At 42.0% G+C, this 72089-nt stretch overlaps 4 protein-coding genes and 1 pseudogene across 4 annotated transcripts in view; 3 read left to right on the forward strand and 2 right to left on the reverse strand.

The window, feature by feature from the left end:
• Positions 1 to 6832: 6832 nt before the first annotated feature.
• GALR3 (galanin receptor 3) lies at positions 6833 to 36945 on the reverse strand. Its single transcript, XM_070754815.1, has 3 exons — positions 36912 to 36945; positions 17906 to 18277; positions 6833 to 9761 (listed from the first exon to the last, which is right to left on the reverse strand). Exons 2-3 carry the CDS (start codon positions 18253 to 18255, stop codon positions 9191 to 9193), a joined length of 921 nt encoding a protein of 306 aa, XP_070610916.1. The 5' UTR covers positions 18256 to 18277; positions 36912 to 36945; the 3' UTR covers positions 6833 to 9190.
• On the forward strand, positions 7826 to 8665 carry LOC139169138 (claudin-34-like). Its single transcript, XM_070754965.1, is given in 1 exon segment — positions 7826 to 8665. A coding segment is annotated over 1 exon segment (840 nt).
• On the forward strand, positions 20689 to 47266 carry LOC139169139 (claudin-4-like; annotated as a pseudogene).
• A 9781-nt stretch (positions 47267 to 57047) lies between these two features.
• LOC139169140 (noggin-1-like) lies at positions 57048 to 57866 on the forward strand. The gene has a single exon (XM_070754966.1). The coding sequence runs from the start codon at positions 57048 to 57050 to the stop codon at positions 57864 to 57866; it is 819 nt and encodes a 272-aa protein (XP_070611067.1).
• Positions 57867 to 66860: 8994 nt separating this feature from the next.
• GCAT (glycine C-acetyltransferase) overlaps positions 66861 to 72089 on the reverse strand; it is a 24505-nt gene continuing 19276 nt past the window's right edge. Inside the window, exons 8-9 of the mRNA XM_070756155.1 lie at positions 71036 to 71157; positions 66861 to 68987 (exon numbers count right to left, since the gene is read on the reverse strand). Coding sequence (XP_070612256.1) covers positions 68836 to 68987; positions 71036 to 71157 — 274 coding nt within the window. The 3' untranslated portion in view covers positions 66861 to 68835. The remainder of the gene's footprint in view (positions 68988 to 71035; positions 71158 to 72089) is intronic.

The following is a 72089-nucleotide window of genomic DNA, read 5'->3' on the forward strand; positions in this document are numbered from 1 at the left end:
GTATGTAGATTGCACTCAAATCAAAATATGGTTAGCTTTGTTGAATTAGGCACAGACCTTATCTAGTATAATGTAGACGAGCAGAGAGAAGTGTTTCTCTCCCTCCCCCCCCCCCCGCCTGTGAGTTCCTTGAACATTTTAGACTTTTTTTAATGATGGCATTTTAATTGGCTCTGGCTGAGCAGGTTTTAGAAATTCTGCTTCTTTTATGCGAAAAGTACTTGCGTTTTCATTTTGGCATTCGAAATGAGAAAAAAAAAACCTTATTCTGAAGTTCAAACAATTTTCTGCAACCATAAATTTGTTGAATAAGTTCAAAGGGAAAAAAAACAAAACCTCAAAGCTGTTGTTATGTCCTAACAGGGTGTTTTGACTCTAACCAGCCAACAGTAATTAAAAAGGAAGCCGCTTGTAGCTATTCCAGCATCATCAAAATTCCAAGGTTGTTTTAGTTCCTTGAGATTTGTATCTTCTTATGATTTTATTTTTTGGTAAATATGCAATGTTTGTGGCAGAAGAGCTACCAGATGTGTAACTTTAAAAGAGACACAGTTCTTGGGTTTTCCTGAATGCAGCAGCTGGATCAAGGAACCCCGAATTCTCTCCTAAAGAAGATGCTTTAGTTCTGAATTGGCTCAGACTTTGCTAGAACTGTCACTGTGAATACAATGAACTTTATTCTATTATACAAGGAGGGTATTTTATCTTTTCAATAAAACTCTGTTTTGCTGTCAAAATGAGTTTGAGATATTTATTCTTTCCTGCCTTTAGGTTGTTTCCCTTCCTCTTTTTTAATCTCAACCTACAGCCATTTCTTTACTAGAACTAACAGCAGTAAAATAAAACGTGACAATGTCTTGTTACAGTGAGCCTAGAGGCTGTAATCTTGTAATTTCCCACATGTGACCGAAAACCCATTAAGTTCTCTCTGACTCTTAATACACTGGGAACTGAAAACATGTATACTGTCTTTGGAAAAGAGAGGAGTTGATGAAGGAAGAGAAAGTCTCAGTGAGAAGTGCTTGTTAATTTGATCAGGTTGTAAACAGGAGCGGGGAACATATAAAAAGCTGTTCTGATCATTTGGAGGAAATGATATTATTTAAGCGTGATGGCGAACCTATGGCACGTGCATTACAGGTGGCAAGTAGGGGCATGTGAGGTGTTGCCCTATGTCAGCTTCAGTGCCCATATGCACGCTAGCCAGCTAATTTTCAGCTTTGGGAAAGGGCTCTCTGGACTTCAGGAGGTTTCCCTAAAGCCTCTGGAGTGCGAAAAATGGCCCAATGGGCCAACCAGAAGTTCGGAGAAATGGCCCAATGTGCAAATGATCAGTTGTCTGTTTTTCTGACCTTCCAGTTTCTGTTGGGGCATTTTTCACAGTCTGGAGGCTTCAGGGAAGCAGCTTGAAGCCCTTGGAGCAGTGTTACCTCTAATTTTTTTTGGGGGGTGGTGGTGGAAAAGTATAGTGTCTGAGCGGCAGTCCCTTCGGGACTGGGCGGCACAGAAATAAATAAATAATAAATAAATAAATAAATAAATACTGTGTGTCTATAACAGTGAGCTCATAATAGGGCAACTCTATCAATATCAAAATGCCACTTAAATAGTTGAGCTAGTTTCAAACTAGATTTTGATTTTCTTTCTCTCTTCCTTACTCCCATTCTTTTTCTTTCTCTTTTCCTTCCTCTCTTTTTTCTATCTGTTTCTCTCTCTTCCTCTCTCTCTCCTTCCCTCTCACTCTTTCCCTCTCGGCTTCTGGGCAGGTTTGGAAAACTCTGAGTTGATGATGATTTTTAAGTGAGCGATTGCTCACTGCTCAGTTTAGAGGGAACTATGCCTTGGAGTGTGAAAAATGGCCCAAGAAGCAAACGGAAGTCAGTTTTTCCAACTTCCGTTTTACCTGTTGGGTCATTTTTTACACCCTGGAGATTTCAGGGAAGCCTGAGGATGAAAAATATCCTAACCGAGAGATGCATGTGTGGGGATGAGTGTGTGCACAGTGTGATGTGCATGGGGTGGTGGTGGTTCTGTGCTGACGTGTGTGCTAGTTTGCGCATGCACTCTCATTTTTGACACGCAAGAAGAAAAAGGTTTGCCATCACCGTTATATATGATCCCCCAAAATATGGAAGAGAGGAAGGAATGATAAACTAAACTTCTTAACAGCACAGCATAAACTATGTGGTATGAGTATTTACCTTCAACAGTGTGATGCACATAAAAAAGCAGGGCTGGTGATAATCTGTATTTTTTGTTATTTTTATACTATGGCTATGAATATTTCTTAAGCATAATCAAACTTGCTAGAATATCTTCATAAACTACTCAAGGCTCATTTATACCGCCAGGCATGGGGGAGTTGAGATAGCCTTTCCCCCTAGTCCACTACAAGTTATGCATGGTATGTTTGTGTGTATGTTTGGTTTTATAATGGGGTTTTTTAGTTGTTTTTTATTATTGGATTGTACATGCTGTTTTTATCATTGTTGTTAGCTGCCCCGAGTCTGCGGAGAGGGGCGGCATACAAATCCAATAAATAATAATAATAATAATAATAATAATAATAATAATAATAATAATAATTATTATTATTATTATTATTATTATTATTATTATTATTATTACAGGGGTATGTGTAGGTAAAAGAAGCGATGATAATATGTTTATACATTATATGACTCCATTTTGTGGTTAAACACAATTTATTGGTATAATTTATTCAGTTTACCCCATAGGCTAAGCCATAACCCATACCTCACAAACCACAATAATTGGGTTCATACATTATGTTAAAGAGGAAACTATATTTTGACTTTTCATAATATACAAATACATCTGCTGATGGTTTTTTTCCCCTGCTGTCTTTATCTAAAAATTTTGTAGATGAAATTTGGAGTGGAATCTATCAAACTATCTCAGGCTCAAGCTCCTTTGGAAGTGGGAAGCTGCTTAAAGAAGGGTTACATGCAATTAAGCAAACTACATGATTTTTATGCAATGTGTAATCCCAACCCTAGTTTAGTCCATGCAGGCTTGGAAATACCATAATTGTAATAAATTTGCTTCCTCATAGCTAAAACTCTTTTGTAAACAGAAAGCTCTGCGTAAAGAATTTGCCCCAAAGCCTGACTTTTGGTGTTCCTCCATCACACAAATGGCAAAAAAGAAAAATGTACAGTAAATTACCGGTAGTCAAAGCCAATCCTGCCTCTCTAAAATGTCTTCCAACTTTCAAAAGGATTTTTTTTAACCATCTCTATTGCTATTTTGGCATATCCATCATTTTATAATTTTTGTTTACCATGTTTTCATTCGTTTGGTCATTCATTCATTCATTCATTCATTCATTCATTCATTCATTCATTCATTCATTCATTCATTTAATTTCTATGTCGCTCAATCCAGAAAGACTCACAGCTCCATTTTCACTGGCAGAGAGGTTCAGGAAGCTGTCACAGCCAAAAATTCAATTCAATTCAATTTATTAGATTTGTATGACGCCCCTCTCTGAAGATTCGGGGGGCAGCTCACAACAATAATAAAAACAGTATAACAATGGAACAAATCTAATAATAAAATTATATAAAAAACCCCAGCAATTTAAAAAAACCATACAGCACATACATACCAAACATAAAATATGAGAAAGCCTGGAGATGTCTTAATTCGCCCATGCCCGGCGATATAGGTGGGTCTTGAGTAACTTGCGAAAGACAAGGAGGGTGGGGGCCATTCTAATCTCCGGGGGGAGTTGATTCCAGAGGGCCGGGGCCACCACAGAGAAGGCTCTTCCCCTGGGGTCCGCCAAATGACATTGTTTGGTCGACGGGACCCGGAGAAGGCCAACTCTGTGGAACCTTATCTGCCGCTGGGATTCGTGTGGTAGAAGGCAGTTCCGAAGGTATTCTGGTCCAATGCCATGAAGGGCTTTAAAGGTCATTACCAACACTTTGAATTGTGACCGGAAACCAATCGGCAGCCAGTGCAGGCCACGGAGTATTGTAGAAACGTGGGCGAATCTAGGAAGCCCCACGATAGCTCTTGTGGCCGCATTCTGCACAATCTGAAGTTTCCGAACACTTTTTAAAGGTAGCTCCATGTAGAGAGCGTTGCAGTAGTGGAGCTTGCAAGGACCACCGGTGACCTTCCTGAGCTCCATTTTCACTGGCACGGGGTTGCAGGAAGCCATCTCAGCCAAAAGTGGAGCTTGGGAGCCCATTTTCACTGGCAGAGCACTTGGGCCACCACAGGCGCCACCGCCCAACACAAGTGACGTTGAGCTGGGCACGTTCCCCTTGGCCAGGTCTACCTGGCACCTCTCAGGTCAAACACAACCCTGATGCAGCCCTCAGTAAAATTGAGTTTGACACCTCTGCTCTAACACATCTGAATGACACAAGACCATGGAAAAGCATATCTGTCATTGACTCTAAATCTGAAAATTGATAGAACAGAATTGTTATGGCTCTGCATTCAACTGTTTGGGCTCACACAGAACAACCCTGAATCTTATTAGCCATTAATATAAACAGGGCTTCCCACTATCTCAATAGCCGATGTGTAAACTCTGCCTTGGGTCATCCTAACCCCGACTGTGCTGTATTATAGCAAGTTATCACAGCAGGGAGAGAGAGGAAAAATAAACATTTATGTGATGAAACGCTAGGAAACTCATATTTCAGAAACTCTTAATGACTGTCATAAGATGATAAAAAGCTAAGCCTCAAAAGGCACTGACAACAGAACATTAGCCAGCACTTCACTTATTAGTAATCTATGAGTGATTTGATTTTTTTGCTTAGCATATTATGCAAACTTGATCCTTGGATTTGTCAATGTTTTTTCTTTAAAAAAACATTTTAAACAAATTGTTGTATGTTCTCTTTGGGAATTTCTTCACTTTGTATCAGTCAAGCAGATATTAATTTGAGGCACTAATAATATGTATTTTTATTTTAACCGAGTAACCTGTTAAAAACAGATCAGATCCAATAAATCATAAGGAGGGGGAGGGGAAGGGGGAGGAGGGCTACTGCCTGGACGGGGGGAGACACAGTGGGGTAGCAAAAATGGAGGTCCACCCCAGAGCACCCAATTTGCACTGAAAGATGTTGAAAGAAAATGCATAAGCCACACCCACTGTGTGGTAGTAAAATTTTTGGTAGCCCTTCACTGAGAAGGAGGAGGGGGAGGAGAAGCATAGATTACATACACACAAATGAATCCTTCTTCATTAGTATCACCCCGCCCTTGGGGTGTCAGAATAATAGTTCGATGGGAAAATAATATGCTGCCCCCATTTATGCTCTGCGTTCTGCTCCCTGGCTAACAACAGATATTATCTTCATGGAAGAAGACATTTTGAGAGTGACTAGTGAGTTGTGTTTTTCATCTGTAGGCATCTCCCTTGGAATTCATCAATGACTGATAAAATAAACACACACCCCTGTGTTGTGTTTGTTCAAAAGTATTACAGAAATTCTGTGATTGGTTAAGACGCGGCTATTTAGAAAATAGCCGCGAAGGTTAAATCGTTGTCAGTTAAAGAAAGCCCGCCGTTTTAAAAAGTATAAATAGGGCAACGGAGTAGCCGTTGCCCTCAATTCGGAATTTACTGTTCCAGCGCTTGTATCCTGTCTTGTTATGAATAAACCTGTTCTGTTCAAACCACCGGAGTCCTGACTTTTCACCCTGAAATGGAGCTAAGTGTAATAAAGATCATGTAACTGATGGGCCAATTGGGCTTGTTAAAGACATATTAGTGGGGGGGGGGGGTAACACTTTATATTTCAAACAAACTGGAGGTGGTTTGGAAGAAGCTCATCTTCCTCTGGTAAATAAGTGCTGCTTTGATAAATAAGTTGTGCATGGATTAAAAACCAGCAAAGCCTATTTGAATGGTTGCAAACATTTAAAAAAATGAATATACAGTATAAGCAATATAAGCAATAAGGTTCCTTTGTGCCACTTTCAACTGTCTTAAAAACTCTTATGAGGCATAGCCCCTGAAATGTCATCCTAGATGGAAAAATCTCTGACAGAAAAATCAACCTCATAATAGCTCCCCTGATTCTGCAATTAATGGAAAAGTGGAAAAATAATAACGGACTATAATTGGAGCAAGCTTGTCATATATTCTCATAGCTTTACAACAATTCTTTGGAGAAACAGATGCTGGAGGGAAAATGAAATAATAAGCTGTTTATATGAGCGATCATCTTTCTTTGCTGTTGGGTTTAAGGTGCAAGATTGAAAACTGTGTTTTGTCCAAATACAAAGCCTTGAAACTAGGAGGCAGAGGATTAATTAACTAAATACTCCTGGGTCAGCTCTAATTTTCAGAATCCGGCAACAGAAACAGAGGTGCTGCGCTGCATATTTATGAATGTGAAATAATTAAAGTTCAACTTTGATCAGGTCTTTGGGGGAGTCAGTCTCACTAATATTAGTGGAGAAAATACCAGTTTATCATTACTTATTCAAAAATGTATTCTGCTAATTCATTTTGTTTATTAACAAAAGAGCATAGGTGCAGAGCATATTACGCTGATGAGTCTCACTGGTATTCATGCTTATTCAGAGGTCAGTCCCATTAAATCTGTAGAATTGTCATTCCAACAATAGTTTTAAATTTAAAGACATTGGGAGAAATATATGTTTGCTGGTATCAGTAATGTAGCACTTTGTTTCTAGGTTACTGCTGAATTCAAATTAATTGCTCAAGGCAATTAATTGCAATAAACAGGCAAATAAAAAAGGCTTCTCGAATTTCTAAAACTCCTGTTCAACCCCAAAATAAATAGACAATGATTTAGGTGCATTTGTCATATTTTTATTTTTCTATCTAACTATGGGGATCGATTTCAACTCAATTCAGCTCAGCTAAAACCAAACTATCATATGATGGTTGAATAAGGATGGGCTAATTCCATCACAAATTATACTTCCTCAGCTTTGAGATGGTAAGCAGGGTTTTTTTGGCAGTGCAAAAAGTTCGGTCGCTACAAGCCCCAAATACAGAACATTTCTGCATTTGTAATCTTCAAATTAAAGCATACATTTTTTCAAGGAATAAAATTAAATTCAGCTCCAACATGATGCCAATTCAGCGTTTCATCTTATACACCTGTTTACTAATTGTAAATAACAATTAGACAATATTGCAGGGGAGGGGAGCTACATTGACATTGGAATCAACACGAAGAAAAGGAAGAGAGACTGAATGGAAAATTTATCCTTTGGACCAGTAGTGGTTCCTGAATTAGTTTGCTACCGGTTTGTGCGCTTGTGAACATGCGCACAATGCTGCTGCTTCTAAGAACCGATCCAAACCGGGAGCAATCCACTGCTGCTTAGGACTTCCAGAATCCTAAAAAGTCTTGAATCAGAGCCATCTCTAAACTTTAACTCACATTGCCGTGACATCAGCCAATACAGCTCTATTGGATTATCCTTCTGACAATCAAAACCATGAGTGTCTATGGAGATTCTCAGTCATCCAGGTCATGGTGGTCCCAAAGGTGCTTTTTCAAGAGGCAACCGGACTTTCTGATCTTTCTTTGAATACATTTCGCTTCTCATCCAAGAAGTTTCTTCAGTTCTTCATTCTCCTCTCTCGGAACAATGCTTAAGAGCTTTAAAAATTTATACTGCTAAGAAATCAGTTGGGGAAATTTACTTCCAATAGAATCAGCGATGAATGCCCTTTACACTTCTAGATTATTTGTGTATTTATGTACAAGTGTCAGAATAATAGCATACATAGACTGTATGTTGAACTACTTTGTTTTGATTTTATTTGAACAGTTTGAAGTTCACGTACATGTCCAATAAATCACTTAATAGGCAAGTACCAAGTTAAACAGAATCCACGATTACAAAATGGTCAGTCTGGATTAATAGGGTCCAGTTTGGTGGTTATTTGCTTAGTATCTTGGGATGGATCCTGTGTATTACCTCAACTGCCACCGATCAATGGAGATTATGGCATCTTAAAAGTAAGGACGGCTTGTATCCTGGCTTGTTATGGATCGGAATCTGGAGAGCCTGTTATCTTCACAGCATGCATCCAGAAAACAGATTTGTCCACTGTGAGGTATTCACTAAAGACCTGAAGAAGCTGCCCAACAAATTTTTTCTGGCTCAAGATCTGTTGAGCTTCTGTTGCATTGTTGGAGCAGTGGGGATAATTTTCATGAGCGTTGCCTTGTGGAATGTTGTCCAAGCCATAACACACAAAACCTTTTTGCTCATTCTTTTTAACGTTGGAGGCCTTATGGATTTCATAACAGGAATCATAATCTTAATTCCCATTTCCATCACGATTAATGCAGACGTTATGTTTCCTGATTCTTTCAAAACGCCTACTTCTCCAGCGAAGCAGGAGATTGGAGCTGCTATTTATATTGGCTATCTTGCTGCAATGTTATCATTGGTGAGTGGTGTTATGGTCATCTGTACTAAATGCGTTTTTCAAAACGGTCAAGAAAATCGTGTTTTACCCCCAGCAGTTGGATCGCTGGAACCGTCTGACATTTTTAGAAATACTGGTTCTTCTGGGAGAATCGAACAACGGCAGAAAGTGGAGCCTGAGGCCTGGACTGATGCAGTATCACCTGTGAATTACGCAGATATAAAGAAAGAATCTGTACAATCAATGTAACAGCAACTTGTTTGAGCATGCTAAGGAGGTTCCTATTGTAATAGTTACTCCATATGTTGTCCAATCCTAGGTTGAAGGGGAGGAGGCAGTTAAGAGGCTGGACAGCAGAGAATCACATTCAAGGAAGAAGAATCACCAACCAGACTAGGAAATCCTTTTCTGCTGGTGCCCAAGATCTCTCTCTCTCTCTCTCTTAATGATACCATCTCCCATTAATATTTAAAAATTACTGTTGTTCATGCTGCACTCAATGAGGTGACTGTGTATATTTCCAGAATTTTCTTGGTCCTTTTGTAATTTCTGTTCAAATCTGATAATGTCTTGTAAATGTTAAAGCCATTTCTCTGGATGAATGTGCTGTGTTCCCCTGTTCTTACCAATAGATCCATGCAAAAGTTCATATTTCCCTCATGAGGCCATGCTGCTTTTGTTTTTCCTCCAAAGAGACCTACAATCTGGTTGAGGAACCATCAGCAGCATTGGCCACACGGATTCATTGTCAGTTCACTTCTTCTTGTTCCTGCCTTAGACAAGAACACAAGTGAAAACTTGCTTGAACTTCTTGCGGAAGTGCTTGGAAATGAGAGCATAAACAATTGGGTTGAGGCAGGAATTGGCATACGAGAAGCAATGAGAAGCTAGGCGTAAGGCAAAGGTTGTTTGGTTAAATTGGAAGTCGCCAAACCAAAAATACAAGATTACCAGATGGTGGGGCAACCAACACAAGCAGAAGAGGACAGTCACTGCAATAATCATCTTGGTGACCCTCCGTTTGGCTTTGCGGGACTCTGAGATTCCTTCCAGAGGGTCTACAGCAGTCCACAAGAATTTGATGGTTCTGGCATAAGCCAGGCTAACAACAGAGATTGGGAGGATGTAACTGAACACAAAAGTTAGGATGTCTAAGATCTTCCGGTGTTGGTCCTCCCAAACAGGGGTACACATGAACGTCTCCTGGTAATTAATGGCTTCGTAATAGCTGAGATAGGGTCCTGCAAAAAGCAGGGAGAGGGTCCAAATCATGACAATAGCAAGGACTGCATTGCAAGTGGTACGGAGATTCCGAGATTTGAGTGGGTAGCAAATAGCCAAATATCTGGAAACAAGACAGAAGTTGACAAATTCAATATATATATACATCGACCATTATTTTCACCTTCATTGCTTAATTGTGTTGTTCTTATTGCTTGTGACAAACCTTTTTAATCCCCTTTTCAGCATGAATTTGATACTTGAAATGCCACCCAAACCTACTACAGTGTTCCCTCGATTTTCGCGGGCTCGAACTTCACGAAAAGTCTATACCACGGTTTTTCAAAAATATTAATTAAAAAATACTTTGTGGTTTTTTCCCCCTATACCACGGTTTTTCCTGCCTGATGACGTCATATATCATCACCAAACTTTCGTCCACCTTTAATAAATATTTTTTTTAATAAACTTTAATAAAGAAACATGGTGAGTAATAATCTAAATGGTTGCTAAGGGAACGGGAAATTGCAATTTAGGGGTTTAAAGTGTTAAGGGATGGCTTTTGATACTGTTCATAGCCAAAAATAGTGTATTTAGTTCCGCATCTCTACTTCGCGGAAATTCAACTTTTGCGGACAGTCTCGGAACGCATCCCACGCGAAAATCGAGGGAACACTGTATTTGGGAGTCTATTGAAATTGATGTAGGTGTTCATAATTTCATAATCCCTTAAATGTAATATGACTTAAATGTAATATGACTTCAGTAACCGAGTTGTCGAAACCAGACTCCATAGTGTCATCCTCAAGCCCCCAACACTTTACCCTTAGATTATCCACGGTTGACCTATCCAGATTCCTAAGAGGTCAGTAAGGGGCGAGTACAAGTGCACTAGAGTGCCTTCCGTCCCCTATATCTCCTACACCTTTCTTCTATTCCTATATCTCTTCTTCTATTCTTTCATTGATATGCTTTATTCCTATATCTTCTCTTCTATTTTTTCTTAGATATATTTTACTATGAGTATCTCCTCTATAACTTCATTATATATTTTACTATGTGTATACCCACTAAAACCCTCATTGTGTATTGGACAAAATAAATAAATAAAATAAAATAAAATAAATAATATGAATTCCCCCCCCCCCCCCAACACAGGTAGAAAAGTTTTGCAACCCACATAGTTGAACCATGCTAAAAATTCTTTCTATATTTGGATATGACATTTTCCTGAAAGAATTTATTCATATACCCTTTGACAGGAAACATAAAGAACTGGCAAGGATGCTACAATTATTAAGGGGAAAGCATGAAAGGGGTAAAGTAATAAAATAGAAATAATTATGTGGAGAAGGCAAGACATTTTTTTTTAATTGACTGTGACATAGGTAGAGGTTAGGAATGAAGATGCAGTTCAGGAGATCATGCCTAAGGCCACAACTCTGCATTCAGTTGAATGGAATGGGAGAGTTTGGGTAGGGAGGAATGGCAGGTAAGCAATCCATGTAAGCTCTATTGCCTGGAAGATTTTTGCTAGCAAGTAGAAAGGTAACAGAATGTGGAGCCATCTGTCTAGATCAGACCAACACTCTTCATTCTCTACATCAATGACCTTTGCGATTATATCACAAGCAACTGTGTCCTCTTCGCCGATGATGTAAAACTCTTCAACACCACCGATAACACAACTACTCTCCAAAAAGACCTTGACGCTGTTTCTGAGTGGTCTAACACATGGCAACTCCAAATCTCAACTAGCAAATGCTCTGTCCTACATATTGGGAAGAAGAATCTGAACTCCAAATACGAACTGAATAATCAAATTATCACAGATAATCCTCACTCGATTAAAGACCTTGGTATACTAATAACAAAAGATTTAAGTGCCAAAGCCCACTGCAACAATATAGCCAAGAAGGCTTCAAGAGTTGTAAGCCTAATCCTACGTAGCTTCTGCTCTGGAAATCTCACACTACTTACCAGAGCTTACAAAACTTTTGCCAGACCCATCCTCGAATACAGCTCATCTGTTTGGAACCCATATCGCACCTCAGACATTAACACCCTTGAAAATGTCCAAAGATACTTCACCAGAAGAGCCCTTCACTCCTCCACTCGAAATAGAATACCCTATGAGACTAGACTTTCAATCCTGGGCCTAGAAAGTTTAGAACTAAGACGCCTTAAACAAGATCTAAGTATTGCCCACAAGATCATATGCTGCAACGTCCTGCCTGTCGGTGACTACTTCAGCTTCAACCACAACAACACAAGAGCACACAACAGATTTAAACTTAATATTAACGGCTCCAAACTTGACTGTAAAAAATATGACTTCAGTAACCAAGTTGTCGAAGCATGGAACTCATTACCGGACTCCATAGTGTCATCCCCAAACCCCCAACACTTTACCTTTAGATTATCTACGGTTGACCTATCCAGATTCCTAAGAGGTCAGTAAGGGGCGAGTACAAGTGCACTAGAGTGCCTTCCGTCCCCTGTCCTATTGCTCTCCTATATCTCCTATACCTTTCTTATATTCCTATATCTCTTCTTCTATTATTTCATTGATATGTTCTATTACTATATCTTCTTTTCTATTCTTTCTTAGATATATTTTACTATGAGTATCTCCTCTATAACCTTCATCATGTATTTTACTATATGTATATTGATATATACCCACTAAAACCCTCATTGTGTATTGGACAAAATAAATAAATAAATAAAGGGGCGACCCATGGGTCGCATCTGGCCCGCCCGCTATCTATGACCGGTCTGTGGAGGTTGGGGTCCACTCCAGTGCGAAGATGAAAGAGCTCGCGGCGTCTTCCGGGACTCCTCTGGTTCCTTTTTTATTTATTGATTGATTTTTATTGATTTTTAACAAGTTTAATATACACACAACATAAAACAGTGCATAGTGAAAAGTGCTCACCACCCCAACACACACATATACCCCACCACCAAATTAGGGGTGTTTCTTATATAACCCACTTTGACCCAAGAGCAATATATCTATTTACATATTATAGAGTGATTCCAATTTATTTATTGTATCTTGGTCTCGGATTCTACTCGTCATATATCGTCTTACCTTGTCCCACCGTCCCATCAGTTGTCCCAGTTCAGTTTCATTATCCAAATTTATCCTTTTATCTGTCATTTCAAATTGAATATGGTCCACCATGTACCTATACCAATTTTGCATTGTCCATTTTGTTGCATCTTTCCAACCCAAAACTGTTAACGCCTGAGCGCTTTCTATTCCTGATTGTTTTATTTCTCTAAATTCTCCCATCACATTGCTTTTAACTAATACTGCCATTTCCTTAGTGATTGTCCATTGTATATTTAATTAATGTCCTCTTGCACTTTTTGCCAAAATTCCTGCACTATCGGATGAATCATGAGGAAAGCAGAACTGGAGGAATCCCGGCAGACGTGGCGAGCTCTTTCATCCTCGCATTGGAGCAGACCCCGACCTCCTACGGAGAGCGGCTGAGCCCAGAAACCACGCAAACACTCCAGCGCAGTGACTGTGGTGCACCGTGTTGCCGTAAAGCAAACAATTAGGGGGTCTGTAGAGTGGGACTGAGTGTTTAGGTCAGGCCAGGGTCCGGCCCTCTAAAACCATCCCAATTTCTCATGCGGCCCCATGGCAAAATTAATTGTCCACCCCTGGTCTAGATCCTACCTTCCTGATATGTCAGATTTTCATTTACATAAAAATGTTCATGGTTGATTTTAAATGTATCCTTCAATCTGACTGGAAACCATCTAATCTAGCTTGAGACATTTCTATATCTCCTGGGCACTCTTGCGCAACATTGTGCCTACCGTCCCTGTCCTATTGTCTACTTTTTATCATTACTTATCTAATGTTTTCTATGTACAAATTATCACCCTATAATTGTTTGAGAAACAAACAAACAAACAAACAAACAAACAAACAAACAAACAAACATAAAGACATTTCTAAAGAGACAAATCAGTCTGGGTGTTTTAGCTATGGGAAGACAGGAAGTACATTTTTAATAAATAAAATATAGGTCACATGAGGTGTCCTTGGTCCTCTTTGAGTTTGGTTCTTTTCTTGCACATGTTTCATTACTGAAATTGGGCAACATCATCAGTGCTGGTAGGAAGTGGAGTTTGCTCTCATTTTATACTCTAGTGCAGGGTTGTCAAACTTGCGGCCCGTAGGCCGGATGTGTCACACGCTGGTCACGCCCACTGCTGGTTTAGCGAAGGGGGGGAAAGTCATGATATATCACCTGACAACAACGTGACACTGCGAGATTGACACCCCTGCTCTAGTGGCTTGCCCTGTCAGCATTGGTGGGCTGTTTATTGTTTAGCTGGTTTGTCGATTCCTTGACTAGGATATTGTTTGCTTCTTAGAAACATAGAAACATAGAAGACTGACCGCAGAAAAAGACCTCATGGTCCATCTAGTCTGCCCTTATACTATTTCCTGTATTTTATCTTACAATGGATATATGTTATCCCAGGCATGTTTAAATTCAGTTACTGTGGATTTACCAACCACGTCTGCTGGAAGTTTGTTCCAAGGATCTACTACTCTTTCAGTAAAATAATATTTTCTCATGTTGCTTTTGATCTTTCCCCCAACTAACTTCAGATTGTGTCCCCTTGTTCTTGTGTTCACTTTCCTATTCACTTTCCTGAACCTTATTTAGCCCTTTAACATATTTAAATGTTTTGATCATGTCCCCCCTTTTCCTTCTGTCCTCCAGACTATACAGATTGAGTTCATTAAGTCTTTCCTGATACGTTTCCTGATTGTTCATTGTTAGTCTAATGTTAACTTTGGTGTTCATCTCTGCTCATTTGAATGTTGATTGCTGGTGAAAACTTTGGTCATTTGGTTCCCTTTTTGGCTTGTGTATTGTCCCTTGAATGGCATGTAAAATGTTGATTATGTCTATATGCTGTTGATGGCTGCTTTGTCAGAAGATCTGCATACCATTCATTTACACAGAACACACCTCTACATAGTTCAGAGAGCACCAGGAATCCTCATTTCAACCCTGAATTACAAATATTTTCTTCTAATAGATCAGATAATTTAAGATTTTTGGATAAAGTATTAAAGACTCTCCTCCTTCTCCTGTTTAGAAATAAATGGACTGATTTCACATATCATATTAAGCAATGGTTTCTTCTGTTTCTTTACTTTAAAAAAATTTGATCTCATTGCATGAATACACATAATATACGCTGCTCAAAAAAATAAAGGGAACACTCAAATAACACATCCTAGATCTGAATTAATGAAATATTCTCATTGAATCCTTTGTTCTGTACAAAGTTGAATGTGCTGACAACAAAATGAAATGGATTGTCAATCAGTGTTGCTTCCTAAGTGGACAGTTTGATTTCACAGAAATATGATTTACTTGGAGTTATATTATGTTGTTCAGGTGTTCCCTTTATTTTTTTGAGCAGTATACTATTTATTTATTCATTCATTCGTTTGTTTGTTTGTTTGTTTTGTCCAATACACAATAATACACAATGAAGGTAATAGAGGACACCTTCGAGGAAATAGAATTAGAGAAACAATAGAGGAGAGAATATAGGATAAAATAAATCTATGAGAGAATAGAAGAAAGATATAGGGATGGAAGAGAAGATATATGAGATATAGGAGAGACAATAGGACAGGGGTCGGAAGGTACTCTAGTGCAGTGATTTTCAACCTTTTTTGAGCCGCGGCACACTTTTTACATTTACAAAATCCTGGGGCACACCACCAACCAAAATGACACAAATCTAATAAATAAATAAATAAATAAATAAATAAACAAATAAATAAATAAATAAATAAATAAATAAATAAATAAATAAATAAATAAATAAATAAATAAATAAATAAATACATACATACATACATACATACATACATACATACATACATACATACATAAATAACCCCCTCATATATACAATCCCATGTAACATCCCCTTATAAATACAGTCAATCATCAATCATCCCTCCTGAAATTTATACCACTGTCTCATTTATGGGTACTTCTCCTGTCTTTCCCCCTTTTCTCTCTCATGTTTCTCATTTCTCTCTCTTCCTCCCTTTTTCCCTCATTCCTTCTCCCTCTCACTTCTCCTCTTTTTCCATCCCTGTCTCTCTCCCCCCCTTATGTGTGTGTATGTATACACACTCCAACCATTTCCAAAACCAGGTGAGGGCTGGGGTTTAATTCTCTTTTATTCTTTTCAAAAACAGGTGAGGGCTGGGGGTTTTTTCTTATTATTTGGGTGCTTTTTACCATATGCTTCAAGAATCACCTCTCTCTCTCTCGTTTCTCTCTCCTCTCATTCTCTGCCTCAATCATTTTCTCATTTCTCCTCCCCTTTTTGTTCTCATTTTTCTCTCTCTCTCCTTTCCTCTTCCTGTCTCTCTTGCTTTCTTTTTCTCTCTCTCTCTCTTGCTTTCTTTCAGTATCTCTTGCTATCTCTCTTTTTCTCTCTTGCTTTTCTTCTCTCGTGCTTTTTCTTGTTCTTTCTCTCTCTCTGTTGCTCTCTCTCATTCTCTTATTTTTTTTCTCTGTCTCTTTTCTTTCTCTCTCTCTTAGTCTCTCTCTTGTTCTCTCTTATTTTCTTTCTCTCTCTTTCATGCTTTCTCTCTCTTGTTCTTTCTCACTCTCTCTCTCTCTGTTGCTCTCTCTCGTTCTCTCTCTTCCTTTCTTCTCTGTGGAGGCCAGCGAAGGTTTCCCTTAGTTTGAATGTTCCGAGCAAGCAGCCTCTTTACTGACAGCCCGGGATGGGACTGTGAGAGGGGTGGGCGTTCCCACAGCGCTTAGAGCGGCTAGCGGCCGGATCGCCAGCGCCGCTGCAGCCACCGCTGTGGAAGAAGCCGCACCCCAAAAAATCCGGAGAGAAGGAAGGATCGGGCGGGCGGGGACAGCCACAAGTGGAAGCCTCAGCCCTTGCGCCCCCTTGCGCCCATGGCTTCTCGTCGATGTCTCTGCCTGCCCGATCCGCGGGAGTGCTAATAGCAGCGGCGGGCAGGAGCCCCCCCCGCTATTCCCGCCGCCGCCGCTATTAGCACTCCTGCGGATCGGGCAGGCAGAGACATCGACGAGAAGCCATGGGCGCGAGGGGGCTCCAGGGCTGAGGCTTCCACTTGCAGGGCCCCCCCCCCGCTATTCCCACCGCCGCCGCTATTAGCACTCCCGATGCCACAAGTGAAAGCCTCAGCCGCTGCTATTGCCATCCCGCCGAGTCCCAAGCTCACCTGCTGCAAAGAAGGAAGGCACAAAGAAGAAAGGCGTGAAAATGAAGGTGTGAAGAAGCAAGCCGGGACACTCAACTTCTGGTTTGGAAGCGGAACTTCGCGGCACACCTGACCTTGTCTTGCGGCACACTACTGTGCCGCGGCACAGCGGTTGGGAAACGCTGCTCTAGTGCACTTATGCATGCCCCTTACTGACCTCTTAGGAATCTGGAGAGGTCAACCGTGGACAGTCTAAGGGTAAAATGTTGGGGGTTAGGGGATGAATCCCAGTGACCAGTTAGGTCCCACAGAGTGGGTCTTTTCCAGGTCCCGTCAACCAAACAATGCAGCTTGGCGGGACCCAGGGGAAGAGCCTTCTCTATGGCGGCCCCGGCCCTCTGGAACCAACTCCCCACAGAGATTAAATTGCCCCTACCCTCGTTGCCTTTCGTAAGCTACTTAAAACCCACCTCTGCCACCAGGCATGGGGGAATTGAGATACTCTTTCCCCCTAGGCCCTTACAATTTTATGCATGGTATGTCTGTATGTATGTTTGGTTTTTATAATACTGTAATGGGTTTTTAATTGTTCTTAGTATTGGATTATTATTGTATGCTGTCTTGTTATTGCTGTTAGCCGCCCCGAGTCTTCAGAGAGGGGCGGCATACAAATCAAATAAATGAATGAATGAATGAATGAATGAATGAATGAATGAATGAATGAACGAACGAACGAACGAACGAACAAACAAACAAACAAACAAACAAATAAATGATACTACGGAGTCTGGTAATGAGTTCCATCTTTCAACAACTAAAGTCGTATTTTTTACAGTCAAGTTTGGAGCAGTTAATATTGAGCTTGAATCTGTTATGTGCTCTTGTGTTCTTTGCCAGAATCAACCAAGCTACATTAGTGCAATGTCAGAGCAATGACACAAAGCAATGTTTTGTTACAGGAGGAGACAAGAAGTTTTGTGTTTTGGAGGAAAGAGAACATTTATATTTACCTGTCCACCGAAACAGCTGCCAGGGTAAAACTGCTGGCATACAAGGTAAGGAAGATGAAGAAATGCACAGCTTTGCAGGCAATGGCACCAAAGAGCCATCCATCCAGAGTATAGATGGTGGCCTGGAATGGGACACAGAAGACAATGAAGAAGAGGTCTGCCACTGCCAGGTTGAGGATGAACAGGTTTGTAGTGTTATATTTCACCTCTCCATTGTGTAGCAGCACAGCCAACACCAGGCAGTTCCCAACTGTGCCTACAAGGAAGATGAGGGAAAAAACTACAGGCACAATAATGCCTATGGCTCTTGCCTCTAGGCTGTCTGAAGATATATTCCAGCTGTCTGGCATCTCTTCATCAGCGATAATAGACCTGGGAGAAATAGAAAGAGAAGTAAGTGATGATCTCTCCTTAAGGATGGCTGTCACTTCAGCATATATTTTTAAAATTTATTTATTTTGTCCAATACACAATAATACACAATGACGGCAGAAAAAGACCTCATGGTCCATCTAGTCTGCCCTTAGACTATTTTTTGTATTTTATCTTAGGATGGATATATGTTTATCCCAGACATATTTAAATTCAGTTACTGTGGATTTATCTACCACGTCTGTTGGACGTTTGTTCCAAGGATCTACTATTCTTTCAGTAAAATAATATTTTCTCATGTTGCTTTTGATCTTTCCCCCAACTAACTTCAGATTGTGTCCCCTTGTTCTTGTGTTCACTTTCCTATTAAAAACACTTTCCTCCTGGACCTTATTTAACCCTTTAACATATTTAAATGTTTTGATCATGTCCCCCCTTTTCCTTCTGTCCTCCAGACTATACAGATTGAGTTCATGAAGTCTTTCCTGATACGTTTTATGCTTAAGACCTTCCACCATTCTTGTAGCCCATCTTTGGACCCGTTCAATTTTGTCAATATCTTTTTGTAGGTGAGGTCTCCAGAATTGAACACAGTATTCCAAATGTGGTCTCACCAGCGCTCTATATAGCGGGATCATAATTTCCCTCTTCCTGCTTGTTATACCTCTAGCTATGCAGCCAAGCATCCTATTTGCTTTTCCTGCCGCCAGTTTGCTGGGAAATAGTTTGCTATTTCCCAGTTTTCTGGGAAATATGATTCTGGAAAGTACAGACAGTCCTCAATTTACAACAGTTCATTTAGTGACCATTCAAAGTTACAAGGCACTGAAAAAACTGACATATGACTTCACACAACCACATTCCCATGATCAAAATTCAGATGTTTGGCAATTGGCTCAAATTTACAATGGTTTGCAGTGTCAATGGGGAAAACAGCTTCACTTACCAACTGGGTTACCAAAGAAGTTACCTACATGTATACATGACTTGGAACCCGCTTATGGACTTTCTGTGTAAAAAAATGTGATTATGGTTTTGATAATTAGACTGGATTATAGAAAATAGAGTAATTTTAGAGAGAGGTTAAATATAACACAAGAGCACGCAACAGATTCAAACTTAATACGAACTGCTCCAAACTTGACTGTAAAAAATATGATTTCAACAATCGAGTTATCGAAGCGTGGAACTCATTACTGGACTCAATTGTGTCAACCCCTAACCCCCAACACTTCTCCCTTAGACTCTCCACGATTGACCTCTCCAGGTTCCTAAGAGGCCAGTAAGGGGCGTACATAAGTGCACCGGTCTGCCTTTTGTCCCCTGTCCAATTGTCTTTCCTTTCTTTCTCCTATCTTATATATTCTCTTCCTTTCTTATATCCTCTCCTCTAAGTTCACTTTTACCCTTATTTATTTATATTATCACATGTCTATTTTTCTTCCTATGTATTTGTGTATTGGACAATTGAATAAAATAAATAAATAAAAATAAATAAATAAAATATATTGGTACTGTTATCAATATCGGAACCATTGAAAACAATATCTTTTGTTTTCAATTTTTTCAACTTTATTTTCGTTAGACTTCTTTTTTCTTTCCTTTATATTAGTTTGTGCTTATTTTTTTTCTTTAAACGTTCTAGCGTATATCTATGTGATTTACTGCTAAGACTTGACATTGACTTGATAGCACAAAAAGATTTTTTTAAAAACTCATAACAAAGAGGAAGAAATAAAAATCCATTAAATTCTTTTTCCGAACGCATTCCATCAATAAGGCAATTGTGTAAAAAGAAGAAGAGAAAAATGTATGAAACTATGTGGCTGTTAGAGCAGCTGAAGTCTTCCATCCTTTTTAAAAGTTTCCCTTACAAACCAGTGATCCAGTTGGCGCCCCTTCCATACATCCCAGAAGGAAAAGTAGGCTGCCCCACGCAGAATCCGAGGGCAGTGCCTTCCAGCAGTCACCACCTGAAGCAGAGGCTGATTTCTTCTGCTGTGAATGCGTCAAGATTGCCCAGAGCCCACAATTTCTAGAGGCAAGTCATTCTACTGGTTAATTGTTCTCACTGTCAGGACATTTCTCCTTAGTTCTAGGTTGCTTCTCTCCTTGACCACTTATTGCCAGGGAGGGAAATATGTCGAAAGACAGACGCTGAGAGCTCATCACCTATTTGAAAGTTGCTGGGATAGATACCTTTTTAATGCTTTCTCTCCCAAGTGCAGGAAGTCCTCCACTTTTGGCCTATCTTTCTCTTTCCAGAATTAGCTGGGCATATGATTCTCTTTCAGTAGAAATACTGCTAGTTTCCTCCACTAGGTGGGGAGCCTAAAGATTTTATCTGAAATCTTGGTCTAGAACAGTGTTTTTCAACCAGTGTGCCGCGGCACACTAGTGTGCCGTGAGACATGGTCAGGTGTGCCGCGAAGCTCAGAGAGAGAAAGAAAGAGAGAGAAAGAGAACCAGAGAGAGAGAAAGAGAACAAGAGAGAGAGAAAGCAATAGAGAGAGGGGGGGGAGGGAAGGAGAGAGAGAAAGACATAGAGAGAGGTAGGGAGGGAGAGAGAAAGAGAGCAAAAAAGAGGAAGGAAGAGAAAGAAAGAGGGATGGAGAGAGAAAGAAGGAAGGGAGAGAAAGAGGGAGGGAGAGAGAAATAGAGGGAAAGGGAGGAAGAGAGAGAGATAATTTTTTTGCCCAAACTTTTTTTAGCCCCCTCCCTCCTCCCAGTCAATGTGCCCCAGGGTTTTATAAATGTAAAAAATGTGCCGCGGCTCAAAAAAGGTTGAAAATCACTGGTCTAGAACACCTCCCCCCACTACCCCCATTCCCTTTACAGTCACACTGGACTTGAGATCAATCCAGACTTCAGGGATGTTCAAATCCTTTCCAAAGAAACTCTGCCCCTCCCAGCCTTTTAAACTTTTCCAGAGGCTCCATCAGAAGGTTGGGCTTGTCATTAGTCTCTTCCATGAATGTGGATGGCCCACAAATCTCCATTAATACCGAATGGTGATAAATTTATCTATCGAGATTCTCATTCATCCAGGTCATGGTTGTCCCAAAGGTGCCTTTTCAACTGGACTTTCTAGTTTTTTCTTTCAAGATATTTCACCAAGAACATATTTCATCCAAGAAGCCCCTTCAATTGTTCCTGTGTTTAATTGTTTTGGGATGCACAGCCCTATAGTAGTGTCCTGAGGGGAGAAGTTGAAACAGTTTATGTTCAGGAGTTGAGGGGTCTGTAGGTACTGTACCAAATGAGACAGTTATAGAGTTAATTAGAGTTAGACATTGATTTAAAAGACAAAGTATACACATCCAGCCCACCTTTCTCTTCTCCACTGTTGTTTCTTTGTTGTCATCTCTTCCTTATATATTTTGATCCCTTTGGTTTGTTGTAAAGCATCTCTTTGCAACATGTTGTACTTTTAAATTGCTTTAGAAGGGAATTCAGTGGAGATAAACAGCTAGCTCAAACTGGCAGATTGAGGGTCAAGCAAGGTATACTATTTTACATCGAGACTACATTGGATTAGTTTATTTTGTTTGTATATAAATGTCTCTGTTAACTTGAAAGGAAGATGGAAAGTATTCACTGAGATTGGCCATTGGAATTCTGTGGTTTGTCAGTTGAGAAGTGACGGTTGGAATTCCCAGTGACAGTTGAAGACTAGAGAAGAATAAAAGTGATGCTGGTCATTTGTGAGACAGCTGCAACTATATGTCCATGATCACCAATTGAGGGGATATAATTTTTTACTTCAAATATAATTCCAGTGCTATTGCATAAGCTACCTGTTACATGTTATAGTGATATCAGCTCATTCCAACCACACCGCACTTAAAATTGTTGAGGTTGGAAAACACTGGTATGGGTTAGAATAATTATTTGTGAGAACTATCACAGACATTTATCCAAAAGGAAATTGTTTCTGCTGTGTCATCCTTAGGGATCTCTCTCTCTCTCTCTCTCTCACACACACACACACACACATGCAACTATAAAAATGAAAGTTAAACTAATTTGTTTTGTTTTGTTTCAGAAAACTTACAGTCACCAACATAGATCATAATCTAAGGTATTTGCAAATGAGGCGTAATGAAGATCTTCTGGATGCAAGGTAGGCAGCTTCCATTTATGTGAACTTTTATTGTTGTGGGATTTGTATTTAATGCCTAAATAAGTGGGGTTTGTATTTAATGCTTAAATAATATGTCAGGCTTAATTTGTAGTATGTAGAAAGAATAAACTATGGTATGTTAATGGGGGCAGGATTTCTTCTGTTTTGATATTCATAACATATCTGACATTTGGATACATCTCATAAAGTTCTGTAATTGTTAAGGTAATATAGTGATACCTCGTCTTACGAACTTAATTGGTTCCGGGACGAGGTTTGTAAGGTGAAAAGTTTGTAAGATGAAACAATGTTTCCCATAGGAATCAATGGAAAAGTGATTAATGCACGCAAGCTCAAAACTCACCCCTTTTGCCAGCCGAAGCGCCCGTTTTTGCGCTGCTGGGATTCCCCTGAGGCTCCCCTCCATGGGAAACCCCACCTCCAGACTTCTGTGTTTTTGTGATGCTGCAGGAGAATCCCAGCAGGAGAATCCCAGCAGCGCAAAAACGGATGCTTCGCTAGCAACAGAAGTCCGGAGGTGGGGTTTCCAGCGAGGGGAGCCTCAGCAAAATTGCAGCATCGCAAAAACACGGAAGTCCTCGAAACCCCACCTCAGGACTTCCGTGTTTTTGTGATGCTGCGATTTCGATGAGGCTCCCCTCGCTGGGAAACCCCACCTCCAGACTTCCGTTGCCAGCGAAGCTCCCATTTTTGTGCTGCTGGGATTCCCCTGCAGCATCGCAAAAACACAGAAGTCCAGAGGTGGGGTTTCCCATGGAGGGAAGCCTCAGGGGAATCCCAACAGCACAAAAATGGGTGCTTTGCTGGCAACAGAAGTCCAGAGGCAGGGCATCCCATTGGCAGCGGCTTGGATTTGTAAGGTGAAAATAGTTTGGAAGAAGAGGCAAAAAAATATTTAAACCCTGGGTTTGTATCTAAAAAGTTTGTATGACGAGGGGTTTGTAAGACGAGGTATCACTGTACCTTGCTTTTTTCTTGACAATTGGCTGAGTATTATTTTAATGCCAACATATTGGATTTAAACTTTTTAAAGGCACTGTTTTTTTTATAAGCAACTTAAACATTTTCGGAAATTTGAATGGGAAAAACAATATTATTTGTATTTGTAAACCACTTAGAGTCACTTAATGGGATGAATGGCATATACATTTGATTAATAAATAAATTTTATTTATAAATAGAGCTGGGGTGGGGCAGCAGGTAGAGTGCTGTACTGCAGGCCACTAAAGCTGACTGTAGATCTGTAGGTCAGCAGTTCAAATCTCATCACCGGCTCAAGCTTTCCATCCTTCCAAGGTGGGTAAAATGAGGACCTGGATTGTGAGGGCAATATATATATATACTGGCTCTGTTAAAAAGTGATTTTGCTAACATGTTGTAAGCCGCCCAGAGTCTAAGGAGAAGGGTGGCATAAAAATTGAATGAATGAATGAATGAATGAATAAATAAATAAATGAATAAATAAATAAATTTATACTGCTAAGAAATCAGTTGGAGAAATTTACTTCCAATAGAATCAGTGATGAATGTCCTTTACACCTCTATTTATGCATAAGTGTCAGAACAATAGCACACATAGACTATACGTTGAACTATTTTGTTTTGATTTTATTTCAACAGTTCAAAGTTCACGTTCGTGTCCAATAAATCACTTAATGGGCAATTACCAAGTGAAACAGACTCCACGATTACAAAATGGTCAGTCTGGATTAATAGGGTCCAGTTTGGTGGTTATTTGCTTAGCATTTTAGGATGGATCCTGCGTATTACCTCAACTGCCAGCGATCAATGGAGATTATCGCATCTTAAAAGTAAGGACGGCTTGTATCCTGGCTTGTTATGGATCGGAATCTGGAGAGCCTGTTATCTTCACAGCATTCATTCAGAAAACAGATTCGTCCACTGTGAGGTATTCACTAAAGACCTGAAGAAGCTTCCCAACAAATTTTTTTCTGACTCAAGATCTGTTCAACTTCTGTTGCATTGTGGGATCCGTGGGGATAATTTGTCATGAGCTTTGCCTTGTGGAATGTTGTCCAAGCCATAACACACAAAACCTTTTTGTTCATTCTTTTTAACGTTGGAAGCCTTATGAATTTCATAACAGGAATCATAATTTTAATTCCCATTTCCATCACGATTACTGCAGACATTATGTTTCCTGATTCTTTCAAAATGTCTACTTCTCCAGCGAAGCAGGGGATTGCAGCTGCTATTTATATTGGCTATCTTGCTGCAATTCTATCATTGGTGAGTGGTGTTATGGTCATTTGTACTAAATGCGCTTTTCAAAACGGTCAAGAAAATCGTGTTTTACCCCCAGCAGTTGGACAAAAAAATATCTCTTCTTCCATTTCACTCTATTTCTCCCTCCCTCTTTCTCTCTCTTCCTTCCTTCCCTCCTGTCTCTCTCTCCATCCCTCTTTCTTTCTTTCTTTCTTTCTTCCTCTCTTTTTTGCTCTCTTTCTCTCTCCCTCCTTCCCTCCCTCTATGTCTTTCCCTCTCCCTCCTTCCCCCCTCTCTTTCTCTCTCTCTCTTGCTTTCTTTCCCTCTCATTCTCTCTCCCCTCCTTTCTCTCTCTCTCTCTTTCTCTCTCGTTCACCACGCCGGCAACAGAGAGAAAAAGAAAGAGAGAGAGAGAGCCAGAGAGAGAATGGAGGGCGCCGTTGTCTTTGCCTCCGCCCGCCGGCTCTGCAGCTAAGAGGCAGCAGCCATCAGCCCCCTCGCCCTCCCAGATGTCCCCAGCACCCGGCCACGCGCCGCCTCCCGTTAGCCCGGCCGACTTTTCCCTGCTGCCATTTTCTCTTCATGGCGCAAAGCCACACAGTCCCGTACTCCCGGATCGCTCGCTTCTCCGGCCAGCAAGCCGGCTGCCCAGAACAGCATCGCACTTTTTCAATGCGTGGCGCTTTCCTGGGCAGATGGCTTTGCTGACCAGAGAAGCGAGCGATCCTGGAGTCCGGGACTGTGTGGCTTTGCGCCATGAAGAGAAAACGGCTCCGGCAGCAGGGAAAAGTTGGCCGTTTTCTCTTCATGGCACAAAGCCACACAGTCCCGGACTCCCGGATTGCTCACCCCAAGGCAGGAGGCGGCGGCGGAGGAGAGGGGGCGGATCGCGCCCCAAGGCAGAAGGCGGCGGCGGAGGAGAGGGGGCAGATCGCGCCCCAAGACAGGAGGCAGTGGCAGCGGAGGAGAAGGGGCGGATCGCGCCCCAAGGCAGAAGGCGGCGGCGGAGGAGAGGGGGCAGATCGCGCTCCAAGACAGGAGGCGGCGGCGGAGGAGGAGAGTGGGCGGATCGGGCGGGCAATGGGGCAGGGCAGAGAAGCCAGGGGCACATTTGGCCGGAGGCACCGTGAGGAGGCAGGGGCGGCCGCGGCTCCCTTTACTCCTACTGCCGCACCTCCCTGCCCCTGCCTCCTTTTTCCCGCCTTCCTTCTTTGGGGCCCAGCAGGAGAGCGCCGGAAACAGCTGCATCGGGCAGTAGCCGGGGGACAGCTGCGAGTGGGAGCTCCAGGTCGGTGGCACTGGCGGTCCGGCACTGGCAGCGCCCTGCCCAGCTGGAGCTTCCCTAGGAGCTTCGCGGCACACCTGACCGTGTCTCGCGGCACACTAGTGTGCCGCGGCACACCGGTTGGGAAACGCTGATCTAGACGATGCATCGGACAACAAAAAACGAGCTATATTCCTCCATTATTGCGGTCCAGTGATCTACAACCTAGCCACTACGCTCGCAGATGAAGAATCCATCGAGAGCATCTCCTGGACGGCTCTGCAGGAAAAGCTCGCGAACCAAACTCTTCCCATTTGTGTATCTCACACCAAACACACCAAATAAACTAAACTAACTAATCTAAAACCCCAATTCCTTAAAAACCAATCAGTTTCATTTAGACAATCAAGCATATATTCCATTCATCAGCTGAGGGCTAATGTCTAATATTGTAAACAACATATTTAAATATTGTAATATTTAAATAAGTTTTCTTTAAATGGTATACTGTTATAATGCTATATATTGTAGAACATTGGTTTTTATATTCTATTCACAAATACTACTATATTTATTTTGAGCATTCTCTGTTTTATTATCATTTATGTACTGTATTGTATTTTGGTTCCACCATTCAATGTACAATTACAAAATAATTCATTTCCTGCTGAAAAATAAATACTACTACAAAATTTGGGGTAAGTTTTATGATTGGATGGAAATTAAAAATAGTTAAACTATACTTAAGAAACAATGTAATTTTTTATTACTATTAACTATTTATAACACAGATGAGTATGACAATTAGATAATGAGAAGAATGGTCGGAGCCCTTCTTCATTAGAAGAAATGTCAGTCTTTGTTCTGCGGCACAAGCCCCAAATTAAGTGCAAAGGTATGAATTCAAACACGCACACTTAAAAAGTCAAGAACACAGTTTTTATCAAAAAGAAAAGAAAAACAAAACACCCTTTTTGCAGTCAAAGGGCACACTTTCAAAGCAACAGACTTGAAGGCAGTGAAGAGCAATAAACAAACACAAAGCAATTAGCAAGCAGCTGTGAAAATGTCACAGCTACCATTCTTCAACCATTGGCAACTCACACACTTGACTATGGTTTAATTTCAAAGTCCTGAGATCGATGCGTCCTTGAGATGAAAGCCACTTCCTCTTTCTCCGAATAGATAATCTTCCACACTCAGAAGCCAGTATGCTGCCCATTTAACAGCAGCCCTAATTAGTTGAACCACACCCAACTCTTATCTCTTGTAATACCTACGTAGCTGCTCTTTTCTATTCATTGCCCTGCGCCTGAGTATGTCAATGAATGCTTCTTCATCTGAGTCCAGTGAAGATAAGGAGGAGGATGAATTGCTTCCTAATTGACTGTCTGCCAGACCCCCTCTGAGGATCCCAGTTCATATTCACTCCCTGTGTTGCTGTCAGCAGCAGACGGCAGTAACACTGGCCTCTGACACTGGGAGGATTCACCCACATCCACCCCCACAGTTCTTGGGGCAGGAGCTGGCCCAGAGCCAACCACAACAATCTTAAATCAAAATTAGGGGATTTGTACACTCGTTCCTATTCTTTTTAATATGTTTGTGAGTGACATAGGGGAAGGTTTGGTAGGGAAGGTTTGCCTATTTGCCAATGACTCTAAAGTGTGCAATAGGGTTGATATTCCTGAAGGCGTCTGTAATATGGTAAATGATTTAGCTTTACTAGATAAATGGTCAAAGCAATGGAAACTGCAGTTTAATGTTTCCAAATGTAAAATAATGCACTTGGGGAAAAGGAATCCTCAATCTGAGTATTGTATTGGCAGTTCTGTGTTAGCAAAAATTTCATAAGAAAAGGATTTAGGGGTAGTGATTTCTGACAGTCCCAAAATGGGTGAGCAGTGCAGTCAGGTGGTAGGGAAAGCAAGTAGGATGCTTGGCTGCATAGCTAGAGGTATAACAAGCAGGAAGAAAGAGATTATGATCCCACTATATAGAGTGCTGGTGAGACCACATTTGGAATACTGTGTTCAGTTCTGGAGACCTCACCTACCAAAAGATATTGACAAAATTGAACGGGTCCAAAGACGGGCTACAAGAATGGTGGAAGGTCTTAAGCATAAAACATATCAGGAAAGACTTCATGAACTCAATCTGTATAGTCTGGAGGACAGAAGGAAAAGGGGGGACATGATCGAAACATTTAAATATGTTAAAGGGTTAAATAAGGTTCAGGAGGGAAGTGTTTTTAATAGGAAAGTGAATACAAGAACAAGGGACACAATCTGAAGTTAGTTGGGGGAAAGATCAAAAGCAACATGAGAAAATATTATTTTACTGAAAGGGTAGTAGATCCTTGGAACAACCTTCCAGCAGACCTGGTAGATAAATCCACAGTAACTGAATTTAAACATGCCTGGGATAAACATATATCCATCCTAAGATAAAATACAGAAAATAGTATAAGGGCAGACTAGATGGACCATGAGGTCTTTTTCTGCCGTCAGACTTCTATGTTTCTATGTTCCTTAGTCAACTAATCCAGTCAGAATATCTTGCTTTTGGGAGTCTTATACAAATTATGCAGTGGTGAAATCCATTTTTTTTTACTACTGGTTCTGTGGGCGTGGCTTGGTGGACGTAGCGTGGCTGATCATGCCACACTAAGCAGACAGGCTAGTGCTTTCACTGTTAGCATTTACCTTGAGCTGAATAAACTTGTTAGGCTTTCAATTGTGTCTGCCTCAGCTTGTATGTCTTCTAAGACATATTAGAAAGCCTATATAGGGGGACACAGGATAAGGTATTCATGGCTGCTGCTAACTCTCAGTGATCTGCGGCACCATCTTACTTCTCTAATTCTCCCGTTCTAAGCAACCTACCACTCAAGCCCAATATATGGGAAATAGGTTGGCAGTCAAGAGTTGGCACAGCACATTGTGGGAAGGCAAGAGGAAGAGGTGCCACATTTAAACTACATGAGTAAAAATAACGGAGGAGGTATGGTTAAGGTTAAAGTGGGTAGGACAAATAATGTGAAACGCTTCAAGGTCGAAAATATGTGCCCTCCCACTCTGTGCCCTCCCACTATTTTCGGTGTTGCTGTATGTTGAAATTATAGGAGGACAAGTCTATGCTAGGAGTATTAGTCTACGGTAGAGTCAGGCAGCACTTTTTGTAAATACAGTGGTACCTCTGCTTACGAACTTAATTCATTCCATGACCAGGTTTTCAAGTAGAAAAGTTTGTAAGAAGAAGCAATTTCTCCTATAGGAATCAATGTAAAAACAATGCGTGCGATTGGTGAAACCACAGAGAGGGTGGAGGCCCTGTTTCCTCCCAGGAGATTCCTAGAGAGGCCCCATGGAGGCTTCTCCCCGCCTTTTCCGGCCCTGTTTCCTCCCAGGAGATTCCTAGAGAGGCCCCACGGAGGCTTTCCCCTGCCTTTCCCGGTTACAGTTTTGGAGGCTCGGGTTTGTAAGTGGGAAATGGTTCTTGAGAAGAGGCAAAAAAAATCTTGAACACTCAGTTCTTATCTAGAAAAGTTCATAAGTAGAGGCGTTCGTAGGTAGAGGTACCACTGTAACACATTTTAATAAAATCAGTTAGAAAAGTTGCTAGAAGACTCCTCCTGATTCATGGGGACTCCAAGAATTGCAAATATGTGGCTGGACTGGCTCCAAGTGGCTGTCAGCCCTTTGAGGTAGACCAGGAAAAGAAGCAGACTCAACAAGTCCTGCTGGAACGATACCTTATTAAGCTAAACTATAGTAACAGACTCTTGAAAGCCTGGCCTGAGTTTTTTCCTACCCGCCTTTTATAGTATAGTGCTGTGTTTCTCAACCTTGGCAAATGGAAAATATATGGACTGCAATTCCCAGAAAGAATTGCTGGCTAGGGAGTTCTGGCTAGGGAATCATTGTTCTGATGAATCAAGGAGGAATTAATCTCATCCTCTTACTCACACTTGGTCTGTGTTAAAACACACTTTTGTTTTTTCAACCTTTGTCTTGCTTCTCCAAGGCAATCTCCTTCAGCTCTACAGTGACCCAAAGGTTGTTCATTCCTGCCAAACTTTGTCCCGTAGCACCTATAGCTTAAAGAACTGAATATACTGTATTCACATCCTACTCAAGCTAGCTATGACTTCATTTAACATTTGCATTGAACTTTACATTATAAGCTCCTTGGTGTTCTGCCTGACCGGCCTCAAGCAATGATTAATGGTCCAGAAAAAAAGGTCAAACACACACGTGGATAGTTAAGCAGCAAACTTGTATTAAACAGTAAAGAAAAAAGTCTAAAGCAAATGGTCCTTACTTTCAGGAGAAACAAAGAGGATTCGTTGCAAAATTCAGTCAGCTACAAAGTTCAGTGAAAAGCCAACACATACCAAAGTCACGGAGCATAAATAGTCCAAGAATCTCTGAATATTCACAGCACAAAAGCAGCAGCTTGTCCCAGAGCGTTCAAACTCCCACAACGCTGAAGTGCAATCCAAGAGCAGGAACTTCAAAGCAGGAACAAATGACGCCACACAAACCACCCAGATAATCAGCCACAGTTTGCCTTGGCCCCGTTCCCTTTTTATGCTGTTAGCCCTCATTAAGGGAACCACACCCAGCCCAGGTGTGCTTATCCTACTTCTTAAAGCGATCCCTTCTTTGTAAGGCCCTACGACTGTGTAAATTGATGTATTGTCCTGCAGACGAGCTGAGAAAGGATAAACTGTCTGACGAATTGCCAGCCCCTTCCCCTGAACTGTCTGCCAATTCTTCCTGGCTCTCTGCCTCATCTTCCTGACTGCTGGCTACATCTTCCTGGCTGTCAGCTGCATCATCCTGGCTGTCAGACAGGCTTTCACAGTTACTGTGTGTGGCGTCTCCCCCATCTGTGGGGGCAACAGCTGGCCCAGGCCCAAACACAACACTTGGGGCAAGGACTATACAGTGGCACCTCTACTTAAGAACTTAATTCGTTCCATGACCAGGTTCTTAAGTTGAAAAGTTTGTAAGTAGAAGCAATTTTCCCCATAGGAATCGATGTAAAAGCAAATAATGTGTGCAAAGCCATTAGGAAAGAAATAAAAGCTTGGAATTTGGGTGGGGGGAGGAGGATGAACAAGAGGAGGAGGACTGTCGCTGCTGAAGGAAGAAGGTGAGGCGAGGAGGAGCACGTGCCTCCCATACACCCAGCGTGAGGCTGCTTTCCATACACTACACCAGAGAGAGAAACCCAGGTGGACGAGAGGGGGGAAACTCCCGTTCCTTTGACTGAAAGGTGGCTGCTGCTGCTGCTGCTACCTGCTTCCTCTTCCTTCCCACGCTGAAGGGCTCCCCTCTCCTCTTGCTCGCTCACTTTGTAACTGGCGCCTTTCCTTCACTGTGGTGACTCCTTGGTTTGGCTGAAGCCGAGTTGATCCGGCCAGGGCAAAGCGCCCCCTTTTGCCTTTCTGTGCCCAGACATTCTAGGAGGCAACCTCGTGCTGGGTATATGGGAGGCAGCGCGAGGGAGTCACCACAGCGAAGTGGTTTATTCCCTCTCCAAGTGCCCAGAGAAAGGAAAATGCTTCATTCACTATGGACTGCCAAAGCCTCCTTAAGCGCCACTGAAAGGCTCCTCTGGCAGCCCAGAAAAGCCCGAGATGGCCGGGATTAAAGGGGGAATGGCAGGAAACTGGCCGGGCCTTCATGCTGCTCTCAAATTTCCTGGGAAATTTTTCCGGGCTTGCGTTCTTAAGTAGAAAATGGTTCTTAAGTAGAGGCAAAAAAATCTTGAACACCTGGTTCTTATCTAGAAAAGTTCTTAAGTAGAGGCTTTCTTAGGTAGAGGTACCACTGTATACTTGTTCTAAATTTGTATCTCTATAGGCATGTTTGCGTTTAATATTTTCAAAGGTAAATCTATACACAGCAACCATAGTTTCAAATAAGCAGGGCAAAAATATTTGCAACCTGAAACAGCAAACACACTCCTGAACCATACAAAATAAATGGAAATTTGATCAGGATTGGCATATTATTTTATTTCTTTATTCAATTGACAAGTAATCCTCAACTTATAACCACAATTTAGCCCCAAAATTCTCTTGCTAAGCAAGAGAGTTGAGTGAATTTTGGTCTATTCTTTGACTTTTCTTGCCACAATGTTTAAGTGAATCACTGCAGTTGTTATGTAGACAACGGGGTCGTTAAGTGAATCTGGCTTCCCCATTGACTTTGCTTGTCAGAAGGTCAAAAAAGTTGGCTCCAAGACATTGCAGCCATCATAAATATATGCCAGTTGCCAAACATCTGAACTCTGAACCGTGTGTCCATATGAATGCTGCGAGAGTTGTAAGCTTGAAAAATGGTGATAAATCACTTTTTTCAGTGTTGTTGTAACTTTGAATGATCACTAAATAAATGGTCGTAAGTGGAGGACTACCGGTATACAGCTGCTCATCTCAACAAGTAATTCCGTGCAATAGACAGAACTAAAATGAAATAAAACAATCACAAACATTACAATTTTTTTTGAGTATTGGATGACTCTGTATGTTACTTATCATGAAAACAGCTGGTGAGATCTGAGTACGAAGCAACCACAGGCAAAATACAAACGTGTGCCATGAAGTTCCTATCTTAATATCAAAATCAGAGAAGCTTTTTGCTTTTTCTTGTGTCTGTTTGCATGCAATCGTGTTCACTAACATTGTGTGTGTGTGTGTGTGTGTGTGTGTGTGTAAATCCTCAGAGAGGGGTGGCATATAAATCCTCAGAGAGGGGTGGCATATAAATCTAAAATCTAAACTCTAAACTCTAAACTCTAAACTCTAAAATCTAAACTCTAAACTCTAAAATCCAAAATCCAAAATCCAAAATATAAAATATAAAATATAAAATATAAAATATAAAATATAAAATATAAAATATAAAATATAAAATATAAAATATAAAATATAAAATATAAAATATAAAATATAAAATATAAAATAATATAAAATATAAAATATAAAATATAAAATATAAAATATAAAATATAAAATATAAAATATAAAATATAAAATATAAAATATAAAATATAAAATATAAAATATAAAATATAAAATATAAAATATAAAATATAAAATATAAAATATAAAATATAAAATATAAAATATAAAATATAAAATATAAAATATAAAATATAAAATATAAAATATAAAATATAAAATATAAAATATAAATAATCTAAATCTAAATCTAAATCTAAATCTAAATACAAATACAAATATAAATATACACAAACATAAATCCCAAATATGTTTAGTTTCAATTTAAGGGCATCAAATGCCTGCTTTTCTCAAAGCAAAAATACTGTACATAGAAAATGGATACATTAAGAAAGGCATAGATAAAATTCAAGTGTGTGTAAAATATAAAACTAGTAATAAATGGAGATCTCTCTTGATAAATAAAACAAGAATTTATGTAATGCCTAGAATTTATTCAGTGTTTAAAAGATAGAGGTGGGGACCACTCAATACTGTTTTGAGGAAAGCATTCTGTACCCAGGATACTACATGAGAATGAAAAGCCAGCGACGGAGGCCACTGTTTCTCTGCACCGTTGCTTTCCTGTTTTGTCTTCGCAGAAATCTGACACATGCATTCAACAGGTTAAGCCTTTCTTAAATCAGCATATAGATAGGGAGAAAATCATCTTTGGTTGAAATGTATTTATGTGTGGCAATGTTTAAACACAGGAGTCAAGGAAAAATAGAAGAATAGAAATATGACAATAGGATCCACAAAAATTAAACACAGCAGCTTCGGCCAAAATGCAAACCTATAAATCTGAATGGCATGGGCTGGAATTTTGGCACCCATCTACAGCATTGGATGGTGATATGTTGGGCTCTGGGGCTTAAATTGGACATCTTCGTCAGCTGGCCCTGGGATGGTCTTCTGCATGGTTTGCATGGTTAGGCTTTGTATAATACTGTGGGAATCCAGCCACTGCTATTTGTAAATTATGGTTTGTTGCAGTGTCATGTCAGAATCTAGCCATGTGGTTTGTTGCATGTATCCAACCAATATCTTTTAAATGCCTACATTAAATAAACTAGTTAAGTGGTGATATTGAGTTATAAAGCTCCTTCTTCTCTGTTACTCAGGGTGTGAGTTCAAAACGTCTTTCTTTTTAGGGGGTCAAGATACAAAACGTCTACCTTCTTTCTTTTATCCAGCCATTTTCCTCATAACTGTTAAATCTCTTTCTTTGTCTGTCCTGTACAAATTACCAGATTTTGAAGCAGGTCCTCTATCTCAGTGTTTCCCAACCATGGCAACTTAAAGATATCTGGACTTCAACTCCCAGAATTCCCCAGCCAGCATTTATTTGCTGGCTAGGAAATTCTGGGAGTTGAAGTCCAGATATCTTCAAGTTACCACGGTTGGGAAACATTACTCTATCTTACACAGAGGCATGTCAAAGGGTATGCCTACGAAAAACTGAACTTTGGATTTCTCCCAATCTTGGGAATTATAGAAACCCTGCAGTAATGGGTTGCAAATCCCTTCGCTGTTGGTTTGTGTGCGTGCATGCGCAGAAGTCCAGGGTGGGTGGGTGGAGCCTCCCACCACCGCTATCAATTCGTGGATCCGAGCCATACCAGTAGCAACCGCCCACTGGAGCCCTGTCACATAATGTATGGATGAAAACAAAAAAAAAGTATGATTATTCATAATAATTTGATTCACTTATGACTTTATACATCACACTAAATTAAAGCCAAGTACGGTATATAACATTATGGCTTAGTGTAATGAATGAACTTAGTGTATGATTTTAAGAAGTAAGAAATATCTGCAGGGCACAATTAATGTCTACTCACATTTTTTGTTCCTTCTGGACAAATAGATTTTGTAGGTTTTTTGTAACAATTCATATTAGAGCTGAGCATGATTGGATAAAATTACTGTCTTTCTCTAGTTTTAAGTTGATTTAACTGGGTTCAACGTTTAGGCTTCTTTCTGTTGCGTACAATTGAGGTTTTTGCATTTGGCAGTCTTTTTTTGTATTTCAACACCCTCCTTTCCGCTGTTCCTATTAAGGGAATAATTCTGATTTGCACAGAGTAAGCAATAGTGACAGTTTGCAACTCCTGATTATGCTGCACTTAACTTGTTTACAGTATGTACTATTCCAAAAACTGGTTGTAAAAAACAGAGACAACCTTGGTACCTTAAACGAGGGACCACCCCAGACTCTCAATGGATGAGTACCGTCCCACAGATATCAATATTTCACCAACAGAAACAAATTTTGCCGGAGGCAAGAATCTGGAGATTGCACGTTACTAAATCGCAGTTCGGGAGAGGGAGAATTACACCAGGTTTCATTTAATACGGGGGGGGAGGGGGGGCTAGTGCCTGGACTGGGGGGGATGGGGCGCAGTGGGGTACCAAAAATGGAGCTCCACCCCAGAGCACCCAAATTGCACTGAAAGATGTTGAAAGAAAATGCAGGGTGTCCTGCATAAGCCACACCCACAGTGTGGTAGTAAAAATTTTGGTAGCCCTTCACTGATTTAATATTTTCATTTTTTAAAATCTGTGTTATTTACAGATGGCTATCTAATCTTAAAAACAATAAAACAGAAACCAACTAAAATTCCTTATCCTACACCAAAAGAAATATATATACAGTACAATAAAAATACCGACTAAAATCAAAACACACGCTCTGTCTGAGTTTAATCCAACCGATATCTATCGACAACCTACTAACAACATAACTCACAAGCATCTTTAATACACAAACTTAATAAATATAACCAAAAATAAGTTGTCAAAATATATATGCCTGCTATCTAGCAGGTACCACCCCCCCTTCCCTTACCCCATCCAAAACTTTTACTATATCATCTATCTCTTAACACATATATCAAAGCACTACTTTATCTTTAAATTAACATATTTCATAGATATGAGATTAAGTAATTACTAATATTGAATACAATGTAAATATCTATAGATAAATGCTTGAAATGAATATACTGTACATCAATTTATATATGTTATTATGTAAAAAGATCTCTTGTTTTGCACCCCTCTTATTCTTTTTGTATTCCCATTCCCCTTCCCCATTCTTAATAAATTAATAAAGTATATATTTAAAATCTGTGTTATAATAACATATTCTAAAGTAAGATTAATGGGAAAGCATATCATTTGTATGATTATTGCAGGATCCAATCTGGGTTGCTCACCAGGACCAAAGGTTGTGTCTTCCAAGCTTTCAACCTCTGCTAGAAAGAAGTTCCCCGATGAAGGGCTCCAGCACAAGTCCAAAAACTCAGGAGACAACACCTCTGGATCCCGGTGACCGACTCATATGGGATCCTGCAACATTATCCTGGGACACATGTACGTGCCTTCATTCATGTATGATCATTTAAAATAAACTCCACAGGATTTTTTAAAACGACACTTTGGCATTTGACTAATATGTCCATTATGCTAACTATACAAATAAATAATTAAATACTTTATTGTCATTCTATACCCATACAACGAAATTCACAAATATAAAGCGAAGGTTTGTATGACTTGGGGGAGATTGCTCAGAGCCACCAACGCAAGATTGTAAGTTAGTTAACATGGTTAGCTTTCCTGAAGGTCAGAAAATTTTCTGAGTGACAGAGAGAGGTCTGTGCCTTATTCCAGAATCATAAAACCTCTTAAAATTCACTCTTTCTACTACAGCATTTGCTTCTGGAGTGCTTTGAGGTTCACAAAAAGACCTGGTACTCCCTGCAGCATTATCCTTGGCAGAAAGAGATACCAGAGCTATTATTTATTTCATTCAGCAAGTTCAGTGATTTATTTTATTCGTCAAACAAAAATGACAAATTCAAACAGAGAAAATTGTCAAAGATGAAGAGCGTTATAATACCAACAGAAAATAGTACCGTGCAAAGTTAATAAAGCATAAAACAAATGCTGAGATAATCAGCAGCCATGCATCACTTACCTAAAGAAAACACCTTCAAAAAGCACTGAACTGCTATCCATTATTCACCCCCTTTGAGGAGGAAGGGAGTATACAGTTTTATTCGTCTCTGTGGCCCTCCAATTGGACTGGTTCTGAGCTTCGCCCATCCAGTCATTGTCCTCTTCCATATGCCCTATTTGGAAATGGTATGCAGCACCCTACATCATTTTCTTCCTCAAATTAGAGTTGTTTCTTCTTTGCCTCGCCTGAACATAAAACTGTCGGAGAAGAAAACACACCTGCTGAAATTCTCCCCACTATGAAAGTAGGCAGAGCTTGCCTCCTGAATCTGGCCACTCCAGGAACATTTACTCCCTCCTTTCTGTCTCTGTGTAACCTGCAGAGCTCTGGAAAAGCCACCCTGTAACAAGCTGTGTTCCTCCTTGTAAGCTTCACTTACTCACTTTAATTAGACAAGAGATGGGTTCCTCCTGGACTTGAAGAAGCAGTAACTGAAAACATGAAGGAGTCCCAATTTCCTTCACTCCAGAGCCCGGGAAAAAAACCCAGACTAAAGTTGTGATGACAGATTTCGTCCATGATTAAACCCTCCCTGTAATCTACTTTCAGTACATCTCTCCAAATGTCCCCTTTCTCTGCTTTCCTCTTTCTTTTTCTTGTCTTATAATCTGTCTTTTCTCTCTCCCTCTTTGTTTTTGCTGTGCCTTTGTGTTAACCCTCCGATAACCAGAATTGCTTATCCAATGTAATCCACCCATCCATCCATCCATCTTCCTTAAACACAATAATGCCTGTACAACAAAGAAAATATAGGATTGTAACATAGGAAATATAAATCTTATTCCTTGCTCCCACCAATGACAGAAGAACATATTTTTCCCACTCAATACTATATTTGCAGCTGCAGCTAAGTAGTGTCTTCTGAATGACACATCCAGACCATAACCAACTGATGTTATATATTTGCTGGCATAGAGAGGTTTTCCGAATATATTGAGAAGCTTCCCTTCTTTCCCTTTCCCTGGGGCTCAAAGAACCATCCGTCTACCGTGTTTAGCATCACAATATCCAAACAGGCTTTTCAAAGATGTATTCCACAGGCAGAATTTGCATTCTATAATAGTGTAAGTTTGATTCCAGCGATTAGTTTCTTTGGATTCATAGAAGTCTTGTGTATGAAAAAATAGTTTCAAGATCTGGTACCATGCTTTAGTTTATATAGAATAGTAGAATGCACACCTTAAATGCAGTATGTTTCAGGGGTGAAATCCAGCAGGTTCTGACGGCTTCTGGAGAATCGGTAGCGGAAATTTTGAGTAGTTTGGAGAATCGGAAGTGGAAATACAAAACTAAAAAGTACAAAACTTTTGCCAGACCCATCCTCGAATACAGCTCATCTATTTGGAACCCATATCACATCTCAGACGTTAACATCCTTGAAAATGTCCAAAGATACTTCACCAGAAGAGCCCTTCACTCCTCCACTCGAAATAGAATACCCTATGAGACTAGACCTTCAATCCTGGGCCTAGAAAGTTTAGAACTAAGAAGCCTTAAACAGGATCTAAGTATTGTCCACAAGATCATATGCTGCAACGTCCTGCCTGTCGGTGACTACTTCAGCTTCAACCACAACAACACAAGAGCACACAACAGATTTAAACTTAATACAGTGTCCCCTCAGTTTTCGCAGGGGATGCGTTCCGTGACCGCCCACGAAAGTCGAATTTCCGCGAAGTAGAGATGCGGAAGTAAATACAGTGAACCCTCGATCATCGCGAGGGTTCCGTTCCAGGACCCCAAGCGATGATCGATTTTTCGCGAAGTAGCGGTGCGGAAGTAAAAACACCATCTGCGCATGTGCAGATGGTGTTTTTACTTCCACCGCCGCCCGCAGCGCGTTGCTGGGGCCGCTCCCCAGCTGGGGAGCGGATCTGGGGTTTCCCCAAGCGCGCGCGCGTTGCTGGGGCCGCTCCCCAGCTGGGGAGCGGATCTGGGGTTTCCCCAAGCGCGCGCGCGTTGCTGGGGCCGCTTCCCAGCTGGGGAGCGGAGCCGGGGTTTCTCCAAGCGCGCGCGCGTTGCTGGGGCTGCTCCCCAGCTGGGGAGCGGATCTGGGGTTTCCCCAAGCGCGCGCACGTTGCTGGGGCCGCTTCCCAGCTGGGGAGTGGCCCCAGCAACGCGCGCGCGCTTGGAGAAACCCCGGCTCCGCTCCCCAGCTGGGGAGCGGCCCCAGCAACGCGCGCGCGCTTGGAGAAACCCCGGCTCCGCTCCCCAGCTGGGAAGCGGCCCCAGCAACGCGTGCGCGCTTGGGGAAACCCCAGATCCGCTCCCCAGCTGGGGAGCGGCCCCAGCAACGTGCGCGCGCTTGGGGAAACCCCAGATCCGCTCCCCAGCTGGGGAGCGGCCCCAGCAACGCGCGCGCGCTTGGAGAAACCCCGGCTCCGCTCCCCAGCTGGGAAGCGGCCCCAGCAACGCGCGTGCGCTTGGGGAAACCCCAGATCCGCTCCCCAGCTGGGCAGCGGAGCTGGGGTGTCCCCGCGCGTGCCGCCCGCCCGCCCACGCCGTTGTTCGCGCCGCCGCTGGGGTCTTACGGGGCAAGAGGGGAAAGACCCAGGGAAGCCGCCCAGCTTCCCAGCTGGGGAACTCCACCATCTATGCACACATGCGCAGATGGTGGAGTTTACTTCCGGGTTTAAAACTCGCGAAATAGCCCTTTCGCGATGCTTGAGGACGCGAAACTCGAGGGTTCACTGTACACTATTTTTGGCTATGAACAGTATCACAAGCCATCCCTTAACACTTTAAACCCCTAAATTGCAATTTCCCATTCCCTTAGCAACCATTTAGATTATTACTCACCTTGTTTATATATTAAAGTTTATTTTAAAAAATATTTATTAAAGGCGGATGAAAGTTTGGCGATGACATATGACGTCATCGGGCGGGAAAAACCTTATTATAGGGAAAAAAACCTGCAAAGTATTTTTTAATTAATATTTTTGAAAAACCGTGGTATAGACTTTTTGCGAAGTTCGAACCCGCGAAAATCGAGGGAACACTGTATTAACTGCTCCAAACGTGACTGTAAAAAATATGACTTCAGTAACCGAGTTGTCAAAGCGTGGAACTCATTACCGGACTCCATAGTGTCATCCCCAAACCCCCAACACTTTACCCTTAGATTATCTACGGTTGACCTATCCAGATTCCTAAGAGGTCAGTAAGGGGCGAGTACAAGTGCACTAGAGTGCCTTCCGTCCCCTGTCCTATTGCTCTCCTATATCTCCTATACCTTTCTTCTATTCCTATATCTCTTCTTCTATTCTTTCATTGATATGTTCTATTCCTATATCTTCTTTTCTATTCTTTCTTAGATATATTTTACTATGAGTATCTCCTCTATAACCTTCATCATGTATTTAACTATGTGTACATAGATATATACCCACTAAAACCCTCATTGTGTATTGGACAAAATAAATAAATAAAATAAAATAAAAGTTTGAGTAGTTCATAGAACCAGCAAATGCCACCTTTGGCTGGCCCCAGAGTGGGTTGGGAATGGAGCTTTTACAATATCCTTCCCCCAGGAGTGGAGAAGGAATGGGGATTTTGTAGTATCCTTCCTCTAGAGTGTTGTGGGAATGGAGATTTTGTAGTATCCTTTCCCTGCTATGCCCACCAAACCACGGCAACAGAACCAGTAGGAAAAAAAAAATGGATTTCATCATTGCTACATTCACATGTCAAATAACAGAATAAAGGTGAAAAATATTATTTTCAAAATGATCTAAAATTATAGTTTGCATGTTGGCAAAAATAGTCTCTGGAGCAGATGTATTATACTGAGAAAAAAATGCTAGTAAGCTTTAGACAAAATAATTAATAATTATCCATTTAATATTCTGCAGACTGTTAGGCTTGGGTCAGCCATTATTATTCTGAAGTCTATTCAGTTGCAAGAGGTAGAGTGAAACACATCCTTTGTTTAATGGAAACCTAAGCATACTTGAGATCATGCTTAATGTCCTAAAAACTGTTATGATAATTACATGAGCCTTTATCATTGGGAGGTTCTACCTATACCTATATTTCCTGTCACTGTCTAACTAGTCACATTATTTTCATCTACCTGGTATTAAAGTGACACATCTCATCAAGGTGTCATTTTTTCCTTTGTGAAATGTAGGATAGTCCTCAACTCTTTTGTTCCCACACCTGTCCTAATAATAAAGGCAGTTCAGGATTTATACAAAAGAACATTTTGCATATTTTTGAATAAATAACTCAATAACAATACCATTTTCAAACCTGTCATTTTGGGTCAAGCAGGATCATACTGCAAATCTGTCTGTGGCATATAAATCATCCCTCCATTTAGATGAAAGTACAACATTATTCTCATTCTAGAAAGAACGCCACAATACTCAGAAAGTTATGAATACTGCCATTGGGCAGCAGGCAATAGAAAGGATAATGGGTGGGTTAATAAAAATGGGTGTAAGCTTTGGACAATTGTTGTCTTTATGTATTTCCTGTATACAGTGATACCTCGTCTTACGAACTCCTCGTCATATGAACTTTTCGAGATACGAACCCGGGGTTTAAGATTTCTTTGCCTCATCTTAAAAACCGTTTCCGTCTTACGAACCTGAGCCCGGGTTCGTGGGCTCTCTTACTGCGCGCGCACTCTTACTGACGGAGGGATTCCCCTGCCTTGTGACTGCCCCCGATGGGATTTTCCATTCGTTTCTGCCCCTACCGAGATTCCCCGCCTCCCGACTGCCAGCCGAAGCACCTGGTCCAGATGCCCCCCTTCCTCATTCACCTGCACGGCGGGAAGCGAAGCGCTGGGGTGGGGGTGGGGGTCAGGCCGGCCCTCCTGCCTCCCCCCCCAGCCAAAACCCCAAAACGTCTCCGCAGCAGCAGCCGCTGCAGGAGGCTTAAGCCTCCCAATCCTCCCCGCCCCTCACCCGTGGCTGGCAGAACTGCCACCTGAGCTCTCTTGCCCAGCAGGAGGCAAAGTGCTGGGGTGGGGGGTGTCAGGCTGGCCATCCTACCTCCCCCTCAGCCAAAAACCCAAAGCCTCGCCGCCGCCGCAGCCACTGCAGGAGGCTTAAGCCTCCCAATCCTCCCCGTCCCTTGCCCATGGTCAGCAGAACTGCCTCCTGCAGCGGCGGAGAGGCTTTGGGTTTTTGGCTGGGGGGAAGGCAGGAGGGCCAGCCTGACACCCCCCACCCTAGCACTTCGCTTCCCACAGGGCAAGAGGGCTTGGGAGACAGTTCTGCTGGCCTCCTATGGGGGATCCTTCCAGCCGAGAGCGATGTGCGGGAGGGTCGGGAAGGACTGGGAGGCTCAAGCCTCCTTCTGCGGTGAGGTCCCGGCTTCCAGGTTTCTGAGTTTTGGGCTTGCATGTATTATTCGCTTTTCCATTGATTCCTATGGGAAACATTGTTTCATCTTACAAACTTTTCACCTTACGAACCTCGTCCCGGAACCAATTAAGTTCGTAAGACAAGGTATTACTGTATTTTTGTTTGGAAAGTAGATGTTAGCAAGGCCTTGAAGTCTGTATATGTGTGTAACCAATATGGTGGAGTTAATTCAAAGCGCCCCCTTGAGTTGAACCTTATCCGTATACACAGTCCAGTCCACCTCGCTAGGTTTTGGTAATCTAAAGAAGACAATAATTTTGTTCCAAGGTGAAAGAATAGAACAAAAGGTGTTCTAAATAAAGTAAATGCGTACTTAATTCTAGAGTATATTTTTAGACGTAAAGTATAAAAAGCACCAATAAAGGCAAAATGCTTTAAGAGAATTTTACAACTCAATCCGACGTAAGATTTATATGTTGGTGGTAGTACTCCAGATGAAAACTGAGATAAATTCTGAAAGAATAACAACACATACAGAAATGTTTTTAAAATTACTGACTCAAGCTATGACATGTCACCTTCCTCATTGTAGCCAAAATGTTTTTTGCAACAAATATAGACTGAACTGTCACATGTACAAAATCACCCCATCAACAGCTCCTAGCTTAGGAACTATCCAAAGAAGATCTTCCCCTTCTGCTGTAGAGGAAATGGTGCATCTTTGAAGATCCATGTTTGCCATAAAATCATAAAGATCCAGGTTTGTAACTATGCAATCAAATTAGGTTAGAGAAAAGCAACAAATATGAATAGGGAACTGGAGGCTAAAACATATGAAGAATGGTTGCAGGAGTTGGACATGTCTAGTTTAATGAAAAGAAACACTAGGGCTGACATGATAGCAGTGTTCCAATATCTAAGAGGAGAAAGGGGGTCAATCTTTTCTCCATACCTAAGGGGAGGACAATAAGCAACGGGTGGAAACTAACCAAGAAGAGAACAAAGCTAGAAATAAGGAGAAATTTCATGATGGAACAATTAATCAATAGAATGGGTTATCTTCAAAAGTTGTGTATGCTCCACAACTGGAGCAAAACCTGTAGGTTTTAAAGAAATAATTGGACAATCACTTGTCTGAAAGGGTATGTGGCAGTGATGGCAAACCAAAGAGCACACGCATGCGCTGTCGTGCATGCGTGAGTGCCCACACCCATAATTCAATGCCTGGAGAGGGTGAAATCAGCATTCCCCGACCCCTGGAGGTCCTCTGGAGGCCAGAAACAGCATGTTTACCAACTTCTGGTGGGCCCAGTAGGCTCATGTTTCACCCTCTCCAGGCTCCAAAGGCTTCCCTGGAGCCAGGGGAGGGTAAAAACTCTTTGCCCCAACCAATGGAGGCTCTCTGGAAGTCAAAAATTATTATTATTATTATTATTATTATTATTATTATTATTATTATTATTTAGATTTGTATGCCGCCCCTCTCCGAAGACTCGTGGCGGCTCACAACAACAATAAAAAATGGTATAGACAATGGAACAAATCTAATAATAAGAATTATATAAAAAACCCCAACTGTTAAAAAACCATACAACACATACATACCAAACATAGAATATAAGAGAGCCTGGGGGAGATGTCTTAGTTCCCCCATGCCTGGCGATATAGGTGGGTCTTGAGTAACTTGCGAAAGACAAGGAGGGTGGGGGCTGTTCTAATCTCCGGGGGGAGTTGGTTCCAAAGGGCCGGGGCTGCCACAGAGAAGGCTCTTCCCCTGGGGCCCGCCAAACGACATTGTTTGGTCGACGGGACCCGGAGAAGGCCAACTCTGTGGGACCTTATCGGCCGCTGGGATTCATGTGGTAGAAGCCGGTTCCGGAGGTATTCTGCCATGCAGGGCTTTAAAGGTCATTACCAAAAATCCCTGCCAGAGCCTTTGTGTGAGCCAAAAATAAGCTGGCTGGCACACACATACATGTTGGAGCTGAGCTGGGGCAATAGCTCATGTGCCAGCAGATATGGCCCCATGTGCCACCTGTGGCATCTGTGCCATAGGTTTGCTATCAGTGGTATATGGTCTCCTGCTTGAGCAGAGCTTTGGCCTAGAATCTAGATCTAGGGATGTCAAATTGGTGGCCGTGAACTGCATAGCCACACCCACCCCAGCTCCGCGGAGGGAAAAAACCATCACAAACCATCACATGACAGCAATGCAACGCTGCAAGTTTGACACTTGTGAATTCTAGAAGATCTCCATAAACCTTTCCAACCGTTATTCTGTTTAAATTCTGCCTTAGCAAGTAATACGGCATGAGTTTGCTTTTCTTCCATTAAAACTCTTATTGTTGTAGAACTTGCTATCAACTTGGAATTTTCCAACAAAAAAGGCTTTGGATCAGTTATGAATGTGGCTAATGATACTGCTGGTGCCTGAAGGCAAGTCATGTATTATTCTCTATAATTCATTCCTTTGGACATAGAGTACTGAACAAATATGGTTGGGGATCGTCCTGGCTAGTTGCTTTTATTTCTGCAAGATTCCAGGAAAACATCCCGTCATATATTATGCAGCACAAAATAGATTTGTCAGAATCATAATAAAATAATTTTCTTCTCCTTCTGTTTTCTACTAAAGTTGTGTTCTTGGGGCTACAATTAGATTTGCAGTTGTTTCTAGACAGTTGTTCATGACGGTGCTTGGAAACATTATTTCAGACATGCATATTTATATTATGTCTTTATATTTGTTTTTTGACTTGATTTTATTTTCATAATCTTGTTTGTTCTGACATAAATGGTTTGCAAATAAATATTTTGCAATCCTAGCAATAACAGTGGGATGTCCTCCCCAAATGCTGATTTATATTGCAATTAGTATCCTAATTCCAATGGGGGAAATATATATATTTTTCTAGTTTTGTTTTCTTTCCACAGAACTGAGGAACAGGATGCACATATTTTGTTAAGACACAGTGTTTGTCATAGCACATTGTATGAACCTAATTATTCTTAGATGTAAACTAGAATTCAGGGGGTGGGCTACTAGCCAGAACGCATGCGCAAAAGCAAAAAATCTTGCCGGAACATGTGCGCACCTGCGTTCTCCATGCACGATTTTGCTATCTGCATGGGTGCAGCAGCATAACTCTGAAATTCACGGGACCTCCAGAGCCACGGAGGCGAGCCGGATTAGGTGTTCCGGCTACTAGTCCACCACCGCTAGAGTTGATGGTTTGTTATACTAAGATTTCTTAGCTGAACATTTGACTGGCTTATGGAGGAAGATCCAGCTGAATGCAAATCCAATTTAAAAAAAAAATATTTATTTGTTTTATCAAAACATGTACAAGATAGCAGTATTGATATAAACATAAACAAAAGCAAAGCAGGTCCAGGTAAATTTGGACAATATTTAAGTAAGACAGGGACAGTAGGCACAATGGTATGCTTATGCACGCCCCTTACAGACCTCTTAGGAATGGGATGAGGTTGACTGTAGACAGTCTAAGGTTAAAGTTTTTGGGGTTTGGGGAAGGAACCAGAGTCAGGTAGTGCATTCCAGGCATTGATCCCTCTGCAGTCGATTTTTGAGAGGTTTACATTGAATTTGAATTTATTTATTCATTCATTCAATCTTTTATGCTGCCCTTCTCCTTAGACTCAGGGCATCTTACAACATGTTAGCATGCTCGTGCATTGCTGCGGTTGAAGCTGAAGTATTCACTGACAGGTAGGACATTGTGACAGATGATTTTATGAGCTACATTTAGATCAGATCAAAGGCGACATAGCTCTAAGCCAGTGGTCCCCAACGTTTTTTCCACCAGGGACCAGTTTCAGCAAGACAATTTTTCTATGGCCCGGTGGGGGTGGAAAGGGGTGTGGTTGGGGGCGGGATTAAGCATGGGGGTGCTGGTCCTCCCCGCCCCTCTTTCCCGCCATTGCCCTGTGGCCGGCAGAACCTGCCTCCCAAGCCCTCTTGCCCAGCGGGAGGCTAAGCGCTGGAGAAAGGGGGTCAGGCTGGCCCTCCTGCCTCCCCCCAGCCAAAAACGCAAAAGCGCCCCGCGGCAGAAGCCAAAAGAGGCTTGAGCCTCTCGGTCCTTCCCGCCCCTCTGTCCCATCCATCGTCCTGTTGCCGGCAGAACCTGCCTCCCGAGGCCTCTTGCCCGGCGGGAGGCGAAGCGCTGGAGGGAGGGGGGTGGCGGCATGAGGGCCGGCAGCTGCTGACTCCACGGACCAGTGCAACATGCCCCGCGGCCCAGTACTGGTCCGCGGCCCGGTGGTTGGGGACCCCTGCTCTAAGCTGTCTAAGCCCAAAGGTCTACGGAGTCTATGGAGAGGGGCGGCATACAAATCTAATAAATAATAATAATAATAATAATAATAATAAAATAATAACAACAACAACAACAACAATAACAACAACAAAACTAATAATAATAATAATAATAATAATAATAATAATAATAATAATAGTAATAATATTACAAGTTTGGTGGAATAAGGTATTCTGTTGCGAGTAGAGGAGTGGAGGACTCTTCTTGTGAACTCTCTCAATTTTATTAATGTCCGATATGTAGTATGCTTTCTGTAATGGTAACTAAGGAATCACATCTTATCCCAACCCACTCAGTTTTAGCTAGGATTGATTACACTATGAGGGAACATTGCATAAGAAAACCCTCATAAGGCTGTGGTGGCCAAAAATCAGAACATGTCTGGTAATTATTGATCTACAGATACCTTCACAGTCTCTTGTTTTAATGCTGTTCCCTTCAATGCTCATCTGGATTATGCACAGGATAACATCACATTGCACACAAATTTGGCATCGGGACTCAAAACAAGGACTAAGTAATAGCAGAACTTTTAAACTTCCTGGGTTATTTCATTACAGATGTCAAAGTAGCCATTTTGGAATATAAAGACAACACAATTGAAAGTGATGCAGCTAAATATACATACATCAAAACATTCAGGATATCTCAGAAGGTCTGAAGAAACAGCCAGTGAGATAAAGTGTTAGATTTGCACATAAATGAAGAGGCGAGTCATAGGAACAGTTCAGCACCTTTATTGTCTGTTAGTTAGAACTGATATAAACTGTCGGAAGGCTGCAGGGAAGCCGCCTTTAAGGGCTTCCCTGAAGCTTGCTAGCCACTGACAAAAGTTTATTTCTCCCACTGCTAGATTAACTAATCAGCGGCGGCTATGCAAATAATCACCATGTCCATCCGTAACACCCCTCCCCTCTTCGTTTCTGGAGTGTCCATTCAGGAGTCCATGAAGGTTATGTAGTTCCATAAGTAAACATGATTTACTGGGCTTGCATGATTCAATTCCTCAAGAGTCTTTGGCTAGAGCGGACATGTCTATTATTGCTACTCCATCATTCCATGGAAAGATCTGGAACTGGCTTCCAGGCATGGCAGCTGAAGTCTCTGCTCCATCGTTCTCTGATCCTGGGTGACTTTGCTGAACTCTGAGGTTCCCTAGTAGGTGCTCGCACTCTCTCTCCAGGCTTGAGATTAGGGTCGCTGGTTGTCTTTCCATCAGGGCCTGGTCCTTGCCATGGGTTTCTGTGTTGCATGGACTGCAGTGCAGAGACCTGCATTGTTCTTGACTCTCAACTGCCATGGCCTCCAGTTGATGAAGCCAGGAATCTCCCAACCTGTTTCTGAGTTGGTTGATGTGTCTCCACTCTTATCTGTTGTCTAGTCTCACCTTGTATGATTTGAGACCATTTCTATTACTGTGGCATTCACCCATTTGGGTTCTCATGCATAGTTTTGTGCGAACACCAAATCCCTCATGGCTAGTGTCTTGGTTGGTTTGGTTGAGTTCAGAGATGTCTCCGGGTTGTAAGTTGGATTAAGTCTGTCCAGTTGGGACCTTAGTTTTCATCCCATCAATTCTGGGCTCTGGTTGGTATCTGCACATAGCTGCACACAGAGTAATGTGCTGGGTCAACAAGAACTGGTTGATTCATTCCAAGCAGTCTCCTGGACCTATTCTGGTTAATATCTCTTTGGTTAGCCTCACCATTCTCTCTACTTGGCCATTGCTAGCTGGACTGAATGGTGAGATGAGTGTATGTCTTATGCCCAGGCTGGCCAGGAAGACTTCCATGTGTCTGGATGTCAGTTGTGGCCTGTTGTCCAATACGAGAACATCTGGTAAGCTGTGGTTTACGAACAGCTTCCATAGGGCATGTATGGTGGAGTCTGTCATTGATGAGTGCATGTTTATTATCACCTCTACCCAGTTCAAATAGATATTGACCACTATGAAGAATGTGTGTCCCATCATTGGGGCACACTGGCAAAGTCGATATGCACTCTAGACCATGTGTCTCTTTGGGGTCTTCCATTCACAAGGTGTGGTTCTCTGTGGGGCTGGCTTGGTTTCTTGACATGCAAGTTGCTACCCACTTATCCAGTTGTGAGCATAACAGGTAGCTCCTTGCTAATGCTTTCATGTGCACTATGCCAGGATGACTTATGTGGAGAATCTTTATCACTCTTTTAATAATAATAATAAATTTTTATAATAATTGTTCTGTCTGGGTTCCCCCAGACCTCAACACCAACTGGAAAAAACAGCCAGACACTCTGGTAAAAGCAAAAGTACTTTATAGCTGGAAAAAATAAACACAGAGGAAAACCTGTTCTTCCCAACAGACAGGCTATAATACTTTACAGCAGAGTCCTGATGTCCAGACAATACAGCAAGCTTCTTGCTGGCACACCCACCCCAAGGTTTCAGTAGTCAAAGGCACAAACCAGGATTCCAAGACGCCAAAGTTCACAGCCAGGTCCCAAGACTCTCAAAGATAAAACTCCACAAGCCAGGAAGGGTGGGTCTGCCTTTTAGCCTTTCCAAAGAGCACCACACCCAAACCCAGCTGTTGCCTCTTTAATGCTGAAAGTACCTAGCCAATTGGTCCCTTCGCTGTGTAGCTCTTCTCTGTCGCAGATCAATTATGGCTTGTGCATTTTCCTCTAAGGAATCCAGGCTGCTTGCTGGGGAGAGCTCCCTCTGGGGGGACTCTGGCTGTCCTCCCTCTTCTTCAGCCTGGGATTCCTCCTCCTCGTCTGCCTGCACCTCCTGTTCCTCATCCTCTCCCTCTGAGCTGGAAACCGACAGAAGATCAGCCGTTCCCTGAGGGGCCTCAGACGGAACCACAACAAATAATAATACATTTATTGTCATTGTCAAAAACAATGAATTGTCATTGGCAACGAAAGTCGTGTGACACCCAGAGACAGGGATGTTTTTTGCAGCCTCTGAGGAATTATTATTCATTCTCCACACAACAGACAGCCCTTTAGAACAGAAAGTTCAGCCTGTTTGTTCTTAAAGGTTTTGAATTCTTCTCCTCCCTCCTTCCCCTGTGGCCATCCTCTCAACACCCAGTTCATTACTTTAGTCAGCAATTTGTCTCTCACTGTGTGCTCTGCGATGTCCTGAGATGTGAGGGGGCTGGTCTGTTTGATGTCGACCAGTAGTATTTTGGCCACAGGAACCATAGAGATATTCATGGAACCTCTTGATGCCTGCCACAGCCAAAAGAGCTTCCTTGTCCAACTGGCTGTAGTTCCACTCCACTGGAGATAATGTCTTAGAGTAATAGGTGATGGGGGCTTCTGAGCCATTGGGTAGTTGGTGGCTGAGGACCACCCCCATTCCAAAAGATGAAGTGTCACATGCTAAAACTAGAGGGAGAGTCTCGCTGTATTGCATCAATATGCTGTTTGATAAAGCAGGTTCTTTATGGCGGCAAAAGCATTGGCCTCTCTTTGTCCCCAGGTCCATGCAGCCATCTTCCCCAGGAGCCTATAGAGGGGGTCAGCAATGGTCACCTTCTGTTTCATACAGATGGCATAGAAGTTGAGTAATCCTAGGAAGGCTTGCAACTCTGCTTTGTTCTTGGGGGTTGGGGATTCTTTTATGGCCTTTACCTTGGGGTCTGTTGGGTGAATGCTTGACCCATCGATTAGGAACCCCAGGAACTCTATGCTGGCGATTGCAATTTTGCATTTGTCCTTTCTGACTTTGAGCCCCATTCTTGGAATCACCCCAGTACTTTGTGCAGCCTGGCTATAAACTGGTCTTCTAAGTCTCCAGAGATAAGGACATCATTGAAGTAGGGGACTACAACAGACTCAAACTCAACCCTGATAAGACAGAGTGGCTGTGGGTTTTGCTTCTCAAGGACAATTCCATCCGTCCGTCCATCACCCTGGGGGTGGGGAATTATTGACCCCCTCGGAGAGGGTCCGCAACTTGGGCGTCCTCCTCGATCCACAGCTCACATTAGAGAAACATCTTTCAGCTGTGGCAGGGGGGGGCGTTTGCCCAGGTTTGCCCTCCCCATTTGGCGGGACCCAGAGGAAGAGCCTTCTCTGTGGTGGCTCCGACCCTCTGGAATCAGCTCCCTCCAGAGATTAGGACTGCCCCCACCCTCCTTGCCTTTCGTAAACTCCTTAAAACCTACCTCTGTTGTCAAGCGTGGGGGAACTGAAACATCTCCCCCTGCCTATGTAGTTTTCTGTGTATGATATGACTGTACAGTATGTATGTTTTTTATATATTGGGGTTTCTTGTTTTTTAGACTTTTTAAAATGTATTATTGTTATTTTAGAGTCTAACTATTAAATTTGTCATTATATATTGTTTTTATCATTGCTGTAAGCCGCCCCGAGTCTACGGAGGGGGGCGGTACACAAATCTAATAAATAATAATAATAATAATAACAACAACAACAACAACAACTCCAGGGATGCTGTGTAACAGATGTTCCATCATGCTCTGGGACAGTTCCAGAGCCACACTGCCCCCAAATTGCAGGCAGATCCATTGAGTGAATGTTATGAATGTTTTAAGTTAGAATTTTAAAGATTTTTTAAGTATACTAGTTGGATCAATTGGATCATTATATCTTTATATATGCTGTGAGCTGCCCTGAGTCCTCGGAGAGGGGTGGCATACAAATCCCCTCTGTGAGTTATTATACTGTGCTTCCTCTGTGGCTGCGTCCACAAGCAGTTGCTAGTATGCCTGTGCAAAACTGAGCTTAGCGAAAAACTTTCCGTTGCCCAGCAAGTATAACAGGTGCTGTACAATAGGCACAGGGTAAGCGTTCGGCTTCAGGGCTTTATTTATGGTTCCTTTGTAGTCAGCGCACACCCTGATTCAGCCATCCGGCTTCATTGGAGTTACAATGTGTGAAGGGGTCATTGTTCTCCATCCCTGATTCAGATGGCTTGAAGACACTGACAAATTTAATCTAAAGAGACAGGATTATTTGAACACTCCTGGTGCTGTTAGTAGGAGACTTCTGAGCAGATGGGGTAAAAGGATAGGAAAACTGTTGAAGTGAAGTTGAATGGACACTATGGAAGTGGACTTTGAAGGATATCTTGTTTGTTTGTTTGTTTGTTTGTTTATTTGTTTGTTTGTTTGTTTATTTGTATGCCGCCCCTCTCCGTAGATATCTGTACTGAGCTATGGTTATCTCATGGACTTTATATAGATATGCATAATATTATTTATAATTATCTTTTCACATTGAATAGTTGCTCATGTAAATATATGGTTACGCATTGAACAAAGAAAAAGGGGAGAGAACTTATTCCTGAATGCAAACATTTTGTTGCCATGGCAATAAGTACATCTAGAGATACATGGCCTTGGCAGTAGGCATTGTAAATAAAGTGTTCCTGTCTTTTCTTGCCCATTATGAAGTTTTGCCCCAACAAGAGCAGGATCCTTTGAATCATACTTCTGTTGTCATACATTAAGCCAAGGACAGGCTAGTTTACTTCAAGGCTTCACACTCTCTAACTCTTGACATTCAGCTGCTGATCAACCTATTTAAAAAAATAACCTTCTGTTCTTATACATGATAACAGCAGCATTACGTGGAGACATAGAAGGTCTCACAAATGCTAACAATGGAAGAATGGGTTGTGAAGATAATAGATTTGGAGGAGATGGAAAATCGGCTGCTTTGATTAAAGGAAATATTTTATCCAGCTTTGTTTTTACTTGGAAACCACTTTTGGACTTTTTGCCGGACATTAAAAGAAAACAAATTTTATGGAAACTTGGGGATTTGATGACCAGAACTGCTAATGAGTACAGAAGTACTGTGTGCTATTGTTTATTCCAGTTAAAAGGATCATTGTATTTCATGCTTGTATAACTGTACAGAAAAAGTTGGAAGTTAATTTTTGTATAGCCTTTTCTATAAATTGTCTGCATCCCCACCTATTTTGTTTTATTCCCCATTCACTCTTTTCCTCTTTCTAATTTTTCTCTTTGTTCTTTTGGAATGCATATGTTTTTGACATTTAATAAAGTTTTGTCAGAGGGAAAAAAACACACAAATTGCTTGCAAAAGGAAGAAGCTCCGGTCTTTCTTACACTGAAAAGAGGACTGAGGGGCAAGCGAAGAAGTCAGAGACCAAAAGGAAGAGGGCAAACCCATAGAAAACCAGCCAAACATGTCGGAACCACAAATTGGCTGTTGCAGAATATATAATTGCAATCTACCTCCTCCATAAACAATAATGCATTCCACCTGGCCAATATACAGCAACTGTTGCGGCCCTATCTGGACCGGGAGTCACTGCTCACAGTCACTCATGCCCTCATCACCTCGAGGCTCGACTACTGCAATGCTCTCTACATGGGGCTACCTTTGAAAAGTGTTCGGAAACTTCAGATCGTGCAGAATGCAGCTGCGAGAGCTATCATGGGCTTTCCTAAATACGCCCATGTCACACCAACACTCCGCAGTCTGCATTGGTTGCCGATCAGTTTCCGGTCACAATTCAAAGTGTTGGTTATGACCTATAAAGCCCTTCATGGCACCGGACCAGAATATCTCCGGGACCGCCTTCTGCCGCACGAATCCCAGCGACCAGTCCCACAGAGTTGGCCTTTTCTGGGTCCTGTCAACTAAACAATGTTGTTTGGCAGTACCCAGGGGAAGAGCCTTCTCTGTGGCAGCCCCAACCCTCTGGAACCAACTCCTCCCAGACATCAGAGTTGCCCCCACCCTCTTTGCCTTTTGTAAGCTCCTTAAAACCCACCTCTGTCATCAGGCATGGGGGAATTGAGACTTTCCCTCCCCCTAGGCTTATAAAATTTATGCATGGTATGTTAGTATGTATGATTGGTTTCTAAATTGGGGTTTTAAATTAACTTAAATATTAGATTTGTTTACATTGTATTATTGTTGCTGTTAGCCGCCCTGAGTCTGCGGAGAGGGGCGGCATACAAATCTGATTAATAAATAAATAAATAAATAAACTGGAAATTGAATGGGTGGGTGGGAATCCTTCCAGAAAAGCCACCCCCAAGCATATCCTTGGTTGACTCAGTTACAAATGGATGATCAAATAAAGGCAATGGTATCCAGACAGTCTTCTGGGATATTTAATGGATTGTCCCTGCACAAGGACCAAGAGAATCTGCAAAGTAGTAATGTGAACGTGAACCAGGTTTTAGGAAGAGAGTTGTCTGTAATTATGAAAAACTTTGTATCTCTTGACATGGTTGGTAAATCCACAGTAATTGAATGTAAACCTGCCTGGGATAAACATATATCCATCCTAAGATAAAATACAGGAAATAGTATAAGGGCAGTAGATGAACCATGAGGTCTTTTTCTGCCGTCAATCTTCTATGTTTCTATGTTATCCTGCACTCCCATCAAAAAAGCTGAATGGAGCGGCTATTGAACATCATTTCAAATGGTCAAAACAAGACGGCATCTTGTTAGAAAGGCAGCAGACTGGAAAGGCGGATGGTTTGTTTTCATTTTCTCAATCACATGTGTCTTGAAAACAACACCTGTTTTTTTCCCCCTAATATTGAATTTGGAGGGAGGCGAGTTATGAGTTTCTTAGAAGTAGCTGTTTTGTGTTTGTGCTTGTATAACTGCCAGAGTTGCCTTGGAGACTATGAATAACACTGTTCAGATTCCCAAAATGCAGGTGGGTGGAAATTTAGATGCGTAAAGATACTCCAGCTATAAAACAGGATCTCTTGTCAGTTTTAAGATGAAATACTTCTTATGAAGGAATAACTCAAGTTAATAGAGACTGGTTGTTGCAACAGTTGACATTTGGGTATTATAGTGAAGTTTTTAGAAAGTTTTTAAAACTTTCCATTTCCAAGGGCTAACACTGGAGGTAGGTTTGGATAATTTATTGCTTTTGCAGCAGATAATTACGGTTCTGATGGAATTATTTTTCTCACGACTGATCTATTTCCTGATGAATCATATAATTTATTGTGAGTTTTCTCTGTGCTTATTTACCATCTATTCAACCGAATATGATTCCTCAACATATTCTACTGCTTCATTCTAAGGTCAGAATGGGTCCCAAGTCATGAAAAGATCTATACCAGTGATGGCAAACCCATGCCACAGATGGTACGCGGAGCCATATTTGCTGACATGTGAGCTGTTGCCTTAACTCAGCTCCAACGTGCAGGTGTGTGCTGGCTAGTTGATTTTTAGCTTGCACAAAGGCTCTGGGAGGATGTTTTTGGCTTCCAGAGAGTCTCGGGGGTGGGGATGGGAGAGGGTGTTTTTATCCTCTCCTGGCTCCAGGGAAGCCTTTGGAGCTTGGGGAGGACAAAACACAAGCCTACTGGGCCCATCAGAAGTTGGGAAACAGGCAATTTCCAGCCTCCACAGGGCCTCCAGGGTGTAAGGAAAGCTGTTTTCACCCTCCCTAGGCATTGAATTATCGGTGTGGACACTTGAGCATGAGTCATTCTGTGTCAAGTGGATCAATTTTAAAGATCATTCCCACCTTACCATTTCAGATTTTGATTAAATTTGGCACATAGTTTCTCTATGATATAAAACTATGCTGTGCAAAATTTTAGTTCAAAGGACTAAAAATTGGGAGTTCTGGGAGACCTCAAGTAAAGGGTTGCAAAATGCAGAATCAGCAAAAATGACATTTTGGGGCAACTTCCAGAAGCTGTAAATGTGGCAGTTTCAGTAGTATGTTGGAGATATTTGGATAATCTGGATACCTTTTAAGGCTTCTTAAACTGGCAAAATCCCATGTACCTAGTTCTCTTACTTTTTACATGGTTCAGGCTCAAACTTTGCAAAAAAAAACAACCCCTCAAAAATGAATTTACAGCAATCTTCAGGCTGCTGTAGCTTCAAAACTACTTGGCCTTTCAGGTTGATTTTTGGCAGGTGTACTCAGTCCACAGCTGCAATGAGGACTTCCAATTTGCTGGTTTTGCCAGTTTATAAATCCTTACACAGAATGACTCACATGCATGCTCTTTTGGCACCTCAGGGAAAAAAGGTTCGCCATCACTGATCTATACATTTGGCTAATCATTATTGCCTTTACAAAGAATGCTAGAGTGAAATTTCAGATAGGATTTTAACTGAAGAATTTTCAATTTTCCAGAGAAAATGAACCACGTGTCATCTATTATGCCTGGCAATTGAACGTTTGTCTTATTGGAGGATTTCTAGTAAGGGTAAAGAGATAAAAATTCCCAGTTTTTCATATCTTATTGCTGGAGACGGAATCAAATTTTTGAATGGCTGTAAGGTCTATGTTCAGATTCCAAAAGAACTCACCCATTCCAGAGCCACAACTGTTTTGCAGAGCATGCAAATTATCCAAATGCAATGCAAACAATCAAACAAAAACTTGGCATGTAATAATCTAGAAACCACTTTACTGCTAACAATAATTTGCACACATATCAAATTAATTGGCGCAGTGGTTAGAGTGCAGTACTGCAGCCCACTAAAGCTGACTGCTAGATCTGCAGGTCAGCGGTTCAAATCTCATCACTGGCTCAAGGATGACTCAGCCTTCCATCCTTCCAAGATGGGTAAAATGAGGACCTGGATTGGGGGGCAATATTGCTAACATGTTGTAAGCCACCCTGAATCTAAGGAGAAGGGTGACATTAAAAAAATCAAATTAATTAATTAATTAATTAATGTCTACTGGAGGGGTAGGGGGGAGAAGAGATTTAGTGAAAAACTGACATAGCCAGGAATGATGGATTTGTGATGTGATCCATCTGGACGGCATTAGGTTGGGGAATCCTGATATAGCAATACAGTATATGATATATTTTTATTGCTGATATATTTTTATTGCTGTTGTGAGCTGCCCCGAGTCTTCGGAGAGGGGCGGCATACAAACCTAATAAATAAATAAATAAATAAATAAATAAGTAAGTAAGTAAGTAAGTAAGTAAGTAAGTAAGTAAGTAAATAAATAAATAAATAAATAAATATTAAGAAATAAATAAATAAATAAATAAACAAACAAACAAACAAACAAACAAACAAACAAACCAAAACAAAACAAAACAAAACAAAACAAAACAAAACAAAATAAAATAATAAAATAGACTAAAAGCATTCAAAACTAAGTCACAATTTGACAATTGAATCCAAGCCCTAGCATTTTTAAAGACTTGCTGAACTTAGAGTTGTTGAACCATTAATGCTGATGATAACATATCATTAAAACTTTAGGTTACTAAGAAAAATGTCCAAACAACTTAAATGAGGGCTATTCCCTCCCCTCTCTGTTTATGTCAATGGGAGACACAGTGCTGTTTGTTATGAAAGCCTTCAAGTAGGATAGAGGGGAGCTGCTAAACTCTGGGTCAAAGGCTGATAATAAAAGAGGTGGAGAGAAAGAAAGCCTCATAAGAGTTTGCTTCCAGCAGTTTGAGACACACCCAAGTCTTGGAAGAAACATGGATGTTAAAGCATGGCTTCTCTGTATGCTGCTTCTGGAGCAATGGAGCCAGGGGTTCCACTACATTGGAGCAATTTTTGTCTCTCAGAAAGAAGGCTCTTCCTTAAGTGGCATTCCCCGACCATCGAATAACATCAGGGCACTGGAGCAGTCCAATCCTGACGTACATCTTACTTGGAGTAAGCGGCCGTCTCAAGCAAGGCCTTACAGCCTCTCTCTCTCTCCTGAGGACTACCACTACTCCGTGCCCAAGCCAAAGCACTTGCGCGCTTCCAAGCTGATGAAACTCCTGGGATCTTCCTACGACGCTTTCTGGATGTCTCCCGAGGACCCCCAAGGTCGGAAGCCAAGTTCTGAAGAACTGAGCACCCAGAACCGAGAGCTGGCTAAACATACCACCCGATTCAGGAAAAAGCTCCTGCAGGAGACGAGCAGACTGGAGCTTCCCAAGTTGCAGCCATTGCTGCCTTCTGAGGATGGGATCGCTCGTAATTTGAGCCAGTCCTTCATTTATCGTCTACGCCGGTGGCTAGTGGATAGCGCAACCTGTTCTTTAACATCTTCCTGGGTAGACATGGGATCCATCTTCTGGCCACGCTGGATACGCCACACGTACTGTGACCAGATGCAAGCTGGTTGCTCTTGGCCTCCAGGCATGGCTTGCCTGTCAGCCCAAACAACCCACCTCAAACTCCTAGCGTGGCACTGTCGGATAAACGGAACTCTGTCTCAGAATCGCAGGAAGTCTCGTAAAGAATGCGTTTGGAGGCATATTCCTTATCCTGTTGTAACTGCATGTAAATGTGCCTGTTCGTGATACGGATGAAGTGAAATTTACACTGCAGTATTGGACTTTGGGAGGATTTTGTTGTCATTTCCCATAGATGAAAAGTAGTCCTCAAGATGACATAAACCTTCAAATCTTAAGAGCAATCATTGTAATGAAAATGAGAGAAATGTTTCATGAACATCTGAAAACCTATGCACGGATCTTCACAGTTATATAAAAACAAAACAAGACCAGGTATTAAAGTTCTCTGTCATATGCAAAGAATGCAAACAGGAACACATCTTTCTCAAATGTGTAATGATGAAATAATAGCAGAAACTAAATATGTTTTAATCAAGAGTTTTGGAACTCTGGAATGTTAGTAATGGTGTTTCTTTCTTTTAATTGGAGATGCTGCATGAGGTTAATGTGAAAAAATAAAGGGGGATAAAGAAATAAAAGGTCTTAATTAGAATTTGGGTTAACAGATCTCAGCATATTATTATGACTATGTTACTATAAATGTTTGTAGTATTGGTTATGCATAATTTAGTAAGCTTTATATATATGGTACATGGACCCAAATTTTGATATTTTCCATTATGGACTCTGTTAAAAGATTTTTTTAAAAGTTAAGTTCTGCGGTTTTTATCTAGGTTTTTGAAATTAAAAAACTGCTATTAGGTTTATTTTTATCTATATGAATTCCTAACAAATGTTTCAGTAAACAGAAGATTCCTGCTTTGCTAAAACTTGTTTGTTTGTTTGTTTGTTTGTTTGTTTATTTATATCGGGGTGGCTAACAGCAATAATAAAACAGCATATAACAATAATCCAATACTAAAAACAGTTAAAAACCCATTATTATAAAAAAAAACCAAACATACATACAGACATACCATGCATAAAACTTCCTTTGGCCTCTATGTATTCCTTCCAAATATATCTCATGCCTGGGAACATAAATGATGCATCTGGGAATAGGGATAAGTTGTATAATATCAGCCAAGTGCAATATAACTGTAATGCTAATATGCATGGTTTCCTGAGACTTCTACTTAGACTTGGTTAGGCTGATATAATAATACACAATCTTCAAGAAAGTTACATACCTGTATTCTTGTAAGCCACCCCGAATCCTACAGGATTGTGTGGCATAGAAGTCAAATAAATTATATTAAATTACTGGCATATGTCTGAAATGACCAGTTACTAAATTATCCAAACTTCTAGCATCTCAAAAGAGTGTTCTCTGGTTTGCTTGGAACCAATCTGGCCAATTTTATAAAGCTGGGTGATATTTTGATTCAATTTTATTTATTTATTTATTGGATTTATTAATAATTTAGTTTATGGGTACAAATCTTTTGTGGTTGAATGGCTTGTTACATGTGAGATAGATTGCCAGTATGTTATCAATTAATTGCAAAGTGTTCAAAATCCTTTGTGATGAGATGTTTTGAGATATATGAGTATTAGCAATCTCTTGCCCAGTGTTGCTTAAAGTAAATCTTGTTCTTCTCAAATGGTCGCCTTGAGGTCTGCCGCACGAATATCAGCGACCGATTAGGTCCCACAGAGTGGGCCTTCTCCAGGTCCCGTCGACTAAACAATGCCATTTGGCGGGACCCAGGGGAAGAGCCTTCTCTGTGGTGGCCCCGACCCTTTGGAACCAGCTACCCCCAGAGATTAGAATTGCCCCCACCCTCCTCCCCTTTCGTAAACTCCTTAAAACCCACCTCTGCCATCAGGCATGGGGGAATTGAAACATCTCCCCCGGGCCTATACAGTTTATGTATGGTATGTTTGTGTGTGTGTATGTTTGCTTTTAACAATGGGGTTTTTAGCGTTTCTCTTAAATTATTAGATTTGTTATATATTGTTTACTATTGCTGTGAGCTACGGAGAGGGGCGGCATACAAATCTAATAAATAAATAAATGAATGAATGAATGAATGAATGAATGAAGAAAGGAAGAAAGAAAGAAAGAAAGAAAGAAAGAAAGAAAGAAAGAAAAAAAGCATCCTGGGTGGCTGAAATGCTCTGATATTTTTTCCCCCTGTTTTCTGATGTCAATGTATTTGACATCAGGACTGAAAACAAGGACAATGTGGACAATCAAGTTCAAGCAGACGTTATGCAGTGTTTGACCTGTGCAGGGTGGGAATTCCTTGGCTTTTGCCTCATAAAGCAGAACAATATCATTGCTTGAAAGAATGACGGACGGTTGTTTTTTTCTGCCAGTAGATGATATCAGGGGCCTCACTGCGAAGGCAGAATATGATTCAGCAGTGACGGCAGCGTGAGGCATGCCAGAATACTTTTGTGCCATCTCCCTGCCAGAAGAAAACACATTTAATATGGCTTTGAGGAAAAGCCCTGGCCAGAGGAAGTCTGTCTGTCTGTCTTTCTTTTTCTTTCTTTCTTTCTTCCTTCCTTCCTTCCTTCCTTCCTTTCCTTCTTTCTTTCTTTCTTTCTTTCTTTCTTTCCTTCTTTCTTTCTTTCTTTCTTTCTTTCTTTCTTTCTTTTTTCTTCCTTCCTTCCTTCCTTCCTTCCTTTCTTTCTTTCTTTCTTTCTTCCTATCTTTCTTTCTTTATTTCCTTCTCTCTTTCTTCCTTCTTTCCTTCCTTCCTTCCTTCCTTCCTTCATTTATTTATTTATTTATTAGATTTGTATGCCGCCCCTCTCCACAGACTTGGGGCAGCTCACAACAGTGATAAAAACAATATATAATGACAAATCTATTAATTAGAATCTAAAATAACAATTGTACATTTAAAATCTAAAAGCAAGGAACCCCAATATAAAAAACATACATACAGTCATATCATGCACAAAAACTACATAGGCAGGGGGAGATATCTCAATTCCCCCACGCTTGACGACAGAGGTGGGTTTTAAGGAGTTTACGAAAGGCAAGGAGGGTGGGAGCAGTCCTAATATCTGGAGGGAGCTGATTCCAGAGGGTCGGAGCCGCCACAGAGAAGGCTCTTCCTCTGGGTCCCGCCAGAAGACATTGTTTAGTCGACGGGACCCGGAGAAGACCAACTCTGTGGGACCTAACCAGGTGCTGGGATTCGTGCGGCAGAAGGCGGTCTCGCAGATATCCTGGTCCGGTGCCATGAAGGGCTTTATAGGTAGTAACCAACACTTTGAATTGTGACCGGAAACTGATCGGCCTTATGCAGCTTGACAATGACAAATTAGACAATAAGGACCTTATCAGTGACGACTTCATAAGGCAACAGATCTGCCAAAATGCACTTCCTCCTAAATTGTTTCCTACAAATGCAATAGGCAAGGTGGCGCAGTGGGTAGAGCACAGCACTGCAGGCCACTAAAGCTGACCGCTAGATCTGCAGGTCAGCGGTTCAAATCTCACCACCGGCTCAAGGTTGACTCAGCCTTCCATCTTTCTGAGGTGGGTAAAATGAGGACCCCGGATTGTGGGGGCAATATGCTGGCTCTGTTAAAAAGTGCTATTGCTAACATGTTGTAAGCCGCCCGGAGTCTAAAGAGAAGGGCGGCATAAAAACAAAAAAACAAATAAACAAACCAACATTGAAAGACAGTTCTGGGCTCATAAAACATTACCACTCCAAATTCTTTGAGTTATATTTCAATAAAGCCCTACATGGCTTTATTTACAGGACTGTCTTCTGCCTCACGTGTCCCAGCAGCCGGTGAGATCCTAGAGAGTTGGCCTTCTCCGGGTCCTGTCAGCCAAGCAGCACTGGCTGGCAGGACCATAGGGAAGGGCCTTCTCTGTGGCAGCTCCAACCCTCTAGAATCAACTCCCCCCGGATATTTGGGCTGCCCCCACCCTCCTGGCCTTTCGAAAGGCTTTAAAAACACACCTTTGTCACCAGGCCTGGGGCCATTGAGCAATAACATCCTGCTCTGGCCAATAGTATGTTAGTGGAATGAATGAGAGATGGGTGAATGCCTTTTAATATTTTGGGGGTTATATATTGTGTTCTGTCGAGGTCTCAGGTAGAATCCTCCCAAAGATTCACAGCTACAAATGTCAGATACACACACGTTTGAAAATTCAAAACTATGTTCTTTATACCGAAAATCCAAATAAACTAAGCCCTCTTTTTGTATAGCAAAGAGCACTCGTCTCCAAACAAACTGGTAATTTGTACAAGTCCCTTATCAGTTCTGTGATACTTAGCTTGCAGCTGTGAGGCAATTCACAGTCCTTCTTCTTTCACAAAGTGAAACACACTTTGCTCTGGTTTAGTTTCAAAGCGGGGAAAAAGCAACACACAAAGGTCAAAGTCAGCAAAGCAGGCACGAAACACAAGGATCAGATAATCCTCCACAATGGCCAAACCCACAGGCTGCTCTTTATAGCAGCCTCACTAATTACCACAGCCCCACCCAACCACAGGTGGCCTCATTTTCTTTGATAATAATCTCTCAGTTGTTGCTGCCTATGCATCGCTCTCCGCATGCGTGGCTGTATCATTAACTCTTGTTCCGAATCCAAGGAGGAGCTAGATAATTGATCTCCTTCTGAGCTGTCTGCCACACTCTCCTCCTCCCTGTCACTCATGTCTTCTTGGTCAGAGGAGCCTTCATCAGCAGACTCCACCGGGAGCAAAACAGGCCTGCAGCATGTGGATGTCTCTCCCACATCCACAGTCCTGGGGGCAGGAGCTGGGCCAGAGCTAACCACAACAATATTGTATTCTTGTTTTATCTTTGTACGCTGCCCTGAGTCCTTTGGAGAAGTGTGACTATAAATTCAAACAATAAATAAATAAATAAATAAACAAACAAACTTTCTTACCTTGCCTAACAAATATCTCAGTACTTGAGAATACAGCAATAGCAATTAGATTTATATACTGCTTCATAGTGTTTCACAGCCCTCTCTAAGCAGTTACACAGTCAGTGTATTGCCCCCAACAATCTGGGTCCCTGTTTTACCAACCTCAGAAGAGGATGTAAGGCTGAGTCAACCTTGAGCCGATGAGAGCTGAACTGCTGGCAGTTGGCAGTCAGCCTGCAGTCCTGGGCCACCATTGTTCCACAATAAACATTACAGAATATTGGTGTCCATAACTAGTGTGAGGTGGGAATTTCTGCTAAGTCTATTATTAATTCCTGAAGCCGAGTGGCTCTTTCAAGAGATGTCCCTGTGTCTTGTTTTAGAACTATTGATTGCCTAAAACAATGCTTCTCAATTATTTTATGTTATGCCCTCCTCTCAGGAAGAAGTAAACATTTCACGCCCCGCTCCAAATCTGGGCCCCAATGGAATGATAGTGTTTTGACACAGGGCCAGGCCAGCTTAATCAAGCCGATATTTTGGGGTTGCCTGCCTGGCCCATAAGCGCTGCCTCTGCGGGGCATCAGTAGTGGGTTTGTTTGTTTGTTTGTTTGTTTATTGATTTGATTTGATTTGATTTGATTTGATTTGATTTGATTTGATTTGATTTGATTTGATTTGATTTGATTTGATTTGATTTGATTTGATTTGATTTGATTTGATTTGATTTGATTTGATTTGATTTGATTTGATTTGATTTGATTTGATTTGATTTGATTTGATTTGATTTGATTTGATTTGATTTGATTTGATTTGATTTGATTTGATTTGATTTGTATGCCGCCCCTCTCCGTAGACTCGGGGCAGCTAACAACAGTAATAAAAAACATCATATAAATCCAATATTAAAACAACTAAAAAACCCTTATTGTAAAACCAAACATCCCTACAAACAAACATAACATGCATAAATTGTAAAGGCCTAGGGGGAAAGAATATCTCAGTTCCCCCATGCCTGATGGCACAGGTGGGTTTTAAGGAGCTTACGAAAGGCAAGGAGGGTGGGGGCAATTGTAATCTCCGGGGGGAGTTGGTTCCAGAGGGCCGGGGCCGCCACAGAGAAGGCTTTTCCCCTGGACCCCACCAAACGACATTGTTTCGTTGACGGGACCCGGAGAAGGCCCACTCTGTGGGACCTAACCGGTCGCTGGGATTCTTGCGGCAGAAGGCGGTCTTGTAGATACCCTGGTCCGGTGCCATGAAGGGCTTTAAAGGTCATAACCAACACTTTGAATTGTGCCTGGAAACTGATCGGCAACCAATGCAGACTGCGGAGTGTTGGTGTTACATGGGCATTTTTGGGAAAGCCCATGATAGCTCTCGCAACTGCATTCTGCACGATCTGAAGTTTCCGAACACTTTTCAAAGGTAGCCCCATGTAGAGAGCATTACAGTAGTCGAGCCTCGAGGTGATGAGGGCATGAGTGACTGTGAGCAGTGACTCCTGGTCCAAATAGGGCCGCAACTGGTGCACCAGGCGAACCACAGCTGAAAGGTGTTTCTCTAATGTGAGCTGGGGATCGAGGAGGACGCCCAAGTTGTGGACCCTCTCCGAGGGGGTCAATAATTTCCCCCCCAGGGTGATGGACGGACAGATGGAATAGTCCTTGGGAGGCAAAACCCACAGCCACTCCGTCTTATCAGGGTTGAGTTTGAGTCTGTTGACACCCATCCAGGCCCCAACAGCCTCCAGGCACCGGCACATCACTTCCACTGCTTTGTTGACTGGACATGGGGTAGACATGTATAACTGGGTATCATCAGCATACTGATGATACCTCACCCCATGCCCTTGGTTGCTCCCGGTACGGGCCACACTATAGTGTGGTAGCGGCAATGGAGATGCACACAAATCTCTGCGTCCCTGACACGTGTACACGCACACACATGCAAAATTCAGCTACTGCTCATGCGCTGGAAGTGAAATCTTGCATGAGGACACCGGCTCGCGTGAGATTTTGCCGATTTGTAATTCAGAAATCATTGAAAATCGGCGAAATCTCTCGCGCAAGCATCCTCACACAAGATTTCACTTCCAGCACATGTGCAGAAGCCAAACATGTGTCGATGCCCATGTACATGCCCGCTGGATGCATACGCACCCATGCCTGTCTCCGGGAGCACATTGGTAGTGCCAGAGATGAGGAGCCCTACACTGGCGGACATTCACAGCGAATGGTGTGGAAGGAGTTTTAGGGTGCCGTTTGAAGCTTTCACCCAGCTGCAGGGGATGCTCCTCCTTACCAGTAGCAGGTTCGCCACAACATTCATGGCTACTGACATTCAGCGCCTGCCAAAAACAACAGGAACCCATTCAGCCGCCCTACCTGGCCGCCTTCTCTTCCGGGCTCAGAGCAGCGTGCAACTAGGAAAACATTCCCCGTCTGAGGGAATCGATTGAGAGGTGCCTTGCATGTTTCCTGGGGTCACACGTACTCAGTGAAGGACTGCAATTTTTTTTACTACCACACTGTGAGCGTGGCTTATTTTGTGGGTGTGGTTTGCTGGCCATGTGACCAGGTGGGAGTGGCTTAAAGGTTATGTGACTGGCTTAAAGGTGACCAACTTGACACCACTCACGTCAAAAGTTTGGGTTAGGGTTAGGGTGCCTAACCTCCCCTCGCCTCAAAGAGATGCAATTTCCCTACCTATTTATTATTACTGAACATCCAAAATATACTATTTAATTCTATGTGTATATGTAATAACACAAAGGCACACAAAAATATACATTATCTACTATATAAACTCTATGTGTATGTACACACACATGCACAGCTCTTCTAAAATTATACACATTATACACATCCCAGAAGATTCCTAGAGAGGCCCCATGGAGGCTTCTCCCCGCCTTTTCCAGCCATGTTCCCTCCCAGAAGATTCCTAGAGAGGCCCCACAGAGGCTTCTCCCTGCCTTTTCCGGTTACAGTTTTGGAGGCTGGGGTTTATAAGTGGAAAACGGTTATTCAGAAGAAATAATCTTGAACACGTGGTTCTTATCTAGAAAAATTCGTAAGTAGAGGCGTTGTTAGGTAGAGGTACCATTGTATATCCTATGAACATTGGCAAAAATCTATGTGAATACTCCTACTTCGTCATCTTTTTAAAATATTCATTTCCTCTATCCTTGACACACACACACACCCCACACTCCACTCAGCAAGCACACTACTGTATACTGTATATAACCTGGAAGACTGCAATAACAGAAAGGATTAAAGGGGGGAGGAAACCCACTTTGATACGTGTTTCTTTCCTATTCAGTTCTCTGTTGCTCAGGACAACAAAGTCCAAGAGCTGCATCACTGCAAAATGTCTTAAGTAAGATTAGCCATTACTGCTGGAGATTAGTGAGAAATAGGAAAGTCACATATGTCCACTTTTTCTGTGTGTTTCCCAAAGGTACCTCTTGTAATTCATTGACAGCACAGAATGTATGTTTCTAGCCGTTATAACTGGCTCATTGGTTGCCACTATCCCTGTACGGAACATGAGATGGGCAGCGATTTTATTTTAGACAGAAAAAGGTGGAGTTTAAGTTAATTTAACGAGCAGTCAATACTATTTTAAAAAGAAGAATGGCAATGATTTAGGATACGCCCTTATATCCTATAAAGATATACATTACATCTTATAGCTATACCAGTCTGATTTTACGGAAGGAAACCCAACCTCTTTTTTAACCTTAACCATGGTTTGTGCTAGTAAGGCTTCCACATGTAGGCTACACAAATATAGTGTCACTAGACTGGGGCACTATATTTCTTTGTTGCTGTGTAGTGCTGATCAGCTCTTTACAAGCCAGATATGGTAATCTCATGTACACGGCAAAGCTGCAAAATTAAATTTGGCTTTACCCCATTACAAACATGTTTGTACTCTGGCCCCTTTGTCCATTTAGAACACATCGTATTCCCTCCTCCCTCCCATTTCTAATTATATTATACACAGGGGTGTTCGCCCTAGAACAAGGACAGAAGCATCAGCCTGAAGATGACGAGTGGGACCTCGTCGCCAGAAATCTCTAAATCCTACACGGGAAGAAACCAGAATATGCCAAGACCTTCATACCTGTACCCATGAAAATCTACAAAAACATATATATATATATATTTACACACACATACACACACACAATTTATTCGACTTCTACGCTACCCAATCCCAAAGGACTCAGGAATATATAAAGAAAACTATTAAAATAGAGAACCAGTCATTTTTTATTAATAATTCTTAGTATATTGTAAGGAAAATGAATATACAACAATGATGAGATTGCATAAAGAAAAACAATAAACTACTGCAATGTATGTATGTTCTGCTGCCTGGAGAGTCCCTGAGACCAGAGTTACAAATATGCTCTCTAGTGAGCGATCTGAAGAAACTGCTTCCATAAAGAGAAATTTGTGCAAGGATGAGAAGGGGGGGGGGGGTGTCACATTTCCTTCTCCTTCCTCCAACTTGATTTCTGCAACAAAGGGGTAAAACGGACGCCGCCCCCCACCTCCCCGACCATAAGACACAAATCAGAATGGGGCATTTTATGCAACCTTTTCCTTTGTGTCAAACTCGATTTCATTGAGGGCCACATCAGGGTTGTTTTTGACTTTGGGGAGCCAGGGGGGGGGGGAGAGTTTGTTTGTTCGTTCATTCATTCATTCATTTATTAGATTTGTATGCCGCCCCTCTCCGTAGATTCGGGGTGGCTAGAGAGTTGCCATAGAGTGTGGCCAGTGGGAGCATGACATCACTCGGTCCGCTTGGGCTCTGTTTGTGGCTGCAACAGCCTCCCGCAGCCCTCTGCCAGTGAAAACAGAACTCAGGGAGACCACACATGGCCTGGCCAGGCTCCGTTTTCAGCCACAAGGGCCTCCTGCAGCCTTCTGCCAAGAAAAACTGAGTCTATGCAGCCCCTCCCCAGTTCCATTTTTGGTGGCAGACGGCTACAGGCAGGCATCATGGCTGAAAATGAAGCCTCTGAGGGCCACATACAGTCCTCCCAAACTCCATTTTCGCTGATAGAGGCACTGCAGGTCAGTCCTTTGCTGTTTCCAGGGCAGCCCTGTGGGCCAAATCTAAACATGTCGCAGGCTGGATCTGGTCCCCAGGCCTTGAGATTGACACCCCTGTGTTATAAGCTCTGGTTGCCTTTTACCAAGGGAAGGGCAATCATTATTATTATTAATCTTCTAGCATAGTTGTAGTGTAATCAGGGGTGGGTTCCTCCCGGTTTGGACCAGATCACCCAAGCGACTAGTGACCTGTTGGTGATGTCATGATGGTGTCACGAACTTGGTTCGGTTGGTGCCAGTTCATGGGCGCCACCATCTTTTTTCCAGAATTTTTGACGATTTTTTTTTTTTACTGTTTGGATGATATTTCCTCTGCTGCTGCTTCAAAAAGAGCCCTTCTGCCCACCCGAGGTTGAACTGTCCTTTATTTCTTCTCCCAAAGCATAGCTGATCAGCTCCTCAGCTGTGTTTTGGGCCAATTCCAGCCACTGAGCGTGCACAGAAGCCAAATCGGACAAGGGAACGAGTGTGCGCGAACGGAGCGTGTGCATGCGCGCAAAAGTCACGGTGTGAACTGGCCGCGTGGTAAGTAGGAACCCACCCTTATTTATAGTTCTTAGAAGAACATAGATGTTCAATCATTGGAATTATGGCAAGCAGGGTGTCCAGGGGGAAAGCATTTTGAAATTCCCTGATATTTCCCTGTAACTTGCGCTCTAGTTAAGGCGTGGTCGTAGGTGACGTCATACCAAATGGCTAAGCCGTGGAGAAATATTGGTAGCTGAGGAAGCAAGTTGTTGCCACAGTCATGCTCATTTTTGCTTGACTCTGCCAGGCAGTGCAATCTGTTTTTTTTAATATGATTTTCCCTGACTTTTAAATATTTTAATACAGTTTGTTTCCCCCCCTGATTTATTCCATATTTTTCACAAATTCCCTGATAATTCCCTGATATTTCGCAAACCGCCAATTTCCCTGATAATTCCCCGATTTCCCTGTTTTCCAGGTTTGCTGGACACTCTATGCAAAATAATCCATATAAAAAGAGCAGACAGAGAATTCGGAACTATAATTTCCACAATCCTTGTCACTTGGGAAAGCAAAGAGGTATTTGGCAGCATTTGGTTCCCGTTGTAGAAAGGCACGGTGGTTTTCCTGCAGTTGCTTAAGGCAAGGCGCCATGTTTACGCCCCACTTCAATAAAGGCCTCCACACATCGATCAATATCCGCTTCGCTGTGAACAGCTGAGATTTGAACTCGGATACGGGCTTTGCCTTTGGGCACCACAGGATAGCTGAAGCCGATGACATAAATGCCTATTAGGTGACAAAAATGGTGCTGCTGTTAGTCCAACCTTGGTTTTGCTCTGGGGTTGATACGAGGGAGGGAAGTTGGGATGGCTACCTACACTTGGGTAAAAATGCTTCCCACTCATTTAATAATTTATTGGATTTGTATGCCGCCCCTCTCCGCAGACTCGGGGCGGCTAACAACAATAATAAACACAACATGTACAATCCAATAATAAGAAACAACTAAAAACCCCTGTTATAAAACCAAACATACACACAAACATACCATGCATAACTTGTAATGGCCTAGGGGGAAGGAATATCTCAACTCCCCCATGCCTGGCGGTATAAATGAGTCTTGAGTAGTTTACAAAAGACAGGGAGGGTGGGGGGCAGTTCTAATCTCCGGGGGGGGAGTTGGTTCCAGAGGGCCGGGGCCACCACAGAGAAGGCTCTTCCCCTGGGGCCTGCCAAACGACATTGTTTAGTCGACGGGACTCGGAGAAGGCCCACTCTGTGGGACCTTATTGGTCGCTGGGATTCGTGCGGTAGGAGGCGGTTCCGGAGGTAATCTAGTCCATTGCCATGTAGGGCTTTAAAGGTCATGACCAACACTTTGAATTGTGACCGGAAACTGATCGGCAGCCAATGCAAGCCATATAGATATATACCCACTAAAACCCTCATTGTGTATTGGACAAAATAAATAAATAAATAAATAAATAAATAAATTTCCCTCATACATTCATTCACTCGCCACTCTACTACCCATGTTCCTCCCCAGCCTCCTCGCTGTCCGACTCTGCTCCCACCTCTGCAGGCCACTGGCGGACCACAATAGAGAAGTTGGAAATGGCTAAAAGTTCAATTGATATTTGCCATGACTCGTCATAAGGAAGACGGTCAGAAACTATTTTCCACTCCCTCGATACTAAAGTCATAAATAATATAAGTTGCAGCTACCTAGGTTTCACTTAAATGTAAGCAAAAGTACCCAGTGGTAAGATCACTACAAGAGTGGAACAATCTACCTGGTGTGCTATAGGGTTTCTGTTTGGGCAGGGGGTTGAACTTGATGGCCTTCATGGTCCCTTTCAACTCTAACAATAAATAAATAAATACCCAGGAAGGTTGTAGGTTCTTCATCTGAAAAGGCTTTTCAGGAGGACCCGTTTTGAGGATGACTTAATTAGTTTTTCTGGAGCTAGTTCCCTGAAGTAGATAATCTCTGAGATAATCTTTCAGTTTGATAGTTCTGTAATTCTATGACATAAGTGTCACTTATGTCGCCAGGCTTGGGACAATTAGGTCTTGGTCCTCTGGCCAATGAAAGTGATGTATGGTTGAGATCTGAATGTGTATGACTGATTTTTAAAATATTGGGATTTTAGGCTATGCACGAATCCCAGCAACCAGTTAGGTCCCACAGTGGGTCTTCTCCAGGTCCCATCAACCAAACAATGTCGCTTGGCGGGACCCAGGGGAAGAGCCTTCTCTGTGGCGGGCCCGGCCCTCTGGAACCAACTCCCCCCAGAGATTAGAATTGCCCCCACCCTCCTTGCCTTTCGTAAGCTGCTTAAAACCCACCTCTGCCGCCAGGCATGGGGGAGCTGAGATGCACTTTCCCCCTAGGCCTTTGAAACTTTGTGCATGGTATGTCTGTATGTCTGATTGGTTTTTATATAATGGGTTTTTAACTGTTTTTAGTATTGGATTATTGTTATATACTGTTTTATTACTGTTGTTAGCCGCCCCGAGTCTGCGGAGAGGGGCGGCATACAAATCCAATAAATAAAATAAATAAATACATTTAAATTAATTGGATTTGTCTTTGTATTTCATTGTTTTATATTATATGCTGTAAGCCACCCCGAATCTTCAGAGAGGGGCAGCATACAAATCTAACCAACCACCCATCAACCAACCAACCAACCAACCGACCGACCGACCGACCGACCAACCGACCAACCAACCAACCAACCAACCAACCGACAGGCACAAGCAAACCGGGAGCATTTCACCCCTGGTATAGAGTATACAATATGAGCCTCCTATTTCTGCAGAACATTTACCTTTTTTTAGTATATCGTCAGCCATCACTGAAGCTAACCGGGCATCACCCAACATCACAGGGCAAATAGGATGATTATTGCCTGAAATTGTAAATCCAGCTGCTTCCATCTTACTTCGGAACCTGCAGGTCAGAGGAAAATCATCATTTGATCTATTTTATGCTAAATGCATATGCCTGGTATCTCAGTAATTCAATCCCTGGGAACAGTAACTTCCTAAGAGAATTCAGATGATAGGTGCCAATAGTTATAACAAAGTGAGAACCATTGAGAATATGTGTGGTATAAGGGGACAAGTTCTTCCTTTGAAAACAGAATAAGATCTAAGCATACTTGATGGTTCTGCAACACTCCGCGGCCTGCACTGGCTGCCGATCGGTTTCCAGTCACAATTCAAAGTGTTGGTAATTACTTTTAAAGCCCTACATGGCATTGGGCCAGAATACATCTGGAACCGCCTTCTACCGCACGAATCCCAGCGGCCGATAAGGTCCCACAGAGTTGGCCTTCTCTGGGTCCCGTCGACCAAGCAATGTTGTTTGGCGGGCCCCAGCCCTCTCTGTGGCGGCCCCAGCCCTCTGGAACCAACTCCCCCAAGAGATTAGAACGGCCCCCACCCTCCTTGTCTTTCGCAAATTACTTAAGACCCACCTTTGTCGCCAGGCATGGGGGAGTTAAGTTATCCTTTCCCCCTAGGCTATTACAAATTATGCATGGTATATTTGTGTGTATGTTTGGTTTTTTATAATAAGGGTTTTTAGTTGTTTTTATTAATTGGATTGTTCATGTTGTTTTGCCATTGTTGTTAGCCGCCCCGAGTCTGCGGAGAGGGGCGGCATACAAATCCAATAAATAATAATAATAATAATAATAATAATAATAATAATAATAATAATAATGATTTAGTTAGGCAACAACTGGCTCCTGCAACCAGTTTGTTTCTGTCCTTCTCCTTCTCACCATTGATGGCAAAGAAACTAAAATCCTTTGGTGACGTATGTACATAGACAACTCATTAAAGAGTCGAGATGGCTCCTGTTCTCTCAGCAGAAGA

Source organism: Erythrolamprus reginae, chromosome 6 (assembly GCF_031021105.1).
Source record: "Erythrolamprus reginae isolate rEryReg1 chromosome 6, rEryReg1.hap1, whole genome shotgun sequence".
Classification (NCBI taxonomy): domain Eukaryota; kingdom Metazoa; phylum Chordata; class Lepidosauria; order Squamata; family Dipsadidae; genus Erythrolamprus; species Erythrolamprus reginae.

Coding starts and splice junctions, on each gene's coding strand:
- LOC139169140 (XM_070754966.1), top strand. CDS start 57,048: ATGGATGTTAAAGCATGGCTTCTCTGTATGCTGCTTCTGGAGCAATGG.
- GALR3 (XM_070754815.1), bottom strand. CDS start 18,255: ATGCCAGACAGCTGGAATATATCTTCAGACAGCCTAGAGGCAAGAGCC. Junction 9,762..17,905: donor GCAGCTGTTTCGGTGGACAG/GTAAATATAAAT, acceptor TCTTGTTTCCAG/ATATTTGGCTATTTGCTACC.